Source organism: Pistacia vera, unplaced genomic scaffold (genome assembly GCF_008641045.1).
Source record: "Pistacia vera cultivar Batoury unplaced genomic scaffold, PisVer_v2 Contig503, whole genome shotgun sequence".
In the NCBI taxonomy this organism is placed as follows: domain Eukaryota; kingdom Viridiplantae; phylum Streptophyta; class Magnoliopsida; order Sapindales; family Anacardiaceae; genus Pistacia; species Pistacia vera.
The window spans coordinates 1,562,109-1,634,197 of NW_022196339.1; the positions used below are offsets into that span (position 1 = coordinate 1,562,109).

The following is a 72,089-nucleotide window of genomic DNA, read 5'->3' on the forward strand; positions in this document are numbered from 1 at the left end:
AATCTATAAAAAAGAATTTGGCTATTGCCTTTATATAACCTTTACAGTTCATGTTGATATATTGATAGAGTGATGTATTGAAGAAAAAATCAATTATAATTATTCAATATGAAATTTAAAAGTGGGTAATTCTATCGTGTTTATAGAAAAAATACATAGATAGATTATTTATATTCAATATGAAAATAAACACAAAAGCATAAATAAACATCTATGACTTTTAATTAACTTAAAACCTTTTGTTGATCTGTAAGTTACAAATCTCAACATAGTCCTCTTAATGCGTTTTAACTTATTCTCATTCATCGTTTCAGATATTTTCCAAGATTTTTTTTTTTTTTTTTTTTAATTATATGGTCTTTGAATTACCTTATGGAAGATAAAAGGGTATTCCTACCCTTATTTTTTTTATATAAAATGGTAAAATCCAAAACCCTTGTATATAATCACTCAATATATGAAATTAAATAAGTGGGTTATTTTGTTTGTTTATAGACAAAACAAATAGATAAAATTAAAAAAAAAAAAAAAAAAATTGTTTTTACATGAAATGACCACAAATACTTCCCCAAAAAGAGAACTGGCTTCACAAGAGAGAGGTAGGCGAGAAAGTAAATAAGAAGAGAGAGACAAAGAGAGGAAAGTTAATGGGAACAGAAAGAAATGAAGATCAAGATTGATGATGAATGGAGGGTAAAAAAGATTAATTTAAATTGACAGTGAGTGCACAAATTTAGGAGTTTGAAAGGCAGACAGATCACTAATTAAGAGGCTATTACTATTATTTATTTTATTTATTAATGAGTCAAGTCCCCATGTGGGGCTGAAAATCTCTGACAGTCCTGTGACACCATCATTTTGGAATGTGATGTAAATTAAAATTAAATTTGTTAGGGAATAGGGATTGAAGAGGAAAAAGAAAAACAAAGTTCAATCAAGAATTCTTTCATATGAGAACCAAACAAAGAGAGTATGATATGAACAGTAATTCCCCATGTCCCTCTTCTGTCCTCTCATGTGAATTTACTTTTCTACCCGTTGTCTTTTTTAACAGATATTTGTTTCTAAAATTTAGTAAATTCAAAATCAGACGGTATAGATGTCGAGCCTCTTGTTTACACATGGATCCTAGTAATGAAAGTGACACATTAATATGTATGGCATACGTAGTTCACACACTTTGTGCTCTATTATTGATAGGATATAGGATGTATATGAATTTGATGTGAGATAGACCATCTAGTAAAATAGATATGTTTATATGTCCATAATAAATAGTATAAATAACTAACTCATGGGCGATTGAGTAGTTCGATAGAGGTTCTTGAGTTATACACAACAGGTCTTTAGTTGAGTCACTCTTTGTGCTAATATGATTAGAGCTCTTATCGACCGTAATTTAGAACTGCGAGAGAAGTTGAAAATCCTTAAGGATGCTTCCACAACAACCACTACCGCAATCCTAGGTAAATTATGAGTAAAATATTAACTTTGCACCCAGTGGGTAAGCGAACATGAGACTGTGGGTTAGATCTTTGTAACCCTTGGTTTGCCCTTATTGTTGGGCTACCCATGGTGGGGTTCTTATGAACTTTTAATTAGTATCAGAAGCTATTTTGACATAAGATTCCTAATAATTTATAAATCTTAGTGTCATTTTTATGTTAAAAAAAAAAAAATCAAATTTTTCTTTATGTTGAGAAAAGCAATTGTCATGTAATTTTAAATGTAGGGAAGACAATTTCATTAATATGGAATGTCGCACTTGTAATATAAGACAAGATTGTTATATTTTACAAAAATAGTATTATTTTTGGCAAAACATTTGTAAATATACTATAAAAAGTTCTCCATATCAATATATATATTCGGATTTTAATATTTTAGCAATGTTTAGTAGGATTGATAATTGATTATAAAAATAAGAAGAAGGGGAGTGAGGGTTGGTAGATAGAGTATTTTATTTTATTTATTTTATTTAATTGGAAGATATGCTATTTATTGATGATTTATAATAAAAAGATGATATGGATGAAGGTGTAATCAGAATTAATTAAGTTAAGATTAGATGATTATCCATTCAAATTGATTTGTTTAAGATAGAAAAGTGGGTCCAGATGGATCCACCTGGCTGATTAGTGTTGTTTAATTATTTATTATTTTTTGGTTTGAAATATTTGGAAAGTTAAAATTGATTTGAGCACTTCCCCCAATTTTTTCGTTTTGACCCACCTTATTAATGATAGGACAAATGCATTTACCAACCATTTCCAAAAATCAAAAGTCTTAAAATTTCTTTAAGAAATTATGAAATTAATAACTTAATTGGTATGCAATTTAATATCATGAATAAAAAAAATTCTAGGTAAATAAATTAATTAACTTAATCAAAGTGGTAACTATCTTGGTTGCAGTTAATAATGAGATAAGATCGGATTGAGTCCAATTAGTAATAATATAATTAATAAAATGAAATACATTTTATATTTTTGTAAGCGGAAAATATAATATCATAACTATTATATCATTTGCACAACCAATTAATGAATTTGTATCAAATCTAAAAAATTTTCTCAGTATATATTAGATTATAGTACCATCGAATACTATAGTTTTGATATAAATTTAATAATAGTAATAATTATAATATAATAAATAATACTAATTCTTTAACTTCAAATTAATTATTTGACACATTTTAAAAATTATTCTTCAAAAAACGCAATAAAATTCCTTGTCATTAAACTCTGCTAGAATGTATTATCAAAACCTTGCCTAAAAATAAAAAAAAAAAAGTAAAATGGCAAATATTTTTCATCAAATATAGAATCAAGTAAAAGGCCATTTCTTTAACAAAAGACGCTAATGAAAGGGTGGGTGCCCAAATTGACACAAAGCCAAAAGGAAAAGACATATAAAAAAGAAAATAAAAGACATGATTATTAATTGATTATTAATGTATTATTGTAATTATGCCATGTACTAAGGTTTACGCATTAGTTAGATGATCTTTGAAAGATATACATGGTCCTGATGTCAATGCATGATTAATGTTATGAAATGGTATGAAGATGCAATGTAATACATATTTTAAGATGATGTATGTGAGCAAGAGGTAATGTAAATGGATTGATAATCCATAGATGAATTAAAAGTATTAAGCTCACTAAAATATGTATTTACATGCCATAAGATGTTAGAGATGCATACAGACATGATGGGAAACGCGTAAGCATATCCTCGTATACCGGTTGAGAAAAAATGAATATATACTTTAGATGTTAAATAATGCATAAGCACGCCTCTTGATGATATGAGCTCTAGATGAATTTGAGGCAAGATGATATGAAGTGCTTAAGACACTAAGAAAAGTCCGATCGGCTACACGTTAAATGCTTCATATGCATTTAGTTGCACTACATGAGTTATGATGTTATTTACATCATGAGATGATTTATACTCATGTTAGATGATATTTAGATGTTATATCATGACATGTAATGTGCATGTACTATCTTTACATACTTAATTGTACGTGTAAGCATTGATGTTTATCTAGCCATGGGATAAAATGATGAAAGACATATGAAATAGAAAAGAAAAAAATAAAAAAAATAAAAGGGGAAGTATCCCTAGATATAAAAGATCAGTGATGTGTTAACAAATATGTTTAAATAAATGTCAAATAGCACATTTAGAATGAAACGGATCATTCCTTGTTGAGGGATTAGTGCTCACCCTTTTATTGTTAATTGCTTTGCAAGTAGACCAGAAGCAAAGGATGCTAGAGACAGCAGAGCTACACATGAGGGGAGATGATTTATTGTCATCTCGATGTTTTTTTCTTGATGTAAATAATGTAAATGATAAATATTTGTGAAACACCTTTTGGAATCTTCCACCCTATAAATATGTTTCGATTGTGTATTTTACAAATAAATTCTTAAAGTTTTGAAATTATATGTTTGGATCCTACATGACATTTTATATGCATGTTTCGGATATTATTATTATTATTATTATTATTATTATCCTTACACAAGTTGTTTTTTTCTAAATACAACTCGTTCTCCAAACATGTATCCTCAGGATTCTCATTGAGGGATATTCAGAGGATACCTGACTAGAGGGGGTTTTACAAGCATGGTCCAATGGAATCTGGAGATGGTGATTTTTTATCATGATAACAATGGAATCTGGTGATGTGATAAACATATGAAATTTAGCCCTTTGAATCAGCTTTCCAACGGTTCAAGAATGATCTCGATAAAATATCTGCAGCTCAAGTTAGTGTCAAAACACTGAGACATTCTCAAACTGGAGTGTAATCTAGAATTTCCTCTTTACTTCAAAACTCCATAACCTCTTCAATTCAACTCCGATTCTCGATCCGTTTGTTTCCAGTGGTCACAAATTCTCTCGCCAACATCATCTCTCATCTGAATATTATTTTTGAGCCTTATTCCCTAAAAACACAATAAAAATACCTGTGATTCTGAAAAGTGTGTTTATGAAACAATTAAGTTAATTCATGTGAATTAATCCTAATTTCCCACAAATGATACATACAAACCACTAAGTATAAGTGTATTTTCAAGCACTTATCAAGTAACAACTCTAAAGTATAAATCATTGCCTCAAACAACTTTAGATAAATATTTTTATTTCAATTTAAATCTTTAATGTAACATAGCATATATTTTTTACAATATTCAGATAATTTTTACTATGTGGAGACAAGTTCCTTAAAATAAGACCTAAAAAAATTATAACTTATTATAATATAAAGTTTATTTTTATTTATAATTGATTGAAATTGGGACAAAAATTTTGTATGACTATATAAAGATTATTCGTATATCCGGGTAGTACTGTATTAACAATAACACATTGACTTCACACATTGTGCGTGTATGTGTGTGAAATTTGAAAGTTTATAGTTGGTCAACGTAAAGACAAAGCCCAAGTTTCTTTATTTGTGTTAGGTTAATTTTGCAGACTGAAATTCTGAGACTGTTGTGGCCAATTTCTGCAGTCTGAGACGTACACGCTTTTATTTCCCACCATTCAAAGTTCATGAAGTATCAACTGTAGCAGTTAGTGATACTTTCACCCACACTTTCAACACTATTACTCAAATATTGTTAACCACCCCATTTCTCCTTTTGTGTTTTATAATTCTGCCCCAACAGTTTCTTAGTTTGTATTATCATTTCCAAATTAGTCAACCTCTCAATCCGATAACTATCTGATGAACTGTAAATTCAGATATTATAGACTCAAATTATCGAACAAATGAATATATATATATAATTTCAATAAAAAAAATATTAATTCAATTTCTTTGTGCATGATTCGTGAATATGAAACAATATCATTATTAGTTCTTAGTATACTCATTGACTGACTCCAATGATAAATAGTTAATTTAAGTTCATCATATCCTATCACCATAATACATTTTGAATTAACAAATTTATGACCATTTTTTGTTTGCTAATTTCATAGAAAATACTTTTATTGGTTTTTTCTTAAGCATTGAAAGATTTTTTATTTTCTAAAGTGGATAAAGATCATCGACCTTCAATTAGAAGGGAAATACACTACGATAACAACTCAACTATTGATTCAAAATTGTCAAAAGTTTAAAATACAAATAAAATAGTTATCTTCGTAATCTGGTTCTAAACCTGAAATCCAATAAAAAATAGACGTGACATAAATTCTTATCATATCTATAGTAATTTATTTCAGCTACCAGAAAAAGTACTTCAAATTAACAAATGGTAAATTAAAACTACCTTTGTTTTACTCATTAAATGTTGCTCTTCTTTATATCTCTACCAAATTTTAGGTGTATTGAAGAATATATTGAGTAGCCTGTGCCGTCAACCCTGAAATGACACAAAATGATTAAAATTTCTAGGGATGGGCTCAAGTGCAGATGTACAAATTTACAGGGGAATTAAAACCCATTTACTTTATATTTTTTTTTTTTAACCGTCCGCTTTATAAGGGGACTAAAATTAATTAATCACCAAAAAAGTAGGTAAAACTTTGCAGCTTTTATCAGGTTTCAGATTCTTGGCTTACTTACATTTACTTAGATGTCATATTATGGGTGGTAATTAAAACCCTATATGAATGGTCCCATGGGAGGACCAAATTTGAGATGAAAGTTTGAATTTTGATTCTTCTATTGGTGTAACGGTGGTTGTAGGTAAATAAAATTTACCTCCAACGTTTTATAACCGATGACAGGTTATTTTTGAATTTGTGACACCAAACATTAGTTATGGTTTTGTATAAATTGTGTGTATATTTATCTCATGTTTATTTTATTAGACTTTTCCATGTTCTTCCAATGTGGTATAGTGACTTCTGTCTCTAGAACAGTAGTGTTCTCTTGAGTAGTGTCGAAAGGGATAAGTACATAGATGACTAGCTTTTATCGGCTACACTTGCAACAATGTTTATGATAGATGAAAGAAAAAAAAATTAACTTCAATATGTGATCCACTAGGTGATAATTGACAACAAACTACAAACTCATCGATCTTAAATCCAATACTAAATTAGAGTCAATGCTTTCAAAGAGGTATACATCTCCTCATTAGAGGGTTTTTTTTTTATTATTATATTTATCTTGTAGAATAGTGTAATACTTTATGAAAATTACGAGTATTTACAAAAATAAAAAGTGGACTTTGGGGAATCTATAAAAAAGACTTTGGCTTGCCTATTAGATAACACTTACAAGTCTCATGTTGATATATTGATAGAGTGATGTATTGAAGAAAAAATCAATTTTATAATTATTCAATATATGAAATTATAAAAGTGGGTAATCTATCTGTTTATAGAAAAAATACATAGATAGTTATTTAATTCAATATGAATAAAAACACAAAAAATAAATAAACATCTCATGACTTTAATTACTTAAACCTTTGTTGATCTTGTAAGTTACATCTCAACATAGTCCTCTTAAATGCGTTTAACTTAGAGTGATGTATGGTACTAATGGATGAGTACTAATAGTGTATACTAAAGCATAGTACCGTACTATGCAATAGTACGGTACTATTTAGTTAGTACATATAGTACTAATGGTGCATAGTACGGTACTAGCTTTAGTTAGTACACATATTAGTACCATCCTTATACCAAAGTATTATCTTAAATAATTCTCATTCATCGTTTCAGATATTTTTCATTTTTTTTTTTTAATATATGGGTCTTTGAATTACCTTATGGAAGTAAAGGGTATTCCATACCCTTATTTTTTTTATATAACATGGTAAAATCCAAAACCCTGTGATATAATACTCAATATATGAAATTAAATAAGTGGGTATTTTGTTTGTTTATAGACAAAACAAATAGATAAAATTAAAAAAAAAAAAATTGTTTTACATGAAATGACCACAATACTTCCCCAAAAAGAACTGGCTTCACAAAGAGAGGTAGGCGAGAAAGTAAAAAGAGAGAGAGACAAAGAGAGGAAAGTTAATGGGAACAGAAAGAAATGAAGATCAAGATTGATGAAGAATGGAGGGTAAAAAAGATTAATTTAAATTGACAGTGAGTGCACAAATTTAGGAGTTTGAAAGGCAGACAGATCACTAATTAAGAGGCCTATTACTATTATTTTATTTATTTATTTAATGAGTCAAGTCCTCCATGTGGGGCTGAAAATCTCTGACAGTCCTGTGACACCATCATTTGGAATGTGATGTAAATTAAAATTAAATTTGTTAGTTGGAATAGGGTGAAGAGGAAAAAGAAAAACAAGTCTCAATCAAGAATCTCTTTCATATGGAGAACCAAACAAAGAGAGTATGATATGAACAGTAATTCCCACTGTCACTCTTCTGCCTCTTGCTCGCACTCGTCTTGTATGTGAATTTACTTTTCTACCCGTTGTCTTTTTTAACAGATATTTGTTTCTAAAATTTAGTAAATCAAAATCAGACGGTATAGATGTCGAGCCTCTTGTTTTACACATGGATCCTAGTAATGAAAAGTGACACATTAATGTATGGCATACGTAGTTCACACACTTTGTGCTCTATATTGATAGGATATTAGGATGTATATGAATTTGAGTGAGATAGACATCTAGTAAAATAGATATGTTTATATGTCTAATAATAATATAGTATAAATAACTAACTCATGGGCGATTGAGTAGTTCGATAGGGGTCTTGAGTAATTACACAACAAGTTTTAGTTGAGTCACTCTTTGATTGCTAATATATTAGAGTTCTATCGACGATATTTTAGAATCGCGAGAGATTAGTTGAATTTCTAAGGATTGCTTTCCACAAAAACCCACTACCGCATCTTAGTAAATTATGGGAAAAATATTACCTTTGCACCCATGGGTAAGCGAACATGAGACTGTGGGTTTAGATCTTTTGTACCCCATTGGTTTGCCCTTATTGTTGGTACATTGGTGGGTATCTTATGAACTTTTAATTAGTATCATGTAAGCTATTTTGACATAGATTCCTAATAATTTATAAATCTTAGGTCATTTTTATGTTAAAAAAAAAATCAATTTTTTCTTATGTTGAGAAAAGCAATGTTCATGTAATTTTAATGTAGGGAAGATCAATTCATTAATATGGAATGCCGTACTTGTAATATAAGACAATTTGTTATTTTTACAAAATATTATATTTTTGGCAAACAATTGTATAAATATACTATAAAAAGTTTCTCCATACATATATATATTCGGATTTTAATATTTTAGCAATTTGTTTAGTTAGAGATTATAAAAAATAAGAAAGAAGGGGAGTGAGGGTTGGTAGATAGAGTATTTTTATTTTTATTTTATTTTTTAATAAAAAAGATGATATGGATGAAGGTGTTAATCAGATTAATTAAGTAAGATTAGATGATTATCCATTCAAATTGATTTGTTTTAAGATAGAAAAAGTGGGTCCAGATGGATCCACCTGGCTGATTGTGTTGTTTAATATTTTTATTTTTTGGTTTGAAATATTTGGAAAGTTAAAATTGATTTGAGCACTTCCCCCAATTTTTTCGTTTTGACCCACCTTATTAATGATAGGACAAATTGCACTTTACCAACCATTTCCAAAAATCAAAAATCTTAAAATTTTCTTTTAAGAAATTAGAAATTAATTAACTTAATTGGTATGCAATTTAATATCATGAATAAAAATAAAATTCTAGGTAATTAAATTAATTAAACTTAATCAAAGTGGTAACCTCTGGTTTAGTTAATAATGAGATAAGACGGATTGATCCTAATTAGTAATAATATAATTAATAAAGAAATACATCTTTATATTTTTGTAAGCAGAAAATTATAATATCATAACTATTATATCATTTGCACAACAATTAATGAATTGTATTAATCTAAAAAAATTTCTCAGTTATATATTAGATTATGTACCATTGAAATACTATAGTTTTGATATAAATTTAATAATAGTAATAATAATAATAATAAATAAAATAACTACTCTTCTAACTTCAAATTAAATTATTTGACACATTTTAAAAATTATTCTTCAAAAAACGCAATAAAATTCCTTGTCATTAAAACTCGCTAGAATGTATTATCAAAACCTTGACTAAAAAAAAAAAAAAAAAAGTAAAATGGCAAATATTTTCTTCATCAAATATATAATCAAGTAAAAGGCCATTTCTTAACAAAAGACGCTAATGAAAAGGGGGGGTGCCCAAATTGACCACAAGCCAAAAGAAAAGACTATAAAAAAGGAAAATAAAAGATAATAAAAAACAAATGTGGGGTTGGGTTGGGTTAGCTGTCCTACCGCATTAGATGCTTAATCTGAGCTCACCTGTGCTGTCTGCTGCCTGGACTTCGACATTTACTTATTTACCATCTTGACACTAACCCCTCCAAGTCTTATCTCAATTACTTCAAATTTTTTTATTAATTAATTTTGTCCTAATCTCATTTACTAATACCTTTTAAGCTTAATTACAAGATAATCTAATAATTAATCATGAATGGATGCATTATTGAGGCAAAGCATCACAAATTAATGAGTGATTGCAATGTTTTCTTGTTATTAATTACCATCACAAATATCATTCTCCTATCCATTTACTTCTGAATTTTATTAACTACTAATGGATGCATAAGTTATGTTGTGGCAAGTGTATAGTTATACCATTCCCCTATGATAATCCGTTAAATATATAAAAGAAAACATAAAAATGCATAATACATCAAATTCATCAAATTTTTCTTAAAATACTCTATAAGTTTAATATTTCAAGATAAACTAAGTGGTAGATACCAAAGATGATTAACCTAGGAAGTAATGAAGAGAAGAAACATTTTTATCGTCAAATCAACCCCTTGGAGTTACAAAATACAAACTTGCCGATAGCTAGTAATAAAATGAATGCATGTTAAAGCACATGTGTCTTAAAGATGTGTCAAAAATTGAGAAATTCTGTATCCAGAGAGAATCTAGTGTGCGTTTAGCTTATTATTTCTACCATATTCTCAAACTATTCTCCAAATATTGTTTGACATTATCTAGAAATATTAGTCTATTTTTTTAATATTTTAAACCCCTTAGTTTATTATTTCATTAAATACCTCCAGAAAAAAAAGGTTTAAAAACTACAAAAAACCACACCAATACTTGCCAGATCGGCAACCACCGCGTGGTAGCGAATCTCTCACAATAGTCACACCACCACCGAAAAGGCCGGCAGATCTAATCCACAGTGGATCTGGCCAGAAAAGGCAGTCTGGCCGTCGTGTCGTCTTGACTGTCAACGATGCGACAATGATGCAAATCTTGGCCATCGTTGAAGACAATGACGGAAAATGGAATTTTTCGGCTCGATGGCCACATCCGGCCATTTTTTGGTCATATCCGTGGTGGATCTGACCGAGAAAAGGTCATATCGATCGAATAACCAGACACAGTATGTGTCCTTAAAAAATTTCACTGATTCCAGTGGTGATGCCGGAATCAGGCACTGCGGTGTAGGGGGGTTTTTATCATTTTAAATATTTTAATATATTGGGTGTTTATCAAATTAGCAAACCTAGTGGGTTTTTTTTTTTTAAATTTTAAAATTTTATCTCGTAATATACTAAATATCACATATTCTAAAACCATAAAAAATAAACAAACGCATCCTAATTCTTTCGTGAACATATTTGTATAGATTAGAGATACATGAATTAAAAAAGCAAACATCTTTGACAGTTGAGTATTAGGGTATATATTACAGATTAGTACAGGATGTTTGGATAAATAGATGCAACGTAGCAAAAAAACACGAGCGAAGAAACGAAGATGGGTGTTGGTAACAATAACAAGGCCAATTTTAACATTCCTTTACAGAGACCCACGAGTGGACTCTTGCGTAAACCCTTTTTTCTCCCGAGGTCCCCCACCTGCCTCCCTCTGCTTCCTTCTGCTTCCTCTGCTTCTGTTTCTTCAACCAAATCAAACAAAACAGACCCAAACCAGCCACCTCATCAGCATCACCTTCTCTCTCTTTATTTTTTTCCAAAGACAACAGAATCACAACCAAACAACCCACATAATACTCTCACTCTTTCTTCCCTCTGTTTCCACAACAAGAAAGAAAAATTGTTTTTATTTTTTCTATGAAAAATAAAATAAGTGAATATTTTTATTTTATTTTATTTGGGGTTTAATAATTTTAAAATTAAGATAGAAAGTCCCCGAAGTTAGCTTAGCTAGCCCACACCCCACCAAATGGAACTTAAGATTTGCAACAAACCACCAGCAATAAGCAACCCAACAACAATAATTTTCTTCTTCTTCAGAACCCCACCATCCTCATCTTCACCACCACCCCCACCACACCTTCAACAACAACAGTTCTTCTTCTTCTCCTCAGCTTGTGGTCCCTTCTTTGATGGCACCACCACCAGATCAGCTCCTTCATGGGCTCCATCTCCATCCAAGCTGGATTTCTGTCTCAGCTCCCCTCCCTCTTCTTCCTCTCTTCATCGTCCTCCTCCGTTGACGCCTCCCTCGCCACGCCACTAGATCTACTCCCCTCAACGATTCCTCCAAAAAGAACAAAATTTAACCATAACTACCACCACCACCACAACAGCTACTTCTGCAGCTGCTGCCTAACCACGACGAACCCACCTGTGAAACGGTCGACAAAAGACCGGCACACGAAAATAGACGGGCGAGGAGGCGGATAAGAATGCCGGCGACATGTGCAGCGAGGGTTTTTCAGTTGACTCGTGAGCTGGGACACAAATCTGACGGTGAAAACATAGAGTGGTTACTGCAGCAAGCTGAGCCTGCGATAATTGCAGCCACTGGAACGGGCACCAATTCGGCAAATTTTTCGACTTTGAATGTTTCTTTGAGGAGTAGTGGATCTACTCTTTCAGCTCCCTTCAAAGTCTGCTCCTCATTTTTCATGGCGCTTTAGCTTTGGTCATCATCCTCACTATGAAGAAGGGTTTCCGCATACGCGCGTACTAGGTTTTATCATCAGCAACACCAGCAGCAGCACCATCTGATGACGGCTGATCAGATAGCGGAAGCGCTTCCAGCTGGAGAAGGGTCTGGAGGCGGAGGCGGAGGAGACTCTAGTGCTGAGAATTACATGAGGAAGCGATTTAGGGAGGATTTGTTTAAAGAAGATAATCAATCACAAAGTGAGAGTGCTGGAGTAGGAGGAGGAGGAGGAGGCGGAGGTGGCGGAGGAGGAGAATCATCTTCAATTAACAAAGCCTTTAAAAGTGGAAGTGGTTTGCAATTACCAAAACAACAACAACAAGGAGAACTTTCAAATACTTTGCTTCGTTCATCGAATATTTTACCCGCCACAGCCATGTGGGCAGTGACTCCAGCTCCCACCACTGCAGCCGGAAGCACATTCTGGATGCTACCGATGACAGCCGGGGGTGGCGGGACAAGCGTGTCCGGAGCTGGACCATCCGAACAACAACAGCAGAACCAACAGCCTCAGATGTGGCCATTTCAATCATCAACAGCAGCAGCACCAATAACTCAGAGCCCAACCCTTCAAGCGCCTCTACATTTCATGCCAAGATTCAATTTTCCGGGGAATCTCGAGTTCCAAAGCGGAAGAGGAAGCCCATTACAATTGAATTCAATGCTAATTCAACAACAACAACAGCAACAACCATCTCAACATCTAGGTCTTGGAATGTCGGAGTCAAATTTGGGAATGTTGGCAGCTCTAAATGCATACTCAAGAGGGAATTTAAACATGAATTCTGAGCAAAACAATCCAATGGAGCATCAACACCATCACCAGCATCATGAACACCAGCATCAGCCTCAGGGGACTGATGACAGTGGAGATGAGGATCCAAATAGTTCTCAGTGAAGAAAATTATTTTAAGTTGGGTTAGTAAATGCTCTTAATTTGATTAAAAATATTGAAATATTTGACATGGGTTTGATTTGGAGGAGATGGTAGAGATATTGTTGGGTTTCTTATTGCAGATTTGGAAGTTGAAGTTGAATTGTGATGCTTTAAAAAAAAAAAATATTTTCATGGGAGTGATTCATCTGAGGAGAGACATTCCTAGCTAGTTGCATTTATTTTAGTAATTTTTTTATTTTAATTTTTAATTTGTGAATCTAGATTAATGTGAAGAAGTTTGAGATGTAAGATGTTATTTTGGTCCAAAGGGACTTGAAAGGGAACATAGATTTAGAGAGTTTGTATAGGAGGATATTTGTTTGTGTTTATTTTAGTGTTATTATTATTAGTATTTTATTATTTGCTTTGTTTGTAAGGAAAAAAATATATGAAAAAAGCAAAAGAAATTGAGAGAAGAAAAAAAAAAAAAAAACTCAATTATTTTTGTCATATTTTTGTATTCTCTCTTTTTTCTTGTTTACATTCTTTAAAAAAATGTCGTTTCCCTCTCAAATGACCATAAACACTAAGAAAATTATCCAAAATATCGCATTTCCTTCACAATAAGGCTAAAAAAAAGGAAACCCATTTGCATACATCATTTTGAGACAAACCAAAAATGTAGTTTTAAAAAAAAAATACGACTTCCGTTAGATGTGTTGCTAAACAATTTTACTAATTGAGTTTTAAAAAATACCAAATATTTACATAGAAAATATCAATTTAATAATTATTATTGTTCCAAAATGAGAAGGATAACTTGCTTATACAAACAACTTGCAAGTGATCAATTAAGACTCTTTAATGTTATTACTTATGAGGTTTCGAGTTCGATTCGTCTTAATTATTAAATAGAGGTGTTCATTAAAACTCTTATTCAACTGATAATTTCAAGGTTTCATAAAATTGGTTGTAGTGTATATAGCCTAATCCAAATATCCGGATCATAGGAAAAAAAAAAAAAAAAAAAAAAAAAAACTTGCTTATACATTCGTTTAAAGTAACGTGTCATGCATAAAATAATATAATTTTTATATTGTCTAGCAGTAATAACTAATAAGTATTAATTATGTCTTTTGGGGATGCTTTTTTAATTATTAAAATTGTTGTGGGGATATTTGATATGTGTCCCTTGAGCAGCCTCACCTATCTCAAAAGCTCCTTGATTTCCGGGGAGTTTATTTTTTCGCTTTGAAATGTCTTTGATTCTTTATATGTGAATGTGAATGCTCATACAAAAACCTCAACATATTTAACATAACAAAATGCCCCAAAACGGAAAGGAAATATTATTTAAATAGGGTTTGGGTTTTAAGTTTCAAAAAAAACATCTAGGGTAACATCGATATTTTATATTATCCTCGTTTAATAAAATTCAATCATTAAATCATGACGGATTAACATAATAATCAAGTATATGGTTTATTCCCATAAGGTTTGAGTTCTCTCAAGAACACCATGGTCTTAAAATCATTATTTTTTGTATTTTAAAGATTGTAGGATTCAATAGTAACTCAAGTTTCAATCCTTTTTTTTATCTTTTGTAAATAAAATGTAATAATTTAATAATGTGAAAGGAAAGGGTTGGGTCAACACGGTGGGTTTGTTTTTTCCCAATTGTTTAGTGGGTGTTTTACAGGCGCTGAGAAGTGACTTTTGTTTTGACTCATACTGTCGATTCTGATGACTCTTGTTTGTTTTTTTTTTTTTCATTCTTCAATTATTCAGCCTTGAACTTCGCTTTTTACTATTTTTCTCTCAAACCTCTCATCTTTTTTGTTTTCTAAGTCTCAGCCAACGCAGCGGGATCCGTCAGGCTCCATTTGGTAAAGCTTATTCTACTAGAACTTCAGAAAATCGAGTTCATATAACAGGTCATATAAAAATAGAGCTTTTTACGAGGATAAAAAAAACCTGTTTAGTTTGATTAGGAAAAGGTAAAAGTTTCATTTAGATTTACATTATTAGAAAGAATTTTTATATAAAAGAATTGATCTAAATAGACGTAAAACAATTTATATGATTAGCTGTAAGTTTTTCGTTGTAACCAAATAACACAATTTTTTTTTTTGAAAGAGCTTCATAAACTTTTTTAACTAATAGATCATAAGCCTAACTAAAAGGGCATCAAATAATATTTTAATGAAGGATTTGATCTCAAATATCCAACATCATCACCAATTACTCTCACAACCATATGCAAATTATTCTTTTTAGTCTTCATAATCTCGTTATAATGGTATCGAACAAATATTTAATTTTTATCTTCGATATTCTTTTTTCTGAATTTCTGATCTATTAAAAAATAAAGTTAGACCATAAAGGATCTTGGAGTATCTATAAAGAGTCATAGGATAATAAAGGGTACCTAACAAAAGATCACAAAGAATCAAATATTATTATGAGGACAAAAGAAGAGCAACCAAAATAATATATATCCAAATTCAAAGTGGAACATTTGCTAAACCTAAAAAGTATTTCTTTAGATAAAGCTAACTTATAGAATAGCATATGCTTTAGCTAGTTTACCTTATTCTAACTTCACTCTAACAATAATGCTACGCTAAAGATTATATTTACTTCAATACCCATTTGAGGATCTGCCCTTAAACTTGGATTCTTTTACTATTCTAGGATGGAATTCCATTCCTTCCCTGGATTTGCCTTGAGGATTTTCTTAACTTGGTAGTGTCTCTTCTCATCATTTTGATGTGCTTTCATCTCTTTTTAGGTGTTAAAATAGATTAGGTTTATTCTTTTATTCTTTTTATTTATTCCATTGATTCTTCATGTCAGTAATGATTTAATATAATTAGAAATTATTCGGATTTGATTGATTATATACATACATAACTAATATAAACATGATATAATTGAGATTTTTGTTCCTCGTCTTTGCTATAGATCTTTATCTAGATCAATGAAAAATGTTAAGCTATCGTCTTAGTTGATGTTCTAAGGTAAATCCATGCAGCATGGATTCGTGCCACGTGTCCCAATATTGTGTTGTCATCCCGGCCGTGCATCATTCTATGAGTGGGTTACTTCATCTATAAGTATGCCAAGGGTTCATTGTTATGTCTTAGGCTGAGCTGTTAGTTAGTTTGCGTATCACTCTATGTGAAGATTACTTCATGTGTAAGTTTACCAATATAACAGTATATAAGGGGATTTCTCACCCCAATGGGAGATCTTTTGGACACTATATTTCTTGCTATTAAAAACCACCTCACTAGTGCTAAGAACAAAGCTTGCTTGTATGTAAAAAACAAAAGCACTAATAAAATAATAGTGGAAGTAGGATTTGCACTAATTGCATTCAAACAACTTTAAAAATTTTTTGTTCATTATATTCACCAATTACTTTCATATTGTTTGAGCTTCATAATACTGGTTTACTACAAACCCTTACGTAGATTTCATCAAGGAGTTTACGTACCTCTTGTTGGTGCAAAAAATCGGCATCAATTTATTATTTTACTTGTTTCACGAGTTTCAACATTCTTTAATTTCTTTTCATATAATAGTTATAGAGAGTAAAATCGTTGAAAATTATTCATCCATGTGTCCGCCTTTCACTATAAGAAAACAAAATTTCCTAGAAGAATAGTTCGGCAACAAACAAATTTTTCGTCGCCAAAAGTCACTTTTAATGATAAAAATTTCATTGTGGCAAAACATTATTAAAGTTTAATTAAAAAAACTATATAAACACTTTTAGCAACAAATTCGATTTCCTCGCTTAATGCTATATATATATATATATGTTGTTCGTGAATTCACTGTAAACTCGGAGATTTTGTAGTTCGTACAACATAAAGTTCGTTGCAATCTAAAGCTTGCAAGAAGATAGAGCTCGATGAAAACGAAGCTTGTCACGACTTACTTGACAACTGTTTGCCAAATCAAAAGATAAGCCCAAATCAAAAGATAAGCCCTATCTCTTAATATCTCAGAGGAGATTATGCCAATATCCATTTAGCTCGATTTTGGTTCACAATCACAGAAATTACGGGATATACAACAAATATGATCGCTATCCCGAATTTATTTCACTGACTTTTGTAGAAATTCTTATATAAATACCTCCAAAAAACAATGTAATTGATTGGACAAAGATTAGGGAGCACAGAGATTGTATTATGTGTTCAATCAAAGAAAAACAATATAAAACAGTGGTTGTAGGCTTGAGGAACAACTCATTGAACCACTTTAAAACTTCCTTGTGTCATTTTTTACTTTCTTTCATTTGGCTTGAATTCTTAGCTGATTTTAATTAATAACAAGCACATCTATTTAGATTCCATCACGATCAATCGGATCACTCAAGTTGGTATATTTTTTTGAGATCAACATTTTGGTGCTAGAAGGAAGGCCCCTGACAAGCTCTCCTATTCCTAGCAAAAAACAATTCGATAACATATCTGATCACTTGAAATTCCTTATGGTCCGTACAAGAGCATTTAGAGCAGCCACCAGAAGCCACGATAAAGTGGACACCACTCACCAGGAAGTGAATCAGATCGCTACTTAAGGTCACCTACCACATGTGTCGTTGTTGCAGGTTGTCAATCAGTCAAGGGTCGAAACTTCCGACCTAGAAGGCAGTTGGTTAATAGACACAATAATTTCACTGACTAATGTTGTGCAGGTAATGCAATAGGATGTGGCGGGGTTAAGGAAAGAGCAACAGGTCAACCTAGGTCTTGATCAACTGGTCTTCACCAAGCCTACCCCAAGTGGGGAGAATATGCTAGTTGGCAGCCAATCCGGCTTATCAGCGACCAAAAGTGATCGTCATCCCGACGAGAAAGGGCACATGCTACCCGTGAGCACGAAACCCATGAATAAACTAATCCCAAAAAGTGACCAGGGAAATAGCCCATGGGGGAAAACAANCCTTTCACTATAAGAAAACAAAATTTCCTAGAAGAATAGTTCGGCAACAAACAAATTTTTCGTCGCCAAAAGTCAATTTTAATGACAAAAATTTCATTGTGGCAAAACATTATTAAAGTTTAATTAAAAAAACTATATAAACACTTTTAGCAACAAATTCGATTTCCTCGCTTAATGCTATATATATATATATATGTTGTTCGTGAATTCACTGTAAACTCGGAGATTTTGTAGTTCGTTCAACATAAAGTTTGTTGCAATCTAAAGCTTGCAAGAAGATAGAGCTCGATGAAAATGAAGCTTGTCACGACTTACTTGACAACTGTCTGCCAAATCAAAAGATAAGCCCAAATCAAAAGATAAGCCCTATCTCTTAATATCTCAGAGGAGATTATGCCAATATCCATTTAGCCTGATTTTGGTTCACAATCACAGAAATTACGGGATATACAACAAATATGATCGCTATCTCGAATTTATCTCACTGACTTTTGTACAAATTCTTATATAAATACCCCCAAAAAACAATGTAATTGATTGGACAAAGATTGGGGAGTACAGAGATTGTATTATGTGTTCAATCAAAGAAAAACAATATAAAACAGTGGTTGTAGGCTTGAGGAACAACTCATTGAACCACTTTAAAACTTCCTTGTGTCATTTTTTACTTTCTTTCATTTGGCTTGAATTCTTAGCTGATTTTAATTAATCACAAGCACATCTATTTAGATTCCATCACGTTCAATCGGATCACTCAAGTTGGTATATTTTTTTGAGATCAACATTTTGGTGCTAGAAGGAAGGCCCCTGACAAGCTCTCCTATTCCTAGCAAAAAACAATTCGATAACATATCTGATCACCTGAAATTCCTTATGGCCCGTACAAGAGCATCTAGAGCAGCCACCGGAAGCCACAATAAAGTGGACACCACTCACCAGGAAGTGAATCAGGTCGCTACTCAAGGTCACCTACCACATGTGCCGTTGTAGCAGGTTGTCAATCAGTCAAGGACCGAAACTTCCGACCTAGAAGGCGGTTGGTTAATAGACATGATAATTTCACTGACCAATGTTGTGCAGGTAATGCAATAGGATGTGGCGGGGTTAAGGAAAGAGCAACAGGTCAACCTGGATCTTGATCAACTGGTCTTCATTGAGCCTACCCCAAGTGGGGAGAATATGCTAGTTGGCAGCCAATCCGGCTTATCAACAACCAAAAGTGATCGTCATTGCCGACGAGAAAGGGCACATGCTACCCGTGAGCACGAAACCCATGAATAAACTAATCCCAAAAAGTGACCAGGGAAATAGCCCATGGGGGAAAATAAAGATAATGGTTGCCATGAAAATGTTTACCATGAACAAAAAAACACTCAATATCAGCGTGCCGGTTTTAACCCATGCCAAAAACAAGCTCGTCCCTTGCGGGCACGCAAGGGTAATCATGCACACCAGTCTGATAGTAACAATAGACGTTCTAGTTTCAACCAACATCACAAGCAAGAAGCCGAGGAGTACGACAATACATACTATCCCAACTATCATGATTCCACTTCGCGCGCAAGTGCTCATAACAGATTAGGGTCATAGTTAACCAACCTCAAGACTTATCTTCTCAAACGGAGAATAAATAGAGCTCAGGCACATAACCTTCTAGGTAATGCAGAATTGGACCAAGTACAAAGAGTGCTCGATAACCTAAAAGCTTGCTAAGGAAATTAGGTGGATGGAATAGTAAGCTCTCCATTTTCAGAAGAGGTTCGTCAAATGCCAGTTCCTTAGGGATGCTTTCAACGATCTGATGGAGTTGCACTAGGTCTCTGATTTGGAGAAGTATTGTTGTTTCGCTGTACCATTAGTAGGAGATGCCAAGAGGTGGTATAAGAGGCACCAAGCAGACTCAGTTCATTCATGGCAACAGTTTTCCACGTTGTATCTCCAACAATTCCAAGTGAGTAGAAAGTATACCATGTCTTTCAACTATTTGAGTAATATTCGCCAAGAGGAGGGTGAATCTTTGACTTTATATTTAACAAGGATCCAAAACAAACAAACTAAAGTTGTGGATGTACTAGAAGAATCAATCCGGACATTACTGATCACCGGAATCAAGCCGCAAACTAAGTTGTGGAAGGAGCTACAAAAAGAAGATCACGTAAATTTGTCTTAGTTTTATCAAATGGTTGCCAAATATCAGTAAGTTGTGAGCTCGCTAGTAGCATTAACCGGTGGCACCTTGAATAATGCCTTAGACTAATGGCAAGATCACGTAGTGGACAAAAAGAGAGGCCAAGACCGAGGTGACAAGAACCGGTATTGATTTAGAAGAGGTTGAGAACGGATTTTTGGCGAGAAAAAGACCCTTTTACCCGTTTGCTAAATATACTCCTTTAGTGGCCTCGTTAACTCGAATTTATGAGGTTTCTAACAAGGCTAGAAGAATGCCTCACCCTGAAAAATGAGGGGGCCCAAGAGCAGAAGGGATCTGCAGAAATATTACAAGTTTCACAGGGACGTTGGGCATAAAACGAATGATTTTTGAGCCCTGAAAGATGCGATCGAAGACTTGATTAGGAAAGGTCATTTGAAAGATTTTGTGGATAGAAATCGAGGTCGTGACAAGCAGGATAACTAAAACGATCAGTAACCACAATCTCCACTACTAGAAGGCCACCAGGTAAAGATGATTTATGGTAGACCCAATATTATAGGAAACTCTAAACATGCTCATGCAAAATATGTGTGGGAAGCCAAAATAGACTCAGTTCCTCGAGTTATGAGCTTCAAGGCAAAGCCGCCGAAGCAGTCTAAAATAGAAAGTGAAGTAATAGGCTTCAAGAGAGAGGAGGGCAATCAATTTCCTTGCCTTAACTGTGATGCACTTGTAATCTCAGCAATAATTGGAAATAGCTAGGTATTCTGGATAACGATTGATGATAGTAGTGCAGTTAACATCATTTACCTTGGTGCTTTCCTAGAAATGAGGTTCACTGAGCGAAATTTGAAGCCATGCCTAACACCATTGTATTATTTCACTGGGGACTGTCTGATCCCCAAAGGGATGATTAATCTATCGGTAACGATGGGTGAAGACCCCCATACAATGAAGGTGATGGCAAAATTCCTAGTAGTTGATTACCCAAGGACCTACAATGTCTTACTAAGAAGGTCACTCTTAGACGACTTAAATGTCATCACTTCAATTCGATGTCAAGCAATGAAATTCCCCACTCAAATGGAATCAAAGTCATCAGAAGCTTGTAGAAAGATTCTAGGCAAAGCTATAATAAGGTGATAGTCATTGTCAAGAAATGGCCACAGCCAAGAATTATGGTGATAACTGAGACTAGGCCACAACCCAGACCACTTGAGGACACAGTCGATCCTTGCATTCATAAAGAGGAACCATTAGTTAGGCTAATAGAGGAATTGCGTGAGGTTCCTGTTAGTGAGAAAGATCCAACTCGTGTCCTGAAAATTGGGAGCAGTTTGAGTAGTGAGCTGTCGGAGAAATTGGTGAGGTTCTTAAAGCAGAACCTTGATGTGTTCACCTGGGTTCATGTAGACATGGTAGGAATAAGCCCATAAGTGATGTTCCATAGGTTGCACATTGATCTTGAAGCCCGACCAATCAGGTAGAAAAAAAGATCGATGGATTATAGGTGATCTCAGACACTCAAAGACAATGTTGAAAAACTTCTTAGTATCAACTTTATAAGAGAAGTGAAATATCCAGATTAGCTTACTGAACTTGCGTAGAATGACAAGTGGCAGACTTGTGTCGATTTTACCAATCTTAATAAAGCATGTCCTGAAGACAACTTTCCGCTACTTTAGATAGATCAACCAATAGATGCAACAGCCGGGAACGCACTACTTAGCTTTATGGATGCTTACTCGGGATACTACCAAATCCCGATGTATAAGCCCGATGAAGAAAACACCTTATTTATTATTGACTGAGGGATTTATTTTTATAGGGTTATGTGAAGCGACCTACCAATGTTTAGTTAAAAAAATGTTTGCTGAACAAATAGGCAAAACCATGAAGGTGCATATTAACGATATGCTCATTAAATCAAGGACCGTAAAGAGCCACATCGATCATTTGGGTGAGATGTTTGGTATCCTCAAAAAATACTGAATGTGACTGAATCCATTGAAGTGCGCTTTTGGAGTTAACTTGGGAAAATTCTTGGGATTTCTAGTAAATCAATGGGGTGCTGAGGCTAATTCGGACAAAATTCAAGCGCTACTGAAATGCAAAGCCCGACAAGAATAAAGCAAGTTCAGAGCCTGACAGGGCAAGTTGCTACACTTATCAGAATTGTTTCCCGAGTAACCTATAGATTCAAATTGTTTTGTGAAAGGCTAGACATAAAGAAAAGCTTCTCGGTGGTCTATCGACCTTAAGCTAATGGTCAGGTCGAAGTAGTAAACAAAGTGATCAAGCATACCGTGAAAAAGAAGCTTCACGCCTTTAAGAGTATATGAGTAGATGAACTACTTGAAGTGTTGTGGTCGTATATAACCATGACCAAACGTTTGACAGGAGAGACCCCATTCTCACTTGCCTATAGATGCGAGGCAATAGCCCCGGTGGAAGTCAGAATTGGCTCATTTTGCCGAGAAGCTTTTGACAAGAATGCTAATGAAGCGCTGATGTGTTTGAGAGTGGATTTGATCAATGAACATCGAGTTAAATCTCAATTGAGAATCGTCTCGTATCAATAATGAGTGAAAAAAATACTTTAATTCAAAAGTAAGAAGCCATGATTTCAAGGTGGGGGACCTTCTCCTAAGAAAATTTGTGGCAAGGGGAAGAGAAGCAAACTTGGGGGCATTTGGACCCAAATGGGAAGGTCCCTTTAGGGTTTCAGAAAAACTCACACTAGGAACATTCCATCTGGAGTTTCTAAATGGCACAACGGTTTTGCGAGCATGGAATTCTAAGCATCTTTGGAGACATTATCAATGATTACCTCAGATTCATTTTTATCTTCTTAAGCCCTTTTCTTTTAACGTATTAATATTTTATGAGTTGTAAGGCCATTTTCAGTCATTATCCATTATGTATAAAAATAGGCAAGCATTATTCTTTAGTTCAAGATGTTTTTGTAAGTCTATTAAAATCATAGTGTAACAAAAGATCCTACAAGAAACTTGAAGTTCGAAGCTCAAAAAGGCAGTCTAGTTATATAACTACACCGAAATTTGAGCCCAAAGGGGATATTGTTAGAGTAAGTGCCCCAAAGCTAATCATATTGTTGTATATTGACTCTATGAATCATGCTATTCTATTAATAAAAGGCATCAATTATATTATGTAAATACTATTCCATATGTATATATATTAATATATGTCTTTAAGAGTGGTTGAATTGTGACGAGGGAATTAAGCAATGATAAGTCTTGATAGTGAAATCTTTATGATCACATTTGGTGGCCATTCTATAAACGTCTGTAGCCCTAGCATTATCCTGACTTAGGGCATAGATAATACAGTAAGGCTATCATAGCGTTGAACTACCCTATCTAAAGGTAGTGATATATCTCGCATGTCAAGGTTGTTTGGTGACAACTTGGTGCAATGCAAGAGTGCTTGTTATTCACGAGTCCACCAGACTGGCCCATGCAGAGGATTCTATATAGATGGTAATCCAAGTGTCTATGGAATACATCCTCTAACGAATGGTGGTGCATGTGGTCCTTATACTTGAGATCACTAGAGCGCCATGTGTAAATATCGGTATAGTTTGACTCTAGCCAAATGTAATCCTACTTAGGGTTATTAGTCAATCAAATAATTTGTCACTCTTGGGTATAGGAGAAATTATCCTGGTGAGAGATTCGATAAGAGACAAAGACCTTACATCTGTGGCCACAGTAGAATCGAGCTGGTGCTCAGTTGGTCGATTGGTCTGATAACCGAATCTGAATACATCAAGATGGTTTATACTTGAAGCGGACATTATTTCTATGTTTCAAAACTTTATGAGATAATAGATGATGAAAGGATTTGATTGTACGGTAACCATACTGTTGACAGGTAGCAAATATGCTGAATCTGAATCTGTCAGGTGGCCATGATGCCTTGCTATAGGCCAATCTTGGTCTGTGTTGAATGAGACAATTAATAGGGTTTTGGTCACAATATTAATCACTACCGACATGATAAAGAGCCTATGGGTCATATACTTAAAAGACAATTTAAAGATGTTACAAACAGAGAACTGATTGTAATTTTCTCATATAGTATTGACAAATTATACATCAATATATAGGAAAATAAAGAACTAATCTAGGAAATAAATAATCTAATCTAGGAAATAAAAAAATCTAACTTCCTATTTTATAGATTTGTTCCTATTATGTATTGATTACAATCCTAATATCCTATTATAGATTTATACACTCCTATTTTACAGATTTGTTCCTATTACGTATTGATTACAATCCTAATANGTATTTTGTATTTGTAAAGAAGTATATTTTTATGAGTAAAGAAAAATTTGAGCCCATTATCTTTCATATTATATACATATCTGTATTTTTCATAGTACGTATTATAAGAATAGTACTAAAGAGGAGTTGTTACATTTTTGGTATCAGAGCAAAGATTTTGGGATTTGACAGTGTGCCATTCTCACCGCTATGACGTTCCGTAGCCGACTGTTGTCAGTTAAGTCTTTCTTTGCTTAAGTGTTATTTGAGTTGTTTAATGTGGTTGTCTTGTAATGAGATACAAGACCCGAGTATGAGTTGAGATTAAGAAAGCAGTGAGTGCAGGGAAACTTACTTCCTCGAGTTGAATTAGAAAGGATTGAAACCCCATCCAAGTGCGACCTACTAGAAGAGAAGAGAAAGGTCAATACCTTAGATGGTATAGAATCAGATTGAATCGATTTATGGGTTTCTAAGTTTTTATACAACAGACCCGTTGGTAGTAAAAGAATGGTTTAGCCGTTGAGTGGTTAATAGACCGGGTGAAGATCCGGTATACCATTCTCTTGTCTTAGAGGGATGCCCAAGTTTTGTGGGCATTAATGGAGGATACCCACGATGGTTTGGTCATGATTTGAGAAGAGTTTAGAAGATGGTTGAAGTTGAGATCAGTTGGCAAAGTTCATAAGACGGTACAAAAGTTTATTAGTTTTAATAAGGATTGAGTACTGTGAAGAATAGACAGTGAGAGTTAACTCCCTTGTAAGGTTTGTATCTGGAGTAATGAGTACTTCGGAAGTGAGAAAAGACAAGTGGTCCGTGGGCTAAAATTAGAGGAAATAGAACCCCCTCGAGCTTAGAGTGAAGTTTGAGAGGAGGGAAGACTTATTCAGTAAAGTTCGTAGTGATCCATGAAAAAGAGTTAAAGAGTTAACAATTGATTAGATAGTGTCCTTTGCCCTACTTGGATGTTTTTGAGCACGAGTTCCCTAAAGGAGAAATGGAGTAGAGATTGATTACCGAGGGAAGAATGAGAGTCACTCATAATATCATTTCCAGAATTGCAGCGGGTCATTCATTCAGTATGTTGAGCAGTAATGTGAAAGTAACAAAGATGTTAAGAAAAGGGTATTTTGGACAGATAGTTCATGTGGTGCTGAGTAGTGATGTCCCATAACCAGAGATGCAGAGTGTGCCAGTAGTTTGAGAACTTTTAGAGGTATTTCTGAATGAGTTATCCGGGCTTACCTCCGGAAAGAGCAGTTGAGTTTAGTGTTGAACTGGCACTAGGTACAGCACCGATGTCTAAATCCCTTATCCAATGGCCCAGCCGAGCTTCAAGAATTAAAGAAGTGTCTTCAAGAGTTCTGAAATAAAGGTCCTATTCAATCGAGGCATTCTCCCTGGGGAACTCCGATCTTGTTTGTAGGGAAGAAGGAAGGGTCATTACGAATGTGAATAACCGATAATGAAGAATAAATGCCCGTTACCATGGACGGATGATCTTTAGACCAGATAAGGAGTACAATAGTATTTCCAAGAGTGATTGGAGGTCGGGGTATTATCAGGGTGTTTCTTAATTGTCTTGCTCAGTTTGTAGTAGTCTTTACCCTGAAGTTTGAAGGCATTACTTGTATGGTGCCCAGAGTAAGATTTACACCAGCCCTAAGAGTTTAATGAATCTCCTTACTTAGAGGGATTTGAGTATGAGGCAGAAAAGATGGTTAGAGCTAGATCAAAAAGTATGAAGATTGAGATCATTTTAGCAAGGATTTGCCATGTTAAGAGTTCAATCTATAAATAAAATGGCTCTTTACGAGACTTGGCATGGCAGACTATGTTGAACTCCACTATACCGAGATGTGTAGGCAAGAAAGATGAGTTAAAGACAATTCTTGGGCTAAAAATGACTCAGGAATTGATCGAAGAGATAAAGTTATCAGAAGTAGAATCGATCAAGCCCAAGTGAAATAGAAAAGTTTGACAGATTTGAAAAGAAAAGTTATTGAATTCAGAGTGGGTGTTAGAGTGCTTTATTTTAAGATTTTTTTTCCCTATGACCAGGTAACGTGTTTAATAGTAGAGAAAAGTTAGCATCGAGGTACAAAAGTCCATGTGAGATATTATAATGAGTGGGAAAGATGTTTGATACTCCCCACTAGTATGGACGAGTGTATATAATGTGTTTTATATTTCGATGCTTCGAAAGTATACAAGTGAGCCCTCACATGTTTTGAGTATTGAGGATGGAGATTGAGAGTTCTATGTTTGAGGAGTGTCCAGTCTAAATATTGGACAGAGAGATCAAGGAGCTTCCAAAACAAGAATTTCCCTCCAGTGAAAGTACGAGAGGTAAAGTAAGGTATCCAGAATCGTTACTCGGAGTTGTTCATCGAATTTCGGGGACGAAATTCTTTTAAGGGGGGGAGAATTGTAATACCCCACTTGAAATACGTAGNGCAGTCATCTCTTCTATCATAGCATCACGCCAACCAGGATGAGATAAGGCTTCATGGACAGTTGCAGGAAGGGAGACAGAGTCTAGTGATGCCACAAAAGAACAAGAAAAAGATGATAGGTGATCATAAGAAACAAATGAAGATATAGGATAAGTACACTGACGTTTACCTTTCCGAAGAGCAATAGGAAGATCAAGATCACTCAAGGTTGGATCCAACGACGAAGAGTCTTGGGTAGGACAGGAAGTCTGAGTGTCTTCTTGACGAGGAACACAGGTATCAGGATCACTAGGGACTGGGTCTAACGACGAAGGGACTGGTACAAGAGGTTCCTGTCGACGAGAATAGACAATGCGAATTGGAGGTAGTGGACGGACAAGTGATGGTGCCGGAGGAGGAACAGTATGTGGGGAAGACTCAGGTGTGGACGTGACAGTATAGATTAGTAAGTCATCGTCCTCCCCCTGACGTGTATAGGTAGACGAAGTAGGAAAAAAAGGGGTGTTTTCTAATAAAGTAACATCAGGTGACACCAGATATCTATTAAGACTAGGACAATAACATCGATATCCCTTCTGAAGACGAGAGTAGCCTAGAAAAACACATTTAAGAGATTTGGGATCTAACTTGGTTACTTGGGGTCGAACATCACGAACAAAACAAGTACTACCAAATATCTTTGGGACAATAGGAAACAAAGACTTAGACGGGAAAAGAACACTGTAAGGAGTGGAACCATTCAAAATAGAGGAAGGCATGCGGTTAATTAGAAAACAAGCCGTGGAAACTGCGTCGGCCCAAAACTGTTTAGGAACTTGCATTTGAAATAATAGGGCTCGAGCGGTTTCAAGAAGGTGCCTATTTTTCCTCTCGGCTACTCCATTTTGGGATGGTGTGTCAACACAAGAGGATTGATGAAGAATGCCATGCTGGCGCATNTTCTACCATTCTAAGGACATATATCAATACATATTGCAATAATAATGATTTACGCGATATAGTATAAAATGTCTTTTATTGATTAATGAACATTATTATAAAGAGTCAATTCCACAATAATTGATTGGCTTTAGGGCACCTACTCCAACAGTCCCACCCTTATAATGCTAAGGAGGTGGCCCTGATTTTTATGAAGGAGATTGTGAAACTTCATAGGTTCCCAAAGTCCATCATCTTAGATCGAGATAGACTTTTTATGAGTCAATTTTGGAAAGGAATCTTCAAGGCTTCGAGGACAACTTTGAAGTTCAGTTCCGCTTACCATCCACAAATGAACGGCTAATCCGAAGTGGTGAATAGATGCTTGGAGGCATATCTGAGATGTTTTTGTAGTTCTCAGCCCCATCATTGGTCGAATTGGCTCTCTTGGGCTGAGTTTTGGTACAATACAACTTATCATCGATCAACCAAAATGACGCCCTTCAAGGCACTATATGGTCATGACCCACCTACCCTCCTTAAGCTCACCGATTATCCCTCCTTGGTGGAGGATGTGAACCACCAAATTCGAGAGCACAATGCCATCCTCCAGGAACTCAAGCACAACCTGGAAAGTGCTCAAGTCCACATGAAAATGCAAGCAGATCACCACTACAAAGATATCAATTTTGTTCCAAGTGACAATGTTTATCCTAGGCTTCAGCCCTATAAATTCAAGTCCTTGGCAAAAAAATTGAATGAGAAATTTAGCCCAAGGTTTTATTGTCCTTTTTCGATGCTAGAGAAGGTCGGTCAGGTGGCCTATAAGCTGAAAATTCTGCCCAAAGCCCGCATTCATCCCGTATTCCATATGTCCCAGCTTAAGCGCAATCTTCACATATCAGTCCCCATTCAGCCCCTGCCTCTTAGCTGTGCAGACCCTTCTTGATCGCTCCAAGGAGGTGCTCATACGTTGGCAAGATCTCCCTACCTTTGAAGCGAATTGGGAACCCTTTGAAGTCATCAACACTCAATTTCCTCACTTCCACCTTGAGGACAATGTGGCTCTTCAAAAGCATTTTCATACTTATGTAGTATAAGAATAGCGACCCCTCCCCCCCCCTACATAAAGAGAGGTGTTACAGTAGGTCGGATCCCGATACTGGATGCGCAATGCGTTAACATACGCGTGGTTATAAGTACGAGCACTAATCATCTTTCATTACAATAACAGCTACTTTGGTCATATAGCGCTGGTTCAGTATTGCGGGAAACAAACGTGGTCAAGAGGCGGATTCATTGACGTCGGACAATACTAGAATCCGGAGATACCTGACGGACTCCATCCGATTTGAATTCCTACACGACATCGCTAGAATGTCAAAAACTCAAATAAAATCTAAGAACCAGTAAAAATAAAAAAATAACACAATGACAAAAATATCTAAAAATCAATATTCCTGACTGCCAGAGCTATATTAGTCTACAAAGTAAGTTTGTGATGACAAGTCTTCGGACATATTGATCGATAATTCGAAGAAGATCGAGTTAGGATTTTGACGTTCACTGAATCCATACTCGCATTATGTAGGATATCTCAATGGAGGGATTTACGCCTGGTACGTATGATCTGAAATGGGGTTCGATGAAGTATTTTTCATCGTGGGTTTAGGGACTATGGCACATTGCATAGAAGTTTACCATAGTCGTTGGACCTCGGACAGATTTTCCGATTCATGCAGAACCGGCCACGGCTAGATCCACGTGGACCTACATGGTCACACAATAGCCTTGAGAAGTTAGCAGAAGGATGAGAAGAGAAATGATTATTCGAAGAGGGCTAGCACCTTCCGAGGGTAATAACGGCGATTTCTATAGCCACTAGTTAATAGAAACTATTGTGACATTTTAAGATTAAAAATGGTCAAGCAATAATAATTATATTTAATTATTATATCTTAAAGTGTTAAGATTAAGTCTTAAAGTGTTAGATTAATGAGATGAACAAAAATAACCTTTAATAGTTAAAGGGTAAAGGGTAACTTTATGGGTTGTCATTGTAAACTAGTTTAGTTTACATGGGCCCTTGAATAATATGATTATTCAAGGGTAGCATAATAAATTCATGGGGTCCCTTTATAAAATAAGATTTTATTGGGCTTTGAAGTGAAAATAAATAATTGCCAACATTGCCCAGTATATATAAATGCAAAGGTTGCATTTTGTTTTTCATAACACACATTGTTCACTCAAAGCAAACCAAACTCTCTCTAAAAGCCACGACCATCTCTTAAACCTCTCAGTGGTGTTAAAGTGTAGAGGTTTCATCCTTTTGAAGCTAATCTTCATCAATCCAAAGCAAAGGAGTAGGATAATCTCATATCCAAGCTTTGCTGTAAACCGTTTTTTTAATCCAGCTTTCATTCTCATCCTCCACCACTCTTCATGCATGCGGATCTTTCAGTGCTCCGGTGATCTCAGTCTAAGGATCACATGCACCACCATTCGTTAGAGGATTTGTTCCATAGGCACTGGCATTGGGGTTACCATCCATATGAATCCTCTGTAGTCAGTCCAGTGAACTTGTTGTGGTGTAATCGCCCTACAGCAAGCACCCATGTGTTGCACTAGGTTGTCACCAACAACCTTGACAAGCTAAGATCAGTCACTGCCTTTCGACAGATTCGTTCAATACTATGATAGCCTTACCGATTATCTGTGCCCTTACTTTAGAATAATACTGGAGCTTACGGACGTTTTCTAGAATGGCCCATCATATGTGCTCATAGGGTTCCTCACTATCAAGCAGTTGCAACACTTGAAAACCTCCGTCACAGGTTATAACTCAAGTATGAGGTAAGTAAATCCAACTCAAGCTAAAGTTTAAGAAATTCTTAAGTAGAGATTTATTTATGCATGTATATATGATGCTTATTGAGAAATTGAGTAGAGATGTATGTTTATTTGTTGAGAAATTGAGTTGAGAAGAGTATTTATATTATGTTTGTTGGATATTTCCTTTATGGAAAGTGTTTATGAGTAATAGTTTGAGATGAAGTTGGAGGAGATTGAGTATGTATTTTGGGAGTGTTTTTCTATGGTAGGGTTTATGCCCATGGAAAGGAATTTACTTACAATTCTGGATGGTTAAAAAGAGAAGGAGAGTTGTAGTTAGAGAAGAGTTTTTATGTGCACATGAGTTGTTTGATGAAATGCTTAAGTGAAATCTGCCCTGTCACTGCTGTAACTTTCTAAGTAATTTTTGAGCATCTTACGGTTTGAACTGGGCTGAGACAAAAACAGAGAAGTTGTATCTCTGTTTCTAAGCTTTAAAACGAGACCAGAACCGCAGTAATCAGAGGTGTATAACAAAAGTTATGGTCTTTTTAGTGTGACCTGTGCAGAATGACTGTTTTGAGGAATTCTTGCATTTGGCATTTCAAAAGTGCATTATTAAGTATGAACCATCCATATGCATAATTTGTGCATTAAGAAGTAGTTTGAGAAAGAATATAGAATGTTGAGTATGAGCTACCTTGTGAGTTCTAGCTTAAAAGTAAAGAATTTTGAGTATAAGCTATACTATGAGTAATAGTTTGAGTGAGAAAAAGTAGAGAATGTTAAGAATAGCAACTCTTAAGAGTAAAGAGAATGAGAATACTCTGATAATAAAGAGAAAAGTTGGGAAAGAGTAGAGAATTACTCTAAGAGTTACGCTACATTATGATTAGTAGCTAGAGAAAGAATAGAGATCTTGTGCACAAGAGTTAAAGAGGAGAATAGAGTAAGTTGTGTGATGGGGAACCTGTGAGTGACGAGTAGAGTCACGTAGAGTGGAACACGAGGTTCCAGACGTGCCTCCGGTTAGATGAGGCCGTGACCGTCACGCAGAGTGGAACATGAGGTTCCAGCCGTGCCTCCGCTCAGATGGGGCCGTGACATTCAGAGAGAGAGATATTGTACACTCACATGGCCAAAGGTTCCGAATCCATGCATAACTAAATCTGATCGGTAGCGAAATGAGCGGAAGTCACGTAGAGTGGTAGCGCCCAGCCGTGCCTCCGGTCAGATGAGGTCGTGACATTCCAATGAGTAAGAATGAGAAGGAATAGAGATGAGACAAGCTAAGAGTTGAGCTATATTATGACTACTAGTTTGAGAAAGAGATGAGCAAACATGAGAAGAATAAGAGAGAGATAAGAGCATAGAGTAGGTTATGCGATGGGGAACCCGTGAGTAATGGGTAGAGTATTCCCGCATGTGCGCCGCATTGAGAGAGTGGCATGAGTCTGAGATAGAGAAGTGGTGTAGCCCGTGAGAGTGCATGCGGATGAGGGCTATACCCGAGTACCTGAGTACCCGAGAGAGAGATTATACACTCACGTGGCCAAGGGTTCCGAATCCATGCATAACCAAGTTAGATCGGCTAGAATGAGTAGAAGTCACGTAGAGCGGGAGCGAGTCCCGGTCGTGCCTCCGGTAAGATGAGGCCGTGATTACTAAAGAGAGTTAACAGAAAAGAATTATGAGAAAAAGAAACAGAAATGAGAATGAGATAATAGAAAGAATTAAAGAATGAGAAAGCTTGAGAAAGCTTAAGAAAGAATGAGATAGAAAGAGAGAGAGTAAGAATAAAGAGTAGAAGAAAGAAACATGCAGTTCTTTTACATTAGTTGCATGTACATCTCATATATGCATGTACCATGAGTTCTTCAATGGCTAGCGAGAGTATATCGAGAATGAAAAAGAGAACCATGACTTTCCTTCATGGTAAGTATGATGAGAATAAGAGAGAACCATGAATTGTTCTTCATGGTAAGTAAGAATAAGAGAAAAAGAACAAAGAGAAAGAAAGAAATAAGAGCAAAACAGAGTTAAAGGAGAATAACAGTATTAGAAAGAAAGAGAAAAACAGTGAGAAATAGAAATAGCAGAACAGTCGAGTAAGGAAAGAACCAAAGAGTGAGTTGCGGGGATAGTAGTAGAGGATTTACTTACTGAGCATTGTTGTGCTCACCCCATTCTTTTTCTCTGTTTTGCAGGAAATAGGAGCAGCGGTCGAATGGACGTCGAGGAGCGAAGAGTATTGGCACCACTGTCCACCAGCTATGATATTTGTATTAATTAGAAAGTTTTTAATACATGGTATTTTGTATTTATAAAGAAGTATATTTTTATGAGTAAAGAAAAATTTGAGCCCACTATCTTTCATATTATATACATATCTATATTTTACATGGTACGTATTATAAGAATAGTACTAAAGAGGAGTTGTTACAGCAGGAGAAAGGCGAAACGTTAAGATCCCTTTTGGAAAGATTCAATTGAGAAAAGAGTAAGGTCGCCAATGCCCCGTAGGTAGGGGTGGGATAATCTGGTTAACTGAATCGGATTAGGCAAATCGAAAACCGAACCGGTTATTTGGTTTAGCCAAAATGCAAACCAAAATCGGACCGGTTTTGGTTATAAAATCAATGCAAAAGGTGGTCCACTGAATAATATCAATGCAAAAGGTGGTCCACAAAATAATATCAATGCAAAGGGTGGTGCAAAACAGGTGGAGGCATGGAGCTTGTCTCCCTTCTTAATTCCCTTATAAGTTTTAACTGCATAAAGTAGTTCAAAAAATTTAAAATAAATAAACACAACAATCATCAAGATGAGTTACACTATTTTCCACTTCCGGACATAACCAACTATTGAAAATCAGTTCACAACAATTGTTCAAAACATTTAACCAACATAGCCAAAAAATTTAACCAACTTAACCAACTAAACCCTAAACCATTTAATCATCAATGATAATATACCTCATTTATTGGAAATTTGAAATACCCTTCAATCATCAAGATGAGTTAGACTACTTTCCACTCCCGAAGAGAAAAACTCTACACAAAGTTGGACAAACAAGTTAGTTAAAATCATAAATAATGATGGAAAGTATATAATTATAATTGAAAGTTAACAAAAAATGTCACCTAACTCAATTTTAGATAATTCCTCCAAGCTTTCCTCAATGGTCAATGGTCCATGCGTATTCCTAATCCAATCCTGTGTACAGATAAGAGCCTCTACCATCTTAGTAGTAAGGGGACTATGAAATGGATCTAATACGCGACCCCTTGTACTAAAATCTGACTTAGATGCAATCGTTGAAACAGGCATAGCCAACACATCTCGTGCTATCATAGAGAGTATAACATATTTTGTTGAATTAGTCTTCCACCAATTCAAGATATCAAAAGTTTTGTCGTTGTCATCCTCAGAATCGTCCGCTAAATACTTATCCAACTCTGTTTTATGCTCAACAGCTTTCTTTGCATCCTTTTTCTCATTGTACATAAGCCTCATGAAGTCCTCATTATCAACATTTGCATCATGCACATCAATGTCAATTGAAACTTGAGATTTCTCACTTGACTGCTCATTGTCATCCACCATAAGCAAAAAGAATAGATCAAATAAAAACAACAAAGCTTCCTTCACTTTTCTCATCAACTTAAAAACTACAACAACATCATAGGCCTCATTAACTACCCAGTCCACATATTCCAATTTGTGCCTAGGATCCAGTACCTCTGCAATGAATAACATAATGTTGATATTATCAACATTTGACCAATACTTATCAAATTTTGCTTTCATCCATGTAGCCATATTACGTAAGCCAAGATCAGGACTTTTACACCATGTTGAAATCTTCAACCCAACACCGAAAATCTCTTGCATGTATGCATTACTAGTAACATAAAGAGACCTAGAGACACATAGAGTAGCATCGTAAAATACTTTCAAGAAAGATAACAAGTAGTGAGCATACTCCCAATCAGTACTCATAGGTAAACCTCATGACCTATCACCACTAGTAAGCTCATCTACATACTTACTATCTTCCAATGCCAACAACTCAAAAGCTTTCTGAAATTTTAATGCCGCTTCCAACATCAAGTATGTAGAGTTCCACTGGGTTTCTACATCAAGAATCAAATGACTTTTACTTTCAATTTTTTCTTTCTCCACATACCACTTAAATCTTTGTAACCTTGCTGGAGAAGACCTTACATACCTCACAGCTAAACGTATTCTAAATATGGAGTCATCCATTTCTTTTAACCCCTCTTTCACAATTAAACTCAAAATATGTGCACAACATCTCATATGTAGAAAATCACCATCCAATACACTTCCCTTCCAACTTGCTAGTCTAGTCTTGAGATAGCTTACCCCAACATCATTAAAACTAGCATTGTCTACTGTGATTGTGAATACCTTATAAATACCCCAATCAAGCAAACACCTCTCAACTGCCTTGCCAATCGTTATACCTTTATGACTAGTGATTGGACAAAAATTTAAAATTCTTTTCTGTAGTTGCCAATGATCATCAATGAAATGCACAGTAAGGCACATATAATTAAGGTTCTGAACGCTTGTCCATGTATCAGTCGTTAAACAAACTCTGTGTGAAAACTTAACTTCTTCAACTTTTGGCACTCTACAATATACATTTTGAAGCAATCTTTAGTCACGATTCTCCGGCAAGGTACTTGAAACCTAGGTTGTGTCACATTCATCATGTTGTGAAACCCCTCATGCTCCACAAAACTAAAAGGTAACTCATCAACAATTATCATTTTTGCTGTAGACTCTCTAATCAGATCTGGAACATATTTCCATGACACCAATGAAGATTGTGCAAAGAGGGCCATGCCGCTTGAGAGATCACGTGATCCTTGTTGAAAAATTAGGGTCTTTTGTCTCTTGTCCGCCATATTTGGACGATACTTTTTTGCATCTATTTAAGTGGTTACGTAGACAACTCGTACCACTCTTACCTGGACATGCTAGAACACTCCCACAGTAACTACATGTCGCAGTCAAATTATCCTTATTCTCACAATCGCTCTTAACAAAGTAATCCCACATTTGAGAACTATTCTTCCTGGTACTTGTATCCCTTGCTCGTTTGGGGGCTAAAGGTATTGGTGGTGGCATGGAATTTGGAGTTGGAGTTGGAGTCGTACTTGTCGGTGTCTCATGAGTATTGTTAGCGGCTGATGACATCTACAATTCTATCAAATAAAAATATGCATTAAGTAAATAAAACATCTATATAAATCATATTCTTTTATTTATTGACAATAACTAAAAATAAAAGAGAAAATTTTGGACATGTGAATTATAAAGACATCCATCAATTAATAATAAAACATAAGGCCACCAATTTACACATAGTCATGGGTCCATCCAAATCCAACGCAAATTCAATTCAATTTGCACAATTTTAATATAATTTATGCCCCATACAGTCACTCAATACGAGAATGCAAATTTGACTACTTTACTACATTACTCCTTATCTCAAAATTCTGTTTCTTCAATTAATTAAACCTTTTTTTTTCCCGTAATATTAAATGTATAAAGTGTTAGGCTTTTTATTACAAATAGATCACTTAAAATGCAAAAGTTTCATATTTAAAAATTGGAGTTCCATTTATCTGGTTATTTAAAAATTGAAGATGATAACTACAGTTTTTGAAGGTAAAAATAACTTTATTCAGATGATAACTACAGTATAGTGAGAGGAAAGTGAAAGTCAAGAGTTTGACTAAAATATTAAAAAATGTAATGACATTTTTACCCTTCAAGACCTAACCAATGTCTGATGGTTTTGGAGACAAGAAAATAAGCATCAGGGTCACTTAGGAAAAGCTATAATTATTAGGAAACATAAGAAGAATTTTCAGCAAGGGGTGGCGTGAGCAAGTAAATGGATAGAGATTTGAGGATAAACATCAGCCAAGTTCATACAGTTCATATTGCTATGATGCCAGTAATTCACATGCAAATGGAATTGGGTTACCCAATACGAGAATGCATGATGAGAAATGGCGAGGAAGAACTTTATGCAGAAAGCAGATGCTCTAAATCAACCAGAGGAAAAGCTAGCTCCTCATTCAAAATATCCATGGAGTTCAATTATTAGACTTAACAACTAGAAGATAAACAGACCCCTTCTCATGATTAGAATGACTCTAGGTGTATGAACTTCTCTTACACAACTTAAAAATGACAAGGATCATTCGATCCTGACCCAAAAAAAAAAATTAAAAAAAATGACAATAATCAAGCCCTGAAAAGCAGACCCATATCAAGAAGGATAAAGATTAATAATCCTTGTCAAAACACCACATAAATTTCATTGTTTCTAACCTAGCTTTTTGTATCTAGAACCAAAAACAGACCTGGAATAAACTGAAGAAATTCCATACAAATGGAAAATTTTGAAAGTAGTAAAACATTGCATACTCAAACAAAATTTAAATAGCTCTATAAAATGTCTAAATATTCATCGAATCTGTTACTGAATTAGAAGATGTTGGTGGAGTAGGGGAGCAGCTTGAGGATTGCAGTCGCAGATCTAAACGGCAGTGGAAACTAGAGCTATGGTGGTCGACTCTGGACTATCGTGACGTCGTCGCTATTCCTGGTTCAGGATTGCATTCGCAGAGTAGCGACTATGGACTGTGATCTGTGGGTGGTTGTTGTGGTGATGCTGTGGATTGTGGGTGAGTGGGGGTTGCTGTGAACTACAGCGCAACAACTGTGGACTGTCGTCGTCGGTTCATCGTTGGTGAGTGGGTGGTTGTTATGCTGAATGGTGCTGTTGGGTGAGTGGGTGTCGACGAAATGGATGCTGAATGGTGCTGCTGAAATGGATGGGTGTGGGACTATCAACTCACTATGGGTGGAGCTGTTGGGTGTTGGCGAACAGGCGAAGTGCAAAGAAATGAAGAATTGAAGATGGAATGGAGTGGAGTGGAGTGAGTGGAGTCTGCTGTGTGCACTGTGGAGATTGGAGCTTGGAGGCGGAGAAGAGAAATATAGAAGTAGATAATATTGCAAAAAAAATAAAGGCTTGTTTATATACTTAAGGTATAACCGGTTTTAAAAACCGATTCGATTAATCGGTTTGAGATATTTCTCAAACCGAAAACAGAACCGGTTTTTCGGTTTTTTAAATTTTGTTAACCAAACTGGTTTGTAAAAAAACCTAATTTTCGTATTATTTCTCCCACCCCTACCCATAGGAATTGATCAGAATGCTTTTCATCATCGAAGTTTGGCCATAGATCAACCTGTGGAAGGAATTGCAAGCTGAGGACAATGTGTCTCTACCTTGCTTCTACAAAATGGCAAAGAAACATATGTGAGTTAAGGACTTGCCAACCGCCATAAAACATGGCGATGCTAAGAATTCAAGTAGAACTCCTGCTCGGGATGAAGACAAAAGAAATAAGAGAAGAAGGGATGATCGAGATCAAGGTGATAGGGATAGATGCCAATCCCTGAAAAGGCAGTGTGGAAAGCACAGAGGAGAGTATAAGAGAGAGTCTAGAAAGACTCACGTGTTACTCCCCAAATATGGCGAGTATACTTCCTTGGTTGCACCTTTCGATCATATCCTTATAGTGTCAGAAAGTTCCAGGATACTTCCAAAGCTTGAGCCAATGGTTGGACCACCTAAAAGACGTGACCCTAAGAAGTATTGTAGATATCATAGAGACATCGACAATGATACCAATAATTGTTGAGCTTTGAAAGATGTAGTGGAAGACCTCATCAAGAGGGGTAATTTGAAAGATTAAGTGGATAGTTCGCAAGCTTGGTAAGAGCAGGATGGTTAAAAAGAGTTGTGGGAAAGGTCCCATGGCGTGATTAACATCGTCAAAATGATCTTTTAGCTTTGGTAAGCCATATTTGCGTGTGTTATATATATATATATAAGTCTGGCAAAGCTTGAAGTCTTATGTTAAAAGTCTAATATTTTATTTTATGACTCTTGTCCTTTTTAAGCTGTTTTAAAATGTTTGCAGATTAAATGTTAAACCTAGCCTAAGGTTCTATAACCCAATAATGACGCTTTGAGAAAAGAGATCACGCTATACCATAGCTAAGAAGAAGATGCCGTTATAACTCAAAGTCTGATAGCTTGAGAAAATGATTCAATTGTAACTCGAGGTTCATTCCTTCAGAAAAATATATTGTTATAATTCCAACTTTGAGGAACAACCTCGTGACTTGATGACAAGCGGCATGAGAAAAGCTCTCAACGAGCCATAACTCGATCGTGGTGTCTTAAGAAAAACTCTAACATAACTCGGAGGCTAAGTCTCGAGAAAGGTGCTCGATTGAAACTCGATGACATCCCGAGAGAAGCTCCAAACCTAACTTGGTGGCTAAGTCTTGAGAAAGGCGCCCGACCAAAACTCAATGACATCTCGAGAGGAACTCCAAACCTAACTCGATGGCGAAGTTTCAAGAAAGGCACTCAACCAAAAAGCGATGACATCCCAAGAAGAGCTTTATGCCATAACTCCAAGTGAGCCTACTTGAGTGACGAACGTCGTCATAACTCAAGAGCTATGCTTTGAGGTGGTTATTCATCATAACTCGTTGATAGCTGTGAGAAAGACGACTCAGTCAAAACTTGTACTTAGATACGAGAAAGCGACAACCTAAGACTTTTGAGTATGCCGACATGCAAAATAATTTTGAAAATGTAACTTGAGATGACCCACAACTCAATCAATACACATGCAAAGTAGCATTCACAAGCAATATCAACAAAATACACAAAGAACATAGAAACACAATGAAAAGCTATTTATTCATTGCATATGAAGTCATTCGTCCATTGCGAAGAGAGCAAAGGCAAAATAACAATTATTTATTAATTGTAAAAGTGAAGTCATTCACATCGTTAGAAAAAAATATATAAAAAAGGGAATCAGTAACAAGCTCAACCAACTCTCAGCGGGGGGCTTTTTAGTGCTTAAAGGTTGGGGGTAGGCTCAACAGTAGGCTTCCTAGTAGTCATAGGTTAGTGAATAGGATCAACAGTGAGCTTTTCGATACTCGCAGGTTGAGAAGCAGGTTCAACAACAACCTCAACGAAGACGGACTCCAGAGGGACTAAGACTAGAGTAATGGAGTTGGTAACAACTAGGGCTGTTCAACGAGGCGAGCCGCTCGCGAGCCGACTCGGCTCGGCTCGGCTTGAGTACGGCTCGTTAACGGCTCGCCTCGTCTAAATTCGAGCTGACTCGGCTCGATTCGTGAGAGAACACGAGTCGAGTTCGAGCCTGTCTCGACTCGACTCGGCTCGTTAGGCTCGCGAGCCGAGTCAGGCTCGAATTATTAGGGGCGTTTTAAGGGTTTTATTAGGTATAAGGGGTTAAACTAAAATTTTTAAAACAAAAAGTTTATAAAAATGACAAAGAACACCCCATGTTAAAATCCCTAAAAACGCGACTAAAATTCTTTCTCCTCAAACTAAACTAAACCAAACCATTTTAGGCAGTCGGTGTCAGATTTGGTGGAGAGTGCAGGGAACAAGGAAAAAAAAAGGAGGAAAGAAATCAGAGTTAGTGGAGACCGAGGAGTGCCGGGGAAACAAGGAGAAAGAATGAAAGGAAGAAAGAGGAAGTAAGAAAAAAGGAGAAAAAAAAATAAAGAAAGAGAAAATAGGAGAAACAGGCATCATGAGAGAAGAGAGAAAATAAGAGAAAGCAAATAGTGATAAGAAGAGGACGAGAATATCTTCAGAGTTGTGGAGACTGCAGAGAGCAAGGGAAACATGGAGAAAGGGAAAAAAAAACAAAGAAGAGAGAAACGTGAACCATTGCCGTTGAGTCTGGAGAGAGAAAAGAAGGCAAATCAATAATTTAGAGGAAAGAAGTGAAAGAGAGTAATAAATGAGAGAGAGATAGAAAAGAAGAGTAATAAATGAGGGAGGAGAAAAGCTGATCATATTTTGAAAAAAAAAAATTGTTTACTTGGTTCGCGAGCCGGCTTGTGCCCAAATTTTTGCAAAAAAAATTGAATAAAAAAATAAAATTATTTAGAGATGGCTCGCGAGCCAACTCGAAATATACTAAATCTATTATCGAGCCGAATCGAGCCATATAATTTTTTACTCGGCTCGACTCGGTCTCGACTCGTTTACTTTTTCTCTCTCACGAGCCGAGCTCGATAAGCCGAAAACTCGGCTCGGCTCGATAACACCCCTATTAACAACTTTTCTCTTCTCTTCCTCCATTTCCTCCAGGTAGTTCTTAGAAATGGAGTAGTCAAGATCAGGGTACCTAGCCCACAAGACCTTTACAGCCTTCAATGTCCTCTCATAACTCTCGAGCTTGGTGTTATAAGCAACCTCCTCAAGCTTTGCCTCCAGCTTAGCCTTCTCTAACTCAAGCATTTTCTTTGTATCCTTATGCACCACCCAAGCTTGGTCCAGAGAGGCCATTGACTTGCCAACCCATCTTTGCAGTTTGTCTTTTTTTGGTTGAGCATCAACCCCTCATTAATCTCTTCTCACCAAGGGCTTGATCCACTCACCTACTGAGTCAACCTCGGCCTTATCAGAACAACTCCTTAATTCCACCGTTTCAGACTTATTCTCAGATATCTGACACATGAAGGACAAGTGTCAGAGAAAACCCTAAGGGCGTGTTTGTTTGAGGGTAATGGGGGATTACTGAGGTAATTTCATTTTATATTACTTGATTATCACGTTTGGTTGTCAAATAATATAAGAGTTTGATCATCTTCCAAAACCAATAGTAATTACTGTTGGTAATATAAGAGGTAATCTGATTATCTCAATTTTCTTAGGTATTGTTGGATTACTTGGTAATATTAATTTTGTTACAATTTTAAACATTATTAATAAACTGTTTAGACAATAATGCCCTTGTTATCTAAACAATTTATAAAAAATTTATGGACATTTTTAACCTTATACCAAACAATTTAAACCTGTTTATACCCTTCAACAAAATTAAATTCCCAAATTCATTACTTCAACAAATCCCCCAAAACTAACTCATTTATTCTTTGTCTATCAAATTAATTCTTCATCTACCAAATTAATTACCTATTTATCTTGCTTCCATGAACTCGAACTTTACTTCTCATTCCCATTTTTTTCAAAATTCAACACAAACCCGGCTACATTTCCCTTTAAACATGAGCTTCCTTTCATCTTCAAATTAGGCAGAGTGCGTCTTCTACGGATTCCATGAGTAGTCTTCATTTCCAAGGAAATCGTCATTGTTCCTTAAATTTCTACCATCTCCTCCCGCTGAATCAAGGCACTCATCTAGTTTTCAGCTTCGAATCCCTAACTATGTTAGTGAGCCCTAAAATCAAAATTGAGTGAAGAGTTAGTGAGCCCTAAAATCAAATTTCAGCAAAAGGGTGTTGAGTGTTTTAGTTAATATTTGATTATACACTCGGTAAAAGCTCAATGTCAGTTTCTTATCTTTATTTTTGTTAAATAATGAATGGATGATGTAGTTGCAGTAATCAAAATGTGTCATTTTTTGTTGGGTTTTGTTTTCAGAGTTTGATTGAGTGTAACCCACTTGTGTATTTGTGTTTAGTTGAAAAGGAAAAAGCATTTAATATTTTAGTGTTTTTGCCTTTGAAAAGTTTCCTACTTTTTGTCTTTTGGAAATGAGATGAACTATGTTTATGCTTAAACATGATTCTCTTAGGAGTGAAAATCAATAAATTGGCCGTTAAATTAGAGCTATGCTTATATGGAGAATGTGGTATTCTTTATATCTCTACTTTTTGGGTAAACTCATTTGAATGTGTGTGTGTGTGTGTGTGTGTGTGTGTTTTGTTCAAGTATATATGGGCTTTCCTAAGATTCAATGTGAATTTCATTCTTTAGTCTTTTATTCTTTTCATTTTTAGTTGATTTAGTTTCATGAGCACTAATTTGTTTTTGCGCATACTGGATGGATGTAATGTCTACCGCCCACCTTTTAGCCCTTGAAACAATAAAGTTGACAGGGTTGTAAATATTTTTTACTCATAATTAAGTGTATGTTGTGTTGTCTAAGAACATAAATCCTTAGATGTTTTTGATGTGTTTGTTATTGAAATGTGTTGGGTTTAGGTTCCCACATGAGCATTAGATGTATATTTTGTCGATTGCCTGCCATTAGAAGGAAAGCAATGTAAGGAAGGCTTTTGTATTTGAACACAAAGGGAAGAAGTCCAAAGTCAGTTGCCGAAGCATTTGAAGTATCTATTGAGGATAGCCGAAGTGTGAAGACATCTTTCGTCAAGTAATTCTTGAAGGCATGAATTTTGTTGTTGCAACTACTTATTTGATTATCTTTATTGTCAGGCAAAAGGAAAGAATGAAGTCATGATTGATCATATTATTATAATAAAGCAGCTACTAGAGGAAGATTGTGCTTTTGCTTGACATTTTTGGGCTTTACATTGACATGCAAAGACATAAGTTTAAGTTTCTAAGGAAAACAGTTTAGATCCACTCGCTGTTGAGCTCAGCTAAACTCAAATTGAAACTTCAAGCACTCCTCTCTTCCGTTGATGTGTTCTTGCAAAAATCTTTACAAAGCATAATGTTTATGAGATATTGATTCTATGTTGCTTTCGGTTGGGTGTGTTAAGATGTGTTGGTTGCTAAAATCTTGTTGTAAATATGAAAGTTTGTTGGTTTATGTTGCTCAATTGCTTCAGTTGAATGCATCAAAAGGTGTTGGTTGAAAACAATTTGCTGGAAATTGATTGAGTATGAAGCTTTGCTAAAACTTTACTTTTGCATGTCTCGGGTGAGCCAATTTTTGTGTGAAAGTGCATCAAATCTAGTTCAAAGTGAGTCAATTTTTATGTTGCATGTCTTGTAAATATAATTATATAGCTCTCATGATAGTAAAGGTTGATGACAATATTGATCAAACTAGAAGAAATGATTGCTCATGGGTAGTGTCGGATTGATAATATTGTGAGCATGAAATATCCAAATTTCTTTTATTTTAAGGGCAATCTATGGGGAAACATTTGTTTTAATACTCGTACATTTGCTGTTTAGACTATTATTTATCAGAGCAAACTCAACTACTTCTTTCTGAGTTCGCCTATAGAGTGCAGAGAGAATTTAAGAAAATGTCCCCTATTATGAAGTGCTTTCTAGACCTTAACAACATCAAAAGACGAAGTTTCTAAAAGCTACTAAGAACTAATATCTTACAAGAAGTTCAGATGAAAGTAAATATTTATGTATATATAAGTAACAATAAGGAGGGAAAAAAACAAAATCATTAGACACAAAAAATCTCTATCTTTAGTATTGAAGTGAGTTTACATTTTTCTTATATCTACAAATATCAATTCACATTATTCTTATATCAGTAAAACTGCTTACTACAAACTATAGGTCCTTCTTTTAGTCTACAATCAAGATAGACAGACAAAAAGAAAATACAGCTTGGATTTCTGAAGTTGCAGTCCATATTTGAAACATATCATCTTTCCTTAAGTTTATAGGGCAACTAGTTCAAGGTCCTCTCTATCTGCGAAAACAAAAACAACCTTGAGGTTGATATACAAGAATCTTGCCAAATCCCTTTCATATGTCAATGGCCTCGAACATGGACACAACCTTATCCATCTTTGGCTTGGGCAACAACGAGGTATCATTGGCCTCAGATTCTGTTGTTCAGTTACGAGTTAGAATTCTCCTTAGCTTTCGATATTATGAATGGCTTTACAATCATTATAAATAGTGTAAAACATAATTTATATTGCAAACAAAAAGATATGAGATGAATCATTTACCTGGCAGACAACGGTTGATGTCACTTCTGAGAAGCTAAGGTCAAGATATGGCATGTCACAGTAGTATATCTCCCATAAGCAGATGCCAAAACAGTACACATCACACTTTCTATTGTATGGGTTGCCATGGAAGAACCTATACCACTCCATAAAGCCATTGGCAATAAGGTTAGGGACAATGCTAAAAGAGCAGAAAAAGCCATATACAGTCTAATTTAATACCTAAGAAAAGACAAGACATTGTTGATAATCAACGGTTATTATAGCTTATGCTAAAATTTAAACTCTGCACTCCCCTTGTCTCAAAACCCCCCAAAAGAGGAAAAAAAAAAAAAAGCCAACAAATGTGGAGTTGTTTTCTTCTTTTCTGTTTTTGGTTTCTCACAAAAGATACTTAAAATTAAAAAATATAGGTCCACCCTAAGAATCCACGTGTTTCATAGGTAGCTAATTCACTCTTGTCAGAATGCAAATAATATATTCCACTAACACAAACCCAAATAAAAAGAGCTGACTATAATAGTTGGCTGTACTTAAGATCAAGGGAGAAAATATTAATAGCCGATGTTTATATATCAAACAACTTCAATTATACAAGTGCACTTTGTGATTCAATTTCTTAGAAGAAATTTTGCTCTCGATCAACATAGATCAAGATATAAATTGGAACTGGCTTCCACCCACAACCAAGCCAAAGAACCTGCCTGTTTAACCAATATTACTTCATTTGTTGATTATCCCTACTGCAAATCATTACACAACGAACCTACATTCTCTTACTAAGGCTACAACTGATCAATTTCCAACCAATTTCAACAACACAACACAACATGCCATAAACCCAAGTTAAAATTCAGCCAAATGCAATACAAGAACAATGTCACACTTACTTGCAATTTCGGACCAAGAGAAGTAGAAACACTTCAACCATAAAGGATTGCTCCATCAACTTGAATTGATTCACTATCAAATCCTCTTGCCAAGACTTGGATAAAGAATGCACAACAAAGAACACATAGTTCTCTCAAATGGATAAACCAATTTTTAATATTTCATAAGCTAAATGTTACAAGGAGAATAGTTACCCTTATATAGACAATTACAAGGTTAGATAAGTAATTGACAAAATACAATAAAAAGAAATCAACTTAACTAATATTACAAGTCATTCATTCAAAAAGCAAGGCCATGCCTATTTAATGCAAAGAGACATGATTCCCTAATTCTAGAATCTATGTATTTAACCACCCCATTAGTTGAACTAAACTCGCTTTATTAGATCAAAACTTGATCAATGATCCTAATCAAGTCTACTAATAAAGGTGTAAGAGTTTGGGCCTTGAGAATTTTGCAAATGGATCCAATAAGGGTTCATGTGGATCTTCCCCTTTGGAATGAAATTTGGGTCGGATTGAACCACTTCAACACTTGGGCTTCCTTCATGATGGGCTTGAGCTTCCTTTGTTGGGCTTGCACTTGGAATGGTTTGGGCCGAAATGCTTAGGTTCTCTCCCTTTTGGAACTTGTTTGGGCCGAATTTCCTCCATTGCTTTTCACATTCCACAATCCAAGTGTTTTAGGACTTTGAATGAAACTCTTTAATTCAATCGAGTAGCAATGTTTTAGGACCTGAAATTTCTTATCCACTCATGTTTACTAGTGTTTTAGGACTTGTAAATGTATCATCCTCCCCAAGTTGAGAAAGATTTGCCCTCAAATCTAAATTGTCCTTCAAGTATGGGCTTAGATCCCCCACATTGAAGGTGGCCGAGACTCCTCCATATTCACTAGGCAACTCTACCTTATAAGTATTATCATTTACCTTCTCAATAACCTTAAAAGGTTCATCTGCCCTAGGAGCTAATTTACTCTTTCTCTTACTTGGAAACCTCTTCTTTCTCAAGTGAATCCATACTAAATCCCTCGGTTGGAAAAGCTTAGGCTTTCTATGCTTATTTGTCTTATTCTTGATTTTTTCATTTGATTTTTCTATTTCAGCTCTTATGGTTTTGTGGAATTTCTTCATTTGTTTCAACTTCTCATTAGCATTCACACTTGGCTCAAAATCAGGGGGTAGGGAAATGAGATCAAAAGGGATAAATGGGTTTACTCTATAGAACACCTCAAAAAGAGTGTGACCCGTAGTAGAACTAGGATTCATATTATAGGTAAATTTAGCATGTGCCAATTGCAAATTCCAATCTTTTAAATGCTTACTTACCAAGCTCCTTAGGACATTACCCAACACTTTATTCACCACTTCGGTTTGACCATCGATTTGAGGGTGGTGTGAGGTACTAAACATCAATTTTGTCCCTAATTTACCCTATAAACTTCTTCAAAAATGACTCAAGAATTTTGTATCCCTATCCGAGACAATGGTTCTCGGAATGCCATGAAGTCTCACCACTTATCTAAAGAATAATTCGGCAATTTTGGAGGCATCATGTATGGTATGACATGATATGAACTAAGCCATTTTTTTAGAACCTATCAACTACTACCGTGATGGAATATTTTCCCCTTTGGGTCTTAGGCAATGCAACCACAAAATCCATGCTAAAATCCTCCCAAGGGTGCTCGACTATGGGTAAGGGTAGGTATGTGCCAGCCTTGAATTGGCTCTCAGCTCTTTGACATGATCTACACCTTCTAATGAGAGCTTGAACATCCTCTAACATCTTAGGCCAATAAAAATATTCTTTGATGGTTTCTAAAGTCTTAGTAACCCTAAAGTGACCTGCCAACCCACCACTATGTACTTCCCTCTTGATTAATTCTCTAAAACTACATTTAAGAACACATAATCTTCTACCCTTGAACAGCTACCCATCATGCATAATATAATCTTCAAAACTAGTTTTCCTACATTAAGTTACGCAAGTTTTCATCTCCAAATCTACCTCATAACACAACTTCATTAATTCAAAGCCTAAAACTCTAAAATCAAGTAAAGAAAGTAAGGCATACCTTTTAGAGAGTGCGTTGGCTATAATATTGTGTGCTCCTTGCTTTTAATTCAGCACAAATGAGAAATATTGGATGAACTCAACCCATTCAGCCTGTCTTGTGTTGAGTTTGTGCTGCCCATTGATGAACCTCAAAGCTTGGTGGTCCAAATAAAGGACAAATTGTTTGGCTGAAGGTAGTGACTCCAATGGTCAAGTGCTCTCACTATAGCATAAAACTCCTTATCATAGGTACTATATTTCCTCCTTGAATCACTAAGCTTCTCACTAAAGTATGCTATTGGCTTTTTAAATTGATTCAAAACTTCCCTGATACCAATGCCACTTACATCACACTTTACTTCAAACACTTGGTTGAAATCCGACAAGGTAAGGATGAGAGATTCACACAACTTCTTCTTAATCAAATCAAAGGCCTCATTTGCTACCTTAGTCCACTCAAAAGATCCCTTTTTTAAACATTTAGTTATGGGAGCCATAATTGACCTAAAATTAGGTACAAACCTTTGGTAGAAAGAGGCTAAACCATGAAAACTTCTAACCTCCGTAATTGAACCAGGTTTAGGCCAACTATGAATGAATTCTACCTTGGATTAATTTATCTTAATGCCTTCTCTTAAAACCACATAACTTAAGAACACCAATTGCTTCATAAATAGTTTACATTTTTCAAGCTTAGCATACAACTTTTTCTGCCTCAACAATTCAAGCACTAAGCTAAGGTGTTCTACATGACTATCCTCACATGTACTATATATCAGTTTATCATCAAAATATACAACCACAAATTTTCCAATGAAAGGCTTAAGTACCTCATTCATTAACCTCATGAAGGTGCTTGGTGCATTGGAAAGGCCGAAGGGCATCACCATCAATTCATACAATCCTCCATTAGTCTTGAATGTCATTTTCCACTCATCTCCCTCTCTCATTCTAATCTGATGGTAGCCACTTCTTAGATCAATCTTTGAGAAGATGGTTGCACCATGAAACTCATCTAACATGTCATCCAACCAAGGTATGGGATACCTATATTTGATAGTTATTCGGTTGATGACTCGACTATCAATACACATCTGGTAAGTGTCATCCTTCTAGGGTACAAGCAAGGTGGGAACCAAACAAGGACTCATGCTCTCCCTCACAAATCCTATGGAAATCAACTTCTCAACTTGTCTTTGAAGCTCTCTTGATCTTTGGGATTACACCTATATGTTGGCCTAGTGGGAAGAGGGGCATCGAGATCCAAATCAATGTAGTGTTCTATCCCCTTAAGTGGTGGCAAATCCCTTGGTAACTCACTAGGAAAAACATCCGCAAATTCATCCAAGAGATGGTGAAATTCAGGTTTTTTTCTCTCTTAGTTTGTCACGGCTATAAGGAATGCGATGATAGGTTTGTGTTTTAGGAAGACTTTCTCTAATTGGGTGCTATTTAGGAAAAGTGTTTTACGGGTTGGTTCCTTGGATGGTGTTTGGGAAAGTGTTTGGGAAGTTGTTTATGAGGGAGCTAATGGTGCAAGGGTAATGGTCTTCTTGTTGAGCTTGAATGAGTAGGTGTTCTTACAGCCATCATGGATCACCTCTCGATCATATTGCCATGGTCTTCCAAGTAAAAGATTGCAAACATCCATGGGGATGATGTCACAAAACACCTCATCCGAATAGTTCTTGCCAATGGAGAATTGTACTACTACTTGCTTGACCACTTGGATGGTGTCTCCATTGCTCAACCATTGTAACTTTTATGGATGAGAATGATTCACAATCGGTAGCCCTAATTTCTCCACAAGTTTGGTAGAAATAACATTGGTACAACTCCTACTATCAATGATCATTGATCAAACTTTCCCCTTGATAGTGCACCTTGTATAGAACAAATTATCCCTTTAGTTCTCTTAAGGGTTTACTTGAGTATGCAGCAACTTCTTGAGCATAAGCATCTCTCCACTACCAGCTTCCTCAATACCTCACTCTCGCTCTCATCTACTTACTCTTCTTCACTAGAATCCCTTTGATATGCATCATCAATCTCATTTATCTCTTTAAGAGTCATAACCCTTCGGTTTGGGCAATTAGCTTGGAAGTGTCCATAACCTTGACACTTGAAACACTTCTTGTTCTTCAAATCAAGTCGTGGAGCATCATTATTCACAAAACCTTTTTTCTCCTTTGGTGCTCTTATCATAAGCCGTAGGTGCCATATATGGTTTGGCGTAGGAAGGTGAACCTCTTTGATTGTTATTCTCCTTAAAGAGCTTCTTAGAGGGCCAAGGACTTCATGCTCTTTAATTGCTTTTCAATCTTTGTAGACAACTTGCAAACATCCCCAAAGAAATTGTAAGTTTGCAACTCAATCTTATATGCAATGTCCTTACTCAAACTACCAATGAATCTTGCAATTGTATGCTCTTTCTCTTTGGGAATATCACTCCTCAACATCAACCCTTCAAACTCCCGAATATACTCTTCAACTTTTCTATCTCCTTGCTTCAAATTATGGAGCTTAAGGTAAAGGTCTTGCTTGTGATTGTCGAGCCAAAACATTTTCTTCAACACTCTCTTCAACTTCTCCCATGACCTAACTCTAGTTTTCCCTTCTCTTTCTCTTTTCTTCCTTGTATTTTCTCACCACAAGGAGGCATAATCCTTGAACTTCAATATGGCAACTTTACATCTCTTCTCATCATTGTAGTCTTTAAACTCAAATACCCGTTCAATCTCATGCAACCAATCAATAAAGTCATTTGGGTCAAGACTTCCATTGAATTCAGGTAAGTCTATCTTAATACCCCTATCAACATCAAATCTTCTCCTCTTGGGTGCCTCAGATTCACTATTCACTAAATGAATCACTACTACTTCTTAAATCTTCCATACATAGTGGTGTCCTAATGATGGTTCTTTGGTGGTAGTGTAGTCGACCTTCTCGTTTGAGCGGTTGTGGGGTTTATTCAAGGGTGGATTTGGGTTAGGATAGGTTAATAATGTCTTTAGACATGTTAACCATTAATTCCATCATGTTGAACATGTTCTTCTTTACTTCATCAAGTTCCTCTTGAATTTTTAGGTTGGCACACTCCCATGGTGTTAGGGGTGAATTTGGGGAGGAAGTGGCCTTATTTGCCATGAGATTGGGTGAGTTTTAGCTACTGTGAATAATAACCTTTTCGAATGTTAGAAAAATGAAAAGTGGGAGGGAAAGGTCAAGTGTATAAGTTCTGGTGATTTTGGTTGAAGTGAATAGTATTTATGAATAGTAGAGATTAAGCTAATTAATTGTGTTTAGGGTTTGGTTAAGGGTTAAAGTTGGTTTGATTGGGAAGGAACGAGTTTAGTTGACTTTGGAGGGAATTGGTTAGGGTTGGGTGAGGTGGCAATGGACTTGGTTAGAAGGAAACAAGATGTAAGGAAGTTGGTTAGGGGAATAGTGTTTGAGGAAAGAGAAAAAGGTTTAATGAAATGCTAATTGGAGGAAAACAATTTCAAGCCAAAAACACTTCCAAATCTGGCAACTCCAACTCAATTTTCCGACCAACCACACACATTCAACCATAAAACAATTATATTCTACTTCACAACCTATGCTCTGATAACAAATGATCCATTTCCAACCAATTTCAGCAACACAACACAACATGCCATAAACCTAAGTTAAAATTCGGCCAAATGCAATACAAGAACAATGTCACACTTACTTGCAATTTCAGACCAAGACAAGTAGAAACACTTCAAGCATAAAGGATTGTTTCACCAATTTGAATTGATTCACCACCAAATTCCCTTGCCAAGACTTGGATAAAGAATGTACAACAAAGAACTCAAAGTTCTCTCAAATGGATAAACCAATTTTCAATATTTCATAAGCTAAATGTTACAAGGAGAATAGTTTCCCTTATATAGGCAATTACAAGGTTAGATAAGTAATTGACAAAATACAATAAAAAGAAATTAACTTAATTGATATTACAAACCATTCATTCAAAAAGCAAGGTCATGCCTGTTTAATGTAAAGAGACATGATTCCCTAATTCTAGGATCTATGTCTTTAATCACCCCATTAGTTGAAATAAACTCACTTTATTAGATCAAAATTTGATCAATGATCCTAATCAAGTTTACTAATAAGGGTGTAAGAGTTTGGGCCTTGAGAATCTTGCAAATGGATCCAATAAGGGTTCATGTGGATCTTTCCCTTTGGAATGAAATTTGGGCCGGATTGGACCACTTTAACACTTGAGCTTCTTTCTTGGTGGCCTTGAGCTTCCTTTGTTGGGCTTGCACTTGGAATGGTTTGGGCCAAAATGCTTGGGCTCTCTCCCTCCTTGGAACTTTTTTGGGCCGAATTTCCTCAATTGCTTTCCACATTCCACTATCAAGTGTTTTAGGACTTGGAATGAAACTCTTTAATTCAACCGAATTAGCAATGTTTTAGGACCTGAACTTCCTTGTCCACTCATATTTACAAGTGTTTTAGGACTTGTAAACGTATCAACAACCCAAACACCCCTTACAATAACACAAAAAAGAAATCCCCACACAGCCACGAAACAAAATTGCAACAAATGATTTTTCAGGTAAGAGAATAAATATTTCTACAGTAACAAATTTATAATCAAATCATCTATACTTCTTCTATTTAAAATCATTTGAAAGAAAATTAACAAAGGTAAAAGCCATAACCAATCAGAACCTTTCCAAAACATGAAAACTACATCAAATAACTCAACAGACTCAAACAAAATACAAAACGGTAATGCATCAACGTTCAACAAGATCAGATATTTTAAGCTACAAGACATATATAACTGGAACTAGATCTAAATGAGATATGGATGAAGAAATTAGAGTTGAATATAGAATAATTTTATATATTTTATTCGTTGGGAGAGATAAAGAAGGAGAGAGAGGAAGAAAGAGAGAGAGGGGACCTGTTGTTGCCTGGCAACTTGTTCTCTTAGCTTCGTGGCTTGTTTTCTGATTGTCTCCATTCAATTCAAAAGCGAAGTGTAAAGTTTTGTATTTTAATTTTAATTTTTGATTTGAATACCTGGAGCTGGAGGACTTAAAATTGAAATGTTGATTTTACAAAGAGAACAGAGAGAGATACATAGTGAGAGAAGCTTTTGAATTGAAATGGCTTAGGTTTGGGAGAGTTGTACCACCATAGAGCTAGTCGTACTTCTAATTCCCTGTCTCAAGAACTCTTTCACAAACGAAATTGTTGTCTCCTTCTTCCCCACTTCCCAATACAATGAAATCACCTTCTCAATCATACCAAACCCTAGATTCAGCCCAACATAGTCCATCCCTAACCTCATGCTCCTCATCAATCAACTTCTTAACCCAACAACACAGAGGAAACCATAAGCTCCATCATTTCTTAATTCTTGACGAAGTTCTTGACGACGATTTTATTGAAAAATAAGATGAATGTGAGGAGTAAGAACATTATACCGATGAATCAGTAAAGGAGAAAATGCAAAACCCATTCCAATTTGTAACGAAATAATATAATTAATAATATTATTAAAGAAGAAGGGTAATTTAGTAATCTATATAACATAACCACTAATTTATTCCAACAAACCAAACACATTTCCCTAAACATTCCAAATAATCTTCAAGATAATCTATCTTTCCATTAATATAACATTCCCAGTAATATAACATTTCCTGAACCAAACACACTTTAGAGGTATAAACTACACTTGTGGGTCCTTAAACCTATGTTGCATTTGCTTTCAGTCTTGAACATCCAAGTTGTTCTTACACAAACTACCCAACAACAACTTCTGGCAACCCATATAACTTTCTAAGTCCTAAAGCAATTATCGAGCCTTAATCTACCAATGCAAGCAAGCACAACAAAGGTAAAGGCGGTAAGAAGGGCAAAAGGAAGAATAGTGCACTTACTTTTGTAAAAGTAATAAAAAAAAGTTGAAACACCAGAAAGTAGTGTCGAAATTTTTGGAGAAAATCATTGAGAATGTCACAGGATGGATTGAAAACAAAGTGTTAGGGTTTTGCACAAGAAACTCACGAAATAAGCCAAAGGTTGTCAATGACAGTTCAAATCTCAATTTATAGAAAAATACTTTTGAGCAGGAGTCAACCCTAACCATTCATCACACCTACGTGGCTGTAATTGAAGGGGAGTAAGAGTTATTATCAAAGGAAACGTAGGGAACTATATCGTCGATGTGTTAGCATTTAATGCGCAAAAAGGGAATGATGTCCTAGCATGCTTGCATTGAATGCATGACAATGCCTGCATTAAATGCCAAGCCAAAAAAAGACAAACCCCATTCTTGAGCGATAAGATTTTCTCATAAGTAGATCGCATTGTCAGTTCACCATGAAAGAGGTCGTGTTAGCAAAACACGGCAGCTCACACTCACATAAGAAATTATCCGCTCATGGTCAAAAATCACACATCGTCAGCTTGGATTGAGAAGCTCATATTCCAAAAACTAGGGCAATTGTTGTGTGAGAAATCTAAAGCGGATAAATCCCTAGTTGACATGCAAATATCCCGTGATATGGATCCCATAATCATGGTCGATGACTGTGCAACTTTCCTGTTTTATTGAATTTGAGTTTATCTACAACTCAACCTTGTAACAGGTACTATATAAACCTAATTATAATTTGTTTTGAGGGGATTCAAGTGAGAGAACCTGAAAAAGAGAAAATCAATCAAATAACTCTTTGTAAATCACACCGTTGATATCATACACTCAATAATGTAATAGTGGACACATATTTTGCATTATAAGCAACCGAACCACTTTAAAAAGTCTTCTTGTTTTATATTAATTATTGCATATATATCTCCATCGTTGATCCATAAGAATTATGCACGCATCTTACGTGGTTCTAACAACGTCAATCACGTACTTTTAGTTGATGTAAATCATTGCATCAACAATTTGGTTTCATACTTTATTATTGATTCTGATTGATTTAAATTTAGTTTTTTTTTTTTAAACTACAAATATAAAGCTTTAATGTAAAAGTATGGAAAAAAAAATGAATTTTTTTTATTATGATTTTATCCTTACTTAAACCTGAAAATTGGTGCTAAAGACAAAAATAGTAGGGGTTAAAATGACTTCCCTTATCCAATTTCAAAACCCAAATCACTTATTCAGGCTCGGCCCAAATTCTATTATTATTTATTCAGGCCTAGCCCAAATTCCATTGGATAGATAGATCCAGCTTTAGTAACGTCTTGACATTTTATCCATGTGGCAACTGGTCAATGGAAGAGTTCATCTACATTCCAAAGACCTGCGCACACGTGATCGTTAAAAAAACCCTACTAAACTCATCTTTATACCTTCTTTCTCGTCTTTCACTTTGCTTTAGCTGCCGCAACCTCTCGCCATCTCGGGCTCCTCTGCTTCTTCTTCATCTTACTTTGCTTAAAGGTACGTTCATAACTGAGTTGGGTTGAGATGGGTTTTATGTTTAATTGTTATTCGAGGCCTTAGATGATGGAAAATCTGAGATCCAGTGTTATGGGATTATACTTTTTGTATTGTTATACAGTTTCTCATCAACCAAACAGAGCATAGTAGTGGGATTTTTTACTTTTTAGTGAGAATATTACTTGAATGCGTGAAATATCTGGGAATTATAAGAATATCTTTTTTTGGGTATTAAATATAATTTTGTTTTAATGTTATCTGATGCATTGATTTGCGGTTGGGTTGTTGCTGTTCTTGCGGATTGAAGATCATTGGCGTGTTTGGTTGCAGAAGGCTGTTCAAAGTTAGGAATTTGTCTTCTGGAAATTGAAAATATTGTTGCATTGTTTCTGTTTTCGGATCTTTCTCGGCTTCTTGCTTACTTTTTAATTATTTTTAGTGATACATAAAACTTAACTGGTAAACAGGTGGATAATATTGAAAATATTGTTGCATTATTTTTAGATGTTATTTTGATTTTTTGAAAATTTTAGATGAAGTAAACTGGTTTCATTAATCTTACAGTAGCTCAGTAGGTCATGTATATTTGTATATTTTGATCGGTTATTATGATTTTTGTAAAATTTTATAGGAGGAAAAGTGGTTTTATTAAGCTTAGTTGTGTGTTCGTACGAAATAAGTCAGTACTTAGTACAGTTGTTTATCAATGGTAGTTTATAATTTATAACCTCCTGATTTCTTTCTTTTTAACATGTTTTTCTCGTCTCTTAAATTGGGCATAGGTGTCTTTCTTTTCAAGTTACAGTTTATAATCTGAAAACTCCTGGTTCTGCTTTTTCCTTGCCATATTGTGGTATGAAGAACATCATCTTACTCCTTGCAGGAACAGCTAAATCTCGGAGATGGGTCGTGTACGTACCAAGACTGTGAAGAAGTCCTCTCGCCAGGTGATTGAGAGGTACTACTCTCGAATGACCTTGGACTTCCACACCAACAAGAAGATCTTGGAGGAGGTTGCCATCATCCCTTCAAAGAGGCTCCGTAACAAGATTGCTGGGTTCTCCACCCATCTGATGAAGAGGATTCAGAAGGGTCCAGTTCGTGGCATCTCATTGAAACTGCAAGAAGAAGAGCGTGAACGCAGAATGGACTTTGTCCCTGATGAGTCAGCCATTAAGACTGATGAAATCAAGGTTGACAAGGAAACCCTAGAGATGCTTTCTGCTCTTGGCATGTCAGACATGTCTGGGCTTGTTGAAGTTGAGCCACAAACTATGATTCCTCCTCCAGTCTTCGGTCGGGGTGCTGGAGGACCTGGTAGGAGGTTCTAAGGTAATTGAAGTTTTGTGGGTCTTTCAAGAATGAGAAGTTTAGATGTTCTTTTGATTCACACTTCTTATGTTTTTTATGGATGATTTCGTGACTAGTTTTGTTCATGGTTTTAAGATGGAAATTTAGTTAAACTTGAATTTGGCAATGACACTTTAGTTGATCTGTTGGATTTGTCTGGTCATATTATATTACATAACATTTTTGGCAGATGTGCTTGCTGAAGTTAATGTGTGAACCTTTGAATTGTATTGTTGAGAGGAATATGTTGTGGATTTGCATGTATGTCAATGCGGGGTAGAACTCATTATAAAAGTTCAGCCTCTAATCAAGTAATATTGACGGATCATTGGACATCTTTTCTCAAATGATGCATATATTTTCTTCCTGGTTAAACTATTGGAGAATAACTCTACATAATTCTTGCTATACCAAATTGCATCAATTACTTGGTACCACAAGTTGTTCCCTAGATACTGCAAAGTGCAAACCTCAGTTGTGTTTCTTTTAAATCCGAATGGAACAATATTAGGTTATTTCATAGTGGCCATTTTTAGAAAATATCACTGTTCTTACTTTCACTTTGTCAAGTGTCTGCCAATCTGTTGATCTGAAAGGCATGTATTATGCACGGCTGTCTACTTCTTGAATCATCTCACCAAGGTCTTCCTACAAAATTGTAAACTGCATAGTTTTAGGTGAAAGCCTTTCTATTTGTAGCAAAATTTGTCATACAAGTTTTTGACTCGGAAATTTTCTTCTACTTTCCAGCATTAACAAGTTAGTGAAGCCTCGAGCTCAATTGGCTATTCATTTAAGAGACTGGTAAATACAGGTTGCATTCTCTAATATTGAAATCATAAATAGAGAAAACAAGTTAACTACACTTAGTGAAGCCTCCACAATATCAAATCAAATGAAGTACGAACTGGCAAGAGTATTCTGGGGAAAATGTTGCGTTATACACTCCAAAGAAGTGTTTTCAAAATATTTTCTAAGAAAATAAAATTGATATTGATAAGTGAAAAGTGCTTTTTTTTTTTTTTTTTTTGGGAAACACTCTCAACTATAATCTAAGTCTACAAGGTTGGTTCACCGATAATTATAGATATCACACTTTAATTTCTTCACAGATTTTACATTTTCTAAATCAATCAGGACATTGTTTTAAAACCTGGCTCGTGAAGAGACCCAGTAAGGCCATTGGATCTCGGGTTGACCGGTTAAACCGGTGGTTTTCGGTGATCTAAAAAAGTTTGATATCTTGCAAACACACCCCTGAAAAATGTCATAAATCCTTATAAGTTTAAAATCTAGCAAATACACCCTTGTTATCGGTTTGGATTTTTATTTTTTTTGGCCAAATTTTGGCTAATAGGCCAAAATTCAATATGACACCACCACCTACACTACTGGCCTCTACTTTACAAAACCCTTCTAACCTTAGAATTAGGTAGCCCCCCGTTCGTTGACCGTGACTTGTTCATTAGGTTGAATTTTTCGACCAAATTCCGGTGTCCAAAATTTAATTCGACATTACCCCTTGAACCACTTGCCTCCACTCTACAAAGCTCCTTTAACCATGGCACTAGGTAGCCCCTCATTTGTCGGCGATCAATTTAGGGATTTTGTAAACAATGGAAAAATGATAACCTAGATCAAAGAGGTTGTCGGGTCCCAGTCGAACTGGCCGGTCTGGGTTTTAGAACAGAGATCAAAACATAATCTTCTTATATATAAAAGGAAAGTTTCATCATGAAACATAAGAAATAGATACAAAACCTACTGTCATTGTACATACATACAAGAAATTCATGAAACATAACAAATAGATATGAAATTCATGAATGAATTATGAAACACAACAAATAAATATGAATGTGATACTCATATTCGAAAACAATTGGGCCGAGCCTATTTTCTAACTGTTTTTTGGGCCTCAGAAGCCCAATTGTACCAATGTACACTAATCTATAAATACAAAATTTTTCAAAAATCAATCCTAAAAGACAACCACGATGGATAACATTTTATCACTCTCCACCTCATACTTCCCTCTCACTACTCCCTGCCACCCCACAACCTCACCCACCACTTCCCTCTCTTTCTCCCTCAAGTCGCCTCCTCCACCGCCACCGTCGCCACCTCCCGAGCCACCCCACAACTCCTCCAACCTCCGCCGCCCTAAATCTCTCAACCCAACCCCTAAGAAGAAAATATTATCTAACCCCCTCAAAAACCTCATAGATTCCACCCAGGTCCCTATCAATAATCCCCTTTCTCTCTCTGCCAAACTCCGCCTCTCCAGCAAACTCTCCCCACCTCCACCACCTCCGCCACCTACGCCGCCCTCATTTCACAAAACCCAAGTGGAAAAAAACGAAATTTCAGAAGAAGAGAATGAACACTGTTCTCCAGAAACAGAGTTTCGGCAGAAAGGAAAGATATTTGTGGGAAATTTACCGAACTGGATTAAAAAACCCGAATTGACGGAGTTCTTCCGACAGTTTGGGCCGATAAAAAATGTGATTTTGATAAAAGGGTATAATGAGTTTGAGAAAAATGTGGGGTTTGGGTTTGTGATTTATGATGGTCTGGTGGCTGAGAAATCGGCAATGGATGCGGTGGAATTCGATGGGGTGGAGTTTCATGGTAGAGTGTTGACAGTGAAGCTGGATGATGGGAAAAGATTGAAGTCTAAGAAAGAGCAGAGAGTGAGGTGGGTGGAGGGTGTGGATGAAGAGGAATTTAGGTCTAACTGGCATAACGAGAGGGAGAGGGACAGGAGGGAGTTTCGAAAGGCGGTGGAGACACAGCCGGAGAATTGGCAGGCGGTTGTTAGTGCTTTTGAGAGGATTAAGAAGGTATAGTTAGTTAGTGTATCGAGTTTTATTTTTAGGAATTTTGAAGACTAAGATATTATTGGCATTCATTTCATGAGCTGTTTTGTTTTGATGTATGTTGAATTTGTGGTAAAACTATTTTTCTATGTTTATTTGTTTATTTATTGTTATAGACCATTGTGTTAATAGTTAGTATGTGAACACTGAATTTGACAGTGAAAAGAAATAATTGTTTTCGTTTGTACGGTACTGTGAAAACATTATAGTTTATAAGTTAGTTGATTTGTGTATATAAATGTACTAAGTCTTAGGACTGGAGAGTTTTCTGTTTCTTCCTTGCTTTTTCCTAGAATATTTAGGTTGAGTTTTGACAACACAGTCAATTCCTTTGATGAGAACATAACATGATGGTTTAGTATTTGTCTGCGAAATATTGAGTTTAAAGTAAAAATTAATGTTAATATATTTGTCAAACATGTTGACTTATTTCAATGTTTCTCTTTCGTTGTACAAGCCTTCAAGAAAAGAGTTTGGTTTGATGGTGAACTATTATGCAAGACGAGGGGACATGCATCGTGCACGCCAAACTTTTGAGAGCATGCGAGCAAGGGGGATAGAACCAAACTCACATGTGTATACAAAGTAATAACTTTTAAATTGTGATATATCCTAGCTTTCACACAACTTAATGTATGAATCAACCTAGTTTTTAGTTTCTTCTGCATTATAGCTAATTTCTCTTGTTAGAGCCCTTCAAATGGAAACATTTGTTTTGGTAAAATGTCTTGAATGCAAAGTTTGCTTTACTGGTTGATGAGTTTGATTGTCTTTAAATGATTTTGGCGAAGACATGTTACATTTATGTTAGAAATATGATGAGATTCCTTCAATGTGGAAATTGTAGTAAACTAGTGAGCTGATTATGTGTCAGTATAATGTCTAGATACCTTCTATTGCTTGTCTTGTTATTTGCATTTTTTTTTTTTTTTTTGTAATTATCTTCAAAATTGGTACATGATTAGATCTGATTAAATCTCACCTGAGTTTACATAGTTGCTTTCTCTCAGTTTCTAGAGGATATGTGCAGTGAATTGTCCCCCTTCAAAATTTAAAGTAGTTTATTTCATGCAGCCTTGTTCACGCTTATGCAGTTGGTAGAGACATGGAAGAAGCAATATCGTGTGTTAGGAAAATGAAGGAAGAGGGCATTGAAATGAGTTTGGTGACTTACAGTATAATTGTGGGGGGATATGCTAAAATTGGCAACACAGAGTAAGTAACTCACATTATTTCCTCCAAATGTGTTTTTTTTTTTTTTCTTTTTTTTAAATTTTATTTCAAGAGTGCACTAAATGCTGGATTTATTACCTGCTAATGTGCCTTGATTTGTATTGTGTAGTTTTTGCGCCAGTTCTAACTGTACTAGGCTTTTTATTTATCTTTGTTTACAGGTTTTTGTTTCAGTTGGGTTTGTGATTATAAAGGAAAATTTGCATATTTACAATCTAATACTATCTGGTCTTGCTGTGGAAGAGCTGCAGGTTGCTGGTTTGAGGAGGCCAAAGAGAGACATTCAACTTTGAATGCAATCATTTATGGGAATATTATATATGCTCACTGGTGAGTATCAAGAATTATTTTTAAATCAATCATATTTTCTACTCTTATACATGTCCCAATGTTCTAATGTCAATGCTGTAAGTAAATAAGCTAAGATGAGGAACTTACTAACTTTACATTGCATTGGTTATTGTAGGTTTAATCATATCACTTCTGGATTGTATAGTAATGTGTTGACGTTATTTTGTGCCCAATGCTTTCCTTTTGCCAACCAAATCATCTTAACCCTAAATGTATGGAGGGACCTTTTGGATTAAATAAATGAAGATTCTTTTTGCTTGAAATTTGAAAAGAACAGATACTTTTTTAATTTTTATTGTATATGTCTATTGGATTAATAGATTGATTTACGCAAATGAGATGGATATGTAATGTTTTACTTTCTATATGACTTCTTCTCTACCTTTTGCATTCACTCACAGTCAAACTAACAATATGGACCGAGCTGAAGCCTTAGTGAGGGAGATGGAAGAAGAAGGTATAGATGCTCCTATTGACATATATCACACTATGATGGATGGTTATACAATGATTGGGAATGAGGAGAAATGCCTGGTTGTGTTTGATAGACTTAAGGTAAAAGTTCATGTGTGGATATAATTTTGTTTGAGGTGATTTATACAGTTCTGGTTTGTTAACGAGTCTTCAAACTGATAATGCTTTTGTCTTTTTGAGGATTTCTGGTCTGCTGTAGTGATACTGGATTAATTTCAATTGATCTTCTTCTTTTTCTTCTTCATTTTTTCATAATCTATTAAAAAGACCAAGTCTAGAAAGATTTTAAATTCAGAGTTTTGCTTCACTGGTTCTTGTCGCTAATCTACATATTCTAGACTACCAAGCAATCTTTCAGAGTGTCCCACCTAGATTAAGCTAGTATACACTGTGTTTACTCATACTGTTGTTGGGCCTTTGCTTACTAGGATGAGTTATTGGTTGTAATTGTTCAACATGATATCAGGTCAAAGTTAGTAATACCGCTTCTGCTTCATCAGCCTAATACTAGACGCCTCTTAAATCCATACCGAGACATGGAAACTAGCGGCTAGTTTAAATGGTTTTGTAAAGCATGGTGCTTAGAAATTTTTTCATAGCTAAAAGTCATGAACAAATTTCATTATCCAGGATGTTGATATATATGTCCCATGGAAAATGTAAGAATCTTGTTGATAATTAAAAATGAGAGCTTAGGATGCATTTATAGTTGTTTTTCCAAGAAATTACAACCTAAGGCGACTGAAAAATAATTGTAGCTTTTACTTGACTCTAATCATGGCAGTACATAATAGCATAGATAAGAGGAGAAAAGGGACTCAAATATGTGTAATAACTTGAGCTCAAGTAGCATCATTACAATAGCTGATTCATAGTAACCGTGTTTCTAAGACAAAATGCTCTGGCATCTATTATTTTATTGTCTGCCACCGTTCATATTTTCATTACATTAATTGTATGAATATGTTTGTATACTAACTACTTTTATAACTGTGCTGTAGGAATGTGGATTTACACCTTCAGTTATCAGTTATGGATGTCTCATTAATCTTTTCACTAAGGTATGCCTTCTCGTTCTGACATTTCAGGTTTCCCTGATTATCAAAAAGGAGCATTTATCTTCCCATTGCTGCACAGTACCTAGGGAAAGGTTATGCCATAACTTAAAGTGTTAGTGCTCAGATGATTGCATTGTAATTGTGTTGTGTTTGCTTTTGTACTGTTGTCTTCTCTCTCTATATTGTCCTCTCTCTGTCTCTGTAATAATAAAGAACTGCGAGTGGCTAAATTTTTTATGGATATGTTTAAGTACTGCTTCTATATACTTTGGTTGGAACATCTGTGACAACTTCGAAACTGGCTCACAATTTTATTACCATTTTTGTTATTGATCTAGTTTTTTTAGTTTATGGTGTCATAGGTCCATGCTGTAATAATCTTCTTGATACACTTTATCTTACTATTGGTGATCATACATTATTTTGAGAAAATTTATGCTGCTCTTTCAGATTGGAAAAGTTTCTAAAGCCTTAGAGGTTAGCAAAATGATGTTATCTTCTGGCATAAAACATAACATGAAGACCTACTCCATGTTAATCAATGGATTTTTAAAGCTAAAAGATTGGGCCAATGCATTTGCGGTTTTTGAGGATGTGGTTAAAGATGGTTTGAAGCCTGATGTAGTGCTCTATAATAACATTATCAGAGCATTTTGTGGGATGGGTAACATGGATCGTGCCATTCATGTTGTCAAGGAAATGCAGAAGGAAAGGCATAGGCCTACCACTCGTACATTTATGCCCATCATCCATGGTTTTGCAAGAGCTGGAAAAATGAAAAGTGCCTTAGAGATTTTCGATATGATGAGGAGAAGTGGATGCATTCCTACTGTACATACATTTAATGCCCTGATTCTTGGCCTTGTTGAGAAGCGTCAGGTACACTCTGATAAACTGAAAGTATGGGAGCTTATTTTGTCAAATATGAGATTATGTATATATAAGTAATGTTATTCTTCACTATCATGGAACATGCCACTGGAGCCAAATACTTTTATAGTGCACCCTGAAAACTTGTGTACTTTTTGTTTGATTCCTAATGCCTAGTTATATACACAACCCTGTGGCATGTGTCCTACATTGTATCAGACCTTCTCTGTCTTTGTAGTAGTATATTCTTATTGGCCATAACTGTATCATATGTGCTGTCACCTGGAATAATGATGGATTCCACCTGACTTGGAGACTACATGTTGAGTAAATTACTGTTTAACTCTTCCACCTGAAATAGTCTAATTTATAATTTATCTCTTGCAGATGGAGAAGGCCGTTGAAATATTGGATGAGATGACACTGGCGGGCTTAAGTCCTAATGAACATACATATACGACCATCATGCATGGCTATGCATCGTTGGGTGATACTGGGAAAGCATTTGAGTACTTTACAAAATTAAGAAATGAGGGTCTGGAGCTTGATGTATACACGTACGAGGCACTACTTAAGGCATGCTGCAAAGCAGGCAGGATGCAAAGTGCTTTAGCAGTCACAAAAGAAATGAGTGCTCAACAGATTCCACGAAACACCTTCGTCTATAACATATTAATTGATGGGTATGGATTGTTAATAATCACAGAATACAGAACAATTTAATCAAATTCATCAATTCAATCTCGGTTTCAGCTCATCACCCTTATTTTGGTGGATAATTGTATTATGATTGAACATTATATCTCCAAGTCTGTCACATATTTTCCTCAGAAGTTTTGTTGGTTATCTCATTTGTTTGTGGTGTCGGTCTCTTAATTCCAATTTTTTTTCCTATTTTCTTTCTTATGTAGATGGGCACGAAGAGGTGATGTATGGGAAACTGCTGACCTGATGCAACAAATGAAACAAGAAGGGGTTCAACCTGATATCCATACGTACACGTCTTTCATAAATGCATGTTGCAAGGCTGGAGACATGCAGGTATGGTTCTATATCATGTTGTTGACAATGATTTTCATACTTTCGCCATCTACTTGTAGATAGATTTATCAGTTATTCCATTTTGAACTTTTTAATTATGCAATTTATTTTAATTAGAATGAATTTTATTTTCAGAGAGCAACAAAAACAATCGAAGAGATGGAAGTTATTGGAGTGAAGCCAAATATTAAAACCTACACCACACTAATTCATGGGTGGGCACGTGCATCTCTTCCAGAGAAGGCTTTGAGTTGCTTTGAAGAGATGAAGTTGGCTGGGTTGAAGCCAGACAAGGCAGTATACCATTGCTTGATGACATCATTGCTGTCCAGGGCGACTGTTGCTGAAGCTTACATTTATTCAGGAGTGTTATCCATTTGTAAAGAGATGATAGAATCTGGTTTAACTGTCGACATGGGGACTGCAGTTCACTGGTCCCGGTGTTTGCGCAAGATTGAGAGGACAGGTGGAGAGATTACAGAAGCCTTACAGAAGACATTCCCGCCAGATTGGAACTCGCACCATTCTCTTGGAGCAAATTCCAATAATGATTCTGATGATGAGTCTGACATTATTGATGATGACAGCAACTTATATTTTGCTGGTGGGACCGATGAAAATGATGATCAAAATGATGACGAAAACGATTTTAAACAGAGGTTATTGCTTTAACTTGGAAGTTATATATGCTCTTCAGCATTGTTAATCTCAAGTTGTCAACACATCTTGTGTTTGCATGGGGCTGCCATTAAAGTATCTATTCCAGGCTCCTACAGCATCTTGACTTTTGAAGCTGAGGGTTCACAACGTTGAGATCTTATGGGTTTTGAGTGTTCATAGTTTGCGCAAAAGTAGAACTTGTGGAAGAGCTACTTAGTGAAGAACTGCTCATTGAAGAACTGGAGAGGTTTTGCTTTAAGCACCAGCTTCTTATTGTATAACGATCATGTAGATGGATCAAATAGTGTTTCACCCTGGAGGAAAACTGTGGCTTGCTTGCTTTACCACAAGATAGGTGTTCATTCAAGCAAATTTTGTAGAAAACTGATCTCGGTTGATATATCATGTTTGATCCAGAGGTACCGTCAAGTTTATTTCGCTATAATTTTCTTATTATTTTACCTTAGGAATATATTTCTAAATATGTTGTGTTTCGAAACTCCCCTAGCTTTAGCAATTCAGAGATGAACCTGTTGTTGCTAGCTACTTTTATTAAAGGATAAAGTAACATATTTGAATCCAGAAATTCCATAAAGTTTATTTTTAATTACCAAACGCATAACTTACATCTATATCAGCTATTAGAACAATTCTTCGGTGCCATTGATGCATGTACACCTAGCGGTGTCAGTCGAGTTGAGCTGCTGGCGAGCGGATTGAGCTCAGCTTGGCTCGGCTACAGTGTTGAGCTCGATTAGTTCAAAACTGGACTTGACTTGATTCTTATTACACCCGTCCAATAAAGGAGTGTGTGTTATACAACGTGTGTTGATGTGGTACACCCTCATGGAGTGGTTGTACGTTGTTATCAGGGAAGAATTATTCTATTAAAAGAGAAAAAAATGGTTGTAACATGAGAAGAGTTTGGCATGCATGAAGTCGGATCAGCCCATATTAATATTGTGTGTCATGACATTGATATAAGCCTTAAATCTTGGCGTTTGTGTTGATGATACATACAATTTGGACTGGACCCTTATTTTCTTCTGTGACTATAAGGCCACTGCCACGCCAACTAGTGAGCTCCAGAACTACGTGTAAATTAGGTGTGTGATATTTGGAATGTGGGCTCCAATGAATGGAATGTTATATGTGTCTGATATATGAGAGTTGTATGAGCAACATTGACTGCAATGTCTAGTATAAGTATAATAGTCTAGCTGTTGGATGTACTAAGCCAATGTCAATTTTTATTTTATTTTTTGTTCATGCTATATTTTTTATTTTTTATTTTATAAATATCAATTATTATTTTAATAGATAATTGAAATTCCTGAAAGTATGAGGTGATTGAGGGTAAAAAGGTAAAGATGTGTCATCATTTCTTTTCATTCACGTCTGTCACAAATCAAGGTGCGATTATGACTTCCTAAAACCCCTTGGATGTGTTGTTACTTTAACCAAACTAGGAGGGCGTAATTACCATTTCTATACAATTTTTATGTGCCATAAGCAAAAAAATTGGGTACAATCGGATCCAGCGGATACCTGTGGTTCCAATTCCTACCCGAAACTGACCCTCACAAGGTTGGTTCCGGTTCTAAAAAATAAAAACCGGTATTATGCTATTCGGTTTTGGTTCCGCCACTATAGGAATTGGAATCAGAACCGAGACCCAAATAGGAATCGAGACTGAACTGTAATTTTTATAAACTTTTGGGGGTGTCTTTACAATTTTTGGGGTGTATTTGTCATTTTTGTGAATAGTAGGAGGTAATGAATTTTTTTGGGTACTCGAAATCGAAATCAAAACCTGTGTTTTAAGTTCCGGTTTCAGTTAAAAATATTAGGAATTGGTCGATTCTAGTTCTAATTCCAATTCTGGTTCCGGTTCCGGTTCCGATTCTATGGGATTTGGGTGGATGACCGAACCTATCCACCCCTAGCCCTAGTGACATGTGGGGATATAATACCCCCTTGTAGTTTGAACTAATTTATACACACCCAAGATTTTGTTTATAGTAATAAGTATACCCAAAACTTTGACGGATCACCCAAATGAATGACGCACCCAAGGGTTTCCTTTTTTTTTTTTCAAAAGAAGAAGATTTTGGCGTTATGTTTGTAGGTTGTAAGAGATTTGAAGAAGAACAAGTGATTTTACTTATTTCATATATTTAAAATAAAGTTTGATTGAATAGAAATTGGTGAGAATGTATAATGAGACAAAGAGAATAATCGTATTTTTATCATAACTGTTCAAATTTGATTAATATCCGTCAAATTTTTGGGTGCATTTGTTACTATTCAAAACTCTTGGGTGCCATTCGGTGGGCCAAACTGCAAGGAGGTAATGTTTTAACTTATAACCCCTGCAAAAAAGTTGATATTGATTCAATGTATCACATGATTCACATCATCAATTACACAGCTTTAAGATTTTCCCTACTAATTATAACCACAATTCAATCTTTTTTCAAAAACTTTCTAAATTCGAAAACCCTATAATAAGATTTATGACGTTAGAATTATGCTTTATACACCTGGATTTTCAAACTTGTAGACATTTAATAGTAATAAATGTAACTCAATGCATAACATAAATGATGAGATAATTACATTTACCCCCCTGAAGTTTGGTTCCAGCATTTAAACTATTAATAGATGTTAACCCATTAAAGAGTAGAATAGGTAATTCAATTGTACATGTTAGAGCACAACGGATAATTCTCTATTAATTCATTTGTCTCTACGTAAAATATGTAATTTCAGTGTTATGATTTGATTAACAATTATTAGTTTGATGGGGGTATTTCCTAATATTTGAAAGGTTAGGACCTTAATAGGGACTAAAAGTTTAGGGTGGTTAAGTCATTCTCTATATGAATGATATTGACAAAATCAGAGCCTCATTTGCAAAAGTGGAATTTTGCTGTGTTTGTTTGTTTGGTTTCATAATTACAACGGTTACTGAAGCTTGTTTTTTGTCATTTTGTTAATTTGTATTTTCTATTTTTATATATAATATTTGCACACCTTTCAATTGCCACTGCACTCACTAAAATCCAAGTTTATTAGTTTTTTACCAGCCCATCTTTACCCATAGTTTTCAGATACCCACAAAATTACCATATTGCTCCTTTAACTTTTTTTTTTTTTTTTTTTTTTCCAACTCAATTTATTTTTAATTAATTTTATTTTTTATTGAACTCGACCGAACATTCGACCTAAAAGTTTAAATTACTAGATTTAATAATATAGAGCTTTTAATTTTGGTATTATATTAAATAATTAATGTTTACATTTAACAAATAAAAAAATTTAACCGTTGTAATCGGTTGCTTAAATATTTAAAATATTTTTATGATATAACCATTTTAGGGATTTTGAACTTAATAGTTGTTTAAGAATCATTCTACTTGAAAACTAGGTTCCCTCACTTTATTATTTACTCATATTTTCCTATAAATAAACACATTTTTAACACTACCCTCATTAGATCTTAATGTTATGGCTTCACACATTTCTCAAAAGCCAAAGCAAAATCAAGAGTATAGTATTGACTATCAAGTCATGAGCGAGATTGATTCTGGTGTTGAGCAACTCCGCGGGGAGCTTCACCGATCTCTTGATCTCAATCATCCGGTACTTAATCCGACTCCGATAGAACTAAATAAACAGTCTCTTATTTGCAATGATAATGAAACGGTAATATTCTTGTTTCTCTTTCCATAATTTAATGTTTTAATTTTCTTAACAATTGTTTTCCCTAATTTACCTAACTATTTTCTTATTTTTTATCTCCGCCTACATATGAGTAAAGCTGTGTACGACATCGGATATTTCACACAGGTCCACCTGAAACAATATCAATGAAAAAATTAGTTTTTTTTTTTTTTTTTTTTTTAATCTCTATCTATATATGGTTAAAACTATGTAGATCGCCGGACGTTTAACACAGGTCCACCTGAAACACTACCGATAAAAAATTAATATCGATTTATCTATATATAGTACTATCTCTCTTTTGTACATGTTCGTATTAAAAAGTTACGCTGATTGACAACTCTTTTTGAAAAGAATCCTAAAACATAGAATTCTTTTTGAACTCTCATCAACACTCGACGAAACGACTTTGGACAAAATTTTGTCTTTTAGTCAAATTTTTACTCAAAAATTGAGTTATATTTATGTCACAAAAGAATTTATTTATTCTTGTAGATATATATAATAATACACTAACTTCTTATGTTGATTTTTTTTCTTATCTAGGTTGAAAAAGGATGTCCTATGCAAGTTGATGGTGATGATGAGAAGAAAAGAAATGATCTGGACTTGAATCTAACCCTAACACTTCCAGGGCAGGACTCATCAAAAGATGAATCCCCAAAGGATCAATCACAAGTCCCATCCTCCTCCTCCTCCTCCTCATCATCATCATCGTCAGAGTCAGAGTCATCGAACTCGTCCTCATCATCATCACCATCGTCTCAACGTTCATGCATGTCCCTAGACTTGAGCATGGTAGATAATCAAGAGCTGGACCGAGAAAGCACAAACAAAAAAGATGAGGACAAAGTGCCATCGTTGATTTTGATGGGGTGCACCCACTGCATCATGTATGTGATGGTTTCTGAAGCTGATCCCAAGTGTCCAAAATGCCAAACCTCAATTCTCCTCGATGTCTTTCGTGAGAAACCAGCCAAAAGATCAAGAATCAACTAGTTTTCTTCTCATAATTTTAATTATTATGTATTAAGTTTGTTTCGGTGTCTTTTGTTTTTGTTAAGTTTGTTTTATTTATGTTTTTGTTGTTGTGTTTTTGATGTTGTTATAATGAAATATTTGGTTTTTGTTGAGTAATCTTTTATATTAAATAGTTTGTGTTGTTGTGTTTTCTCTATTTTATCATTTTTTTTTTAAATTTATATCATAAAACGTGTTATATTTGTTTTCTTTATCATTTTCGTTTTTTTAAAATAGAAATTATGGAGATCAGATAAATAACTTGAATTGAATACAATGAAAACATATTAAAAAAGTTGTTTTTATGTTTCAATTATCTACCCATCACAATATTTTATATTTATTTTAAGAAAACCATTACAAATGCGTTTCATAGTTTCATCTTGGAAAACTTATATATTTAGAAAATACCATACAAAATCAAACTTCGTATTATCAATTTCAGGATTCATTTTTTAAAACAAACATACTAGAAACAATAATCAACCTAACCTTAGTTTCTAGTATACATGAGAGAAAGATAAGCTTGTTGTAAGAGTGCGTTTTAAATTAGTTTCGGAAATAAAAATTAGAATATAATTTAGTGCTTAATTTCCAAATCTGAAATGTGTCTGATAGATTTCTAAATTAAGGGACTGCATTTAAAATTAAAATAGGAAGCAATATTTATAATGAGTAAAACAATAAATTTATCCTTTTCTTTTCTTTAAATGGTTATTAAAAAAAAAAAAAAAATGAAAACACCAAAATAATGTTTCAAGTTTTCTTCGTAAAACAGTTGTAACATATTCCAAATAATGTCATGCAATAAGTAGAAAACAGTTCATGCAATGCCGATTGAAATTCCACCTAGCCAAAAATGTCAACTAATTCAAGACTTAATCAGTCAATTTCGTTGCATACAATCACATATTGACATAACCAAAATAAGAAGAAGCTATAGAAGCAATTCGATTAACAATAAAAGGGATTACATTTTATTTATTTAGAGCAATAAGAAAAAAGAAAGTATAAATACAGTAGCCTAAAATGAATTTGTGTTCGAACTATGTTAAAAATGAGTTCCTAATTGGGATTTTGGTGGAGACTGTAATTCCTTATTAGGATTAGAATGAGTTCGGGTTTTGGTGGAGGCTTTAGTTCCTTAGTAGATTAGAAAGAGTTGTTTTGGCGGAGGATCTAGTTACTTGTTAGGCTTTAGCTAACCTTCTGTCATTCCCTGTAATATTTAATTATTTATTGGGGTTTACTCCAATATCTTAACTAGAATAAATAATAATATATATTTGAATATAGCTTATGAATTTAAATATACCAAACATTAACTTAGTTAATTAATATGTGTATGAAGTATGATTTTATATGAGTATAATCATATAAGTTATATTTGCACACATGATGTGTGAAAAATGTGCATAATTTGAGGGCATGCCATTAGCATTGACCAAGTACAAGACTATGTTATAAGAAAAACAACTACCAATTTGTATATATATGGGTTAAAATAGATGGTGTTTGCACATTGAAATACATGATATTTGGAGCTATATCTTTAATTTCATGTATATTTATAAAATAAATTTTCCTGGTATACTTAATTTCAAAATTTTATATTCAAATAAAAATAAAAAAAAAAAAACCCTTAATTAATAAAATAAAGGCATTTTAATACCTCAATCTCTCGTTGAATTTTACAAGTTTATTAAGAAATTCATAAGAAAGAAAAAAAATCTGAGATTGAGTCTATTGGGCCGATCCGGGCCTGCAAAACCCTGTGTCGGGCTAGCTTCAGCTTGGCCCGAATCCTAAGTGGTCTGAAGTTAAGCCCAATTATAAACATTGTTAATAATATTAAATTAGGATTAACAACTCCTCAACTTCTGGAACAAGACATAAACTTGTTTATTTAAGAAATTAAATAAATATCTCTATTTTGGATCCCAACAAAGCCTAGAATAGGACAAAGAATAGAAAAAGATGAACTGAACATTCTCGAGAGTTGTTATTTTAACTATAGCTTATTATTTAATTAAATTTATTTAAATGTGACACTTTCTTTTTTAATAAGTGTGTCACATTAGAATATCAAACATCATATTTATAATATTTACAAGTTTTAAAGCTTTTACAATGTGTTTATTTTAATATTAATATGGGTAACATGGGTAAGATTTGAAAAATAATTTTTTTTTAAAATTAAAATACAATTGAAAATTTTA

The 72,089-nt window shown here is 35.2% G+C and overlaps 4 protein-coding genes across 4 annotated transcripts; all 4 read left to right on the top strand.

The window, feature by feature from the left end:
- The first annotated feature begins 11,950 nt into the window (after positions 1–11,950).
- On the top strand, positions 11,951–13,777 carry LOC116105701 (transcription factor TCP8-like). Its single transcript, XM_031392111.1, is given in 2 exon segments — positions 11,951–12,212; positions 12,215–13,777. Coding segments are annotated over 2 exon segments (1,434 nt in total). The 3' UTR covers positions 13,387–13,777.
- A 14,861-nt stretch (positions 13,778–28,638) lies between these two features.
- On the top strand, positions 28,639–29,094 carry LOC116105702. The gene has a single exon (XM_031392112.1). The coding sequence runs from the start codon at positions 28,639–28,641 to the stop codon at positions 29,092–29,094; it is 456 nt and encodes a 151-aa protein (XP_031247972.1).
- A 25,988-nt stretch (positions 29,095–55,082) lies between these two features.
- On the top strand, positions 55,083–56,812 carry LOC116105723 (40S ribosomal protein S17-3). The gene is made up of 2 exons (XM_031392131.1): positions 55,083–55,208; positions 56,092–56,812. Exon 2 carries the CDS (start codon positions 56,111–56,113, stop codon positions 56,537–56,539), a length of 429 nt encoding a protein of 142 aa, XP_031247991.1. The 5' UTR covers positions 55,083–55,208; positions 56,092–56,110; the 3' UTR covers positions 56,540–56,812.
- A 1,743-nt stretch (positions 56,813–58,555) lies between these two features.
- On the top strand, positions 58,556–65,704 carry LOC116105732 (pentatricopeptide repeat-containing protein At5g04810, chloroplastic). Its single transcript, XM_031392145.1, has 10 exons — positions 58,556–59,401; positions 59,895–60,022; positions 60,512–60,652; positions 60,914–61,000; positions 61,423–61,576; positions 62,497–62,556; positions 63,004–63,432; positions 63,811–64,106; positions 64,335–64,464; positions 64,600–65,704. The coding sequence occupies exons 1-10, from the start codon at positions 58,556–58,558 to the stop codon at positions 65,134–65,136; spliced, it is 2,808 nt and encodes a 935-aa protein (XP_031248005.1). The 3' UTR covers positions 65,137–65,704.
- Positions 65,705–72,089: the final 6,385 nt, after the last annotated feature.

Excerpts from the sequence above, each read along its gene's own strand:
- LOC116105723 (XM_031392131.1), top strand. The coding sequence starts at position 56,111 with ATGGGTCGTGTACGTACCAAGACTGTGAAGAAGTCCTCTCGCCAGGTG.
- LOC116105732 (XM_031392145.1), top strand. The coding sequence starts at position 58,556 with ATGGATAACATTTTATCACTCTCCACCTCATACTTCCCTCTCACTACT. Across the intron at positions 61,001-61,422 it reads AATATTATATATGCTCACTG|TCAAACTAACAATATGGACC; the intron begins GTGAGTATCAAG and ends ATTCACTCACAG. Across the intron at positions 61,577-62,496 it reads TTGTGTTTGATAGACTTAAG|GAATGTGGATTTACACCTTC; the intron begins GTAAAAGTTCAT and ends ACTGTGCTGTAG.
- LOC116105702 (XM_031392112.1), top strand. The coding sequence starts at position 28,639 with ATGACGCCCTTCAAGGCACTATATGGTCATGACCCACCTACCCTCCTT.